This window comes from Camellia sinensis, chromosome 2 (genome assembly GCF_055761805.1).
Source record: "Camellia sinensis isolate YWXY chromosome 2, ASM5576180v1, whole genome shotgun sequence".
Taxonomy (NCBI): Eukaryota; Viridiplantae; Streptophyta; class Magnoliopsida; order Ericales; family Theaceae; genus Camellia; species Camellia sinensis.
The window spans coordinates 36,369,319-36,441,407 of record NC_138962.1 but is presented as its reverse complement, the minus strand read 5'-3'; the positions used below and the strand labels follow the sequence as shown (position 1 = coordinate 36,441,407).

The window sequence follows — 72,089 nt, the reverse complement described above, 5'->3', positions numbered from 1 at the left end:
TTACATGCACCCACTTCATGTAGTTTTTGCTTGCATCTGCATCTGATGTACATATTTGGACTGATGTATTTACTTTGAATTCTTTGTTCTCAGATGCCTCCGGTATGTGCTTAGCCGCAGGCCGGGCCACCTAGGCCTTCTCGGGAAGCTGGGCCATCTAGGCCTTTTCACGGAGCTGGGCCATCCAGGCCTTTCCGGGGAGCTGGGCCATCCAGGCCTTCTCGAGGGGAGGGGTCGTCTCGCAGACGCAGAGCACATATTGTGGAGGAGGAGCCTGATGAGGATGAGGAGGAGGAGGAGGTTGCAGACCGTCAGTCGGAGACATCTGCTGATGGAGATGACGGCTCTGGCCTTGGTTCCGGGAGTGGAGGCGAGGCTGAGGGGGATCTCGAGGATGACGGCTCCGATTCAGATGATGGCGATGGCGATGGTGGCGGAGAGTCTATTCCGTAGAAGAGGACGAAGAGGGCCTCTTATCACTGCTCTTGAGAGCACAGATGCGGCTGTTTCCTGTTTTATTTATCGTTTTGTTAGTAGTTGTAGCACATTGTACATTATCAGGCAGTTTTATTTTCTGTAAAACTTGTGCCTTAGTCTGTAAAATGTTGTAACAAGCGAGGCATGATGGGATGAAACAGCTTTTGAAAAAAGTATTGTATTTTAAACACTTAGCATCGTATCGCATCATTCTGCATCATAATGAGATTGAATGGAAATGTGTATTGTGCATTTGGCCCAGTCAGGTAGTGAACCGACGCAACAACTTAACTTTCTAAGATATAACAAAACCTTAGCAAGTTTACAACTCAATAAGCAAAACACAATAATGTTGACAACTCGATAAACAAGACTCAAACAAAAGCTTTAAACAAAGAGTAACAACTCAAAACGCGAAACACGACAGCTCGACAAACAACTCGATAAGCAAAACGACAACTCGATAATTAAAACAACAACTCGATAAACAAAACTTAACAAAACGAAGTGCACTTCAGACGATCTGGCCAACGGAACGCATCCGAAACAGAGGGAAATGGCCGCCTTTGACACATCCGTTGCATGGAAATGCTTGAAACTTTCCCTCGGAGGGTAAAACAGGGCCAAGGACACACATTGGAGCATGGCCGGCCACTTTTGGGAGCCGGCCAGCCAGGTTTATTGCAGAGAGGGGGCCACCGGCCAGTTTTGTAACAAGAAGTGGCCGGCCTGCCAGAAAAAGTGGCCGGCCGGCCACTTAACCCTGCAGCCGCCCAATTTTTGACACTTGTCCCCCTGAATAGTGTTTTTCCCTCTTTAAAAGCCTTAGCTCCGTGCTTTGATTCAATTCATCTTAGTTTTGCACAAAGATGGAGGCGTTTCTCATTGAAAATCTCACAGCTTGGGTCGCTTCTCTAGATGGCTCGAAAAAGTTGAGCTTCCGGGGTTTTGGCTTGAATGCACTATTCACGCTGAGTCGCACTCCGCTGCATCTCCCTTTTCTCCATGCCGTGGTGAGGTTTTGGAACCCGGTGACGCACGTCTTTAGCTTCGGCGGTCAAGAGGTATGTCCAACTTTTGAAGATTTTCAGGTTTTGATGGAGTCTGAATGCCATGAAGAGATCTTACCCTAGCTCCGCTTTGGCCACGCCCAGGCTTTAGGGCGGATGTGTGGACTCACCGCGCATGATGCTCGGTCTCTGATCTGTAATGGGGAACTGCACATCCTTGGTTTGATTCATCCATTTTCTGACGCCGGTGACCGCAGCAACCATTATTGGCAAGGTTTCCGGCAACACGCCCTTTGCTTGTGCTTGCTGTCTCACTTTCTGCTATCCCTGGGTTTTGGTGGATTTAGCATCCGTCTGATTGAAGTTGCCCAAGGCTTGAAGGAAGGAAAGAGCTGCATCGCCATGACCTTGGCCGAGACGCTGATGGGCTTGGATTCTGTCTATCGCCGGGAGACGACTAGATTTGCTGGGAGTCCACTGCTGCTGCAGGTAATGTTTCCCACCCAACCTTACATATGTATTTGCTCACATCACTCGGCCCTCAGGCTCGGTTTTTCTCACAAAACCCTTGTCTTACTTTTCTCTCATCGTACACCTCTCTATTCTTTATTCTCTCATTTTTCATCCCTCCCTAGGTATGGTTAATGGACAAATTGCAGGTTGTGGACTCTTGCTCAGCCTACTCAGCTCGAGGCTATTTCTTTCGACAACGCCTAGTCGATGCTCCTGACGAAAGGTGGTGGTTTGACTGGATGTGCAATTTGTCCGCAGATCGCATTGCTTGGCGTTGTCCTTGGCTCAATCTCTCGGCAATAAGCTATAGCATGTCCCGGCTGATCGAGATCCAATTGATTGGTCTAACCCACTGTGTATTCTACTTTCCGTTTCGGTTCCTGCGCTAGTTCGGTCATGATCAGATTTGCCCACCAGAGGGGATTGAGTACCCGACTGTTTTCCCGGTCCGAGGTGCACAGCTTGCCCGATATGCCACAGCATGGAGGACTAGAGAGCTCCTGGCTCCTACTCCCACTTTCAGTTGCACTTTGTCTGACGAGTGCTTGGACTGGCTTAATGAGGAGGCATAGGTTGGGCCTAGCTTGGCGTTAGAGGCTTCGACCAGCTCTGGGAGGGGGCGCAGGGATACTTGACTTGACTATGCCCCAGATTTATTGCTTTATTAGTACTTTCAAGTTTTCTTTATGAATGTAATAAAAAGCAACTTCGATTGTATGCAAGAGCAGGAGAACTCTGTTTTGAAATCAATGAAATTGAAGGTTGTGGTACTGAAAATTTTCCGCTTTGGTCCAAAAATGGTCTTGGTTGTAAAGAGATTAATTTGAACAAAGTCAACTTTTATTAAAACTTTTCAAAACCATTTTCGATATGGATCAGAACTGGACATGCCTAAGATCTGTCACTGAGATGCACAACCCCAGATCCCTGCAACTGGAAAGTTGCCCCTAGTTTGAAGAGTACCGCGGCACTACATGGCAACGGAAAGTTGCCCCTAGTCTGAATAGCGCTACACCGTCGTGGCAACGGAAAGTTGCCCCTAGTCTGAATAGCACTGCACCGGAGATCACGATAAATGCTGGTGGATAAAGATGACTGAGATGGTCAAAATGGACAAAGTTGATCGGGGAAAAGTTTATGGCTGAATTTCAAGGTGAAGTTGCCTACGTATCCCAAAGATGGGAATCAAGCCTTACGTAGTTCAGGCTTAGGTTCACTCGGGTATTTTCACTCTCCTTTTACGCTCTAACTTTTGCCAAGGTCGCCCTTTGCGGGTTTTCAACCTTGCGAGCTCAGTTTTTATATTTTCCAATTTTTTGCGCTCTAACTTTTGCCTAGGTCGCCCTTTCGGGTTTTCGGTCTAGCGAGCCTCTCAGGGGTAGTATTTCTTCAACTTGTCCATGTTGATCGGTTGGGAGAACTCTAGGCCATCTAGATCCATCAGAACCATGGCTCCACCTGACCAGATAGCTTTGATGATGTAGGGACCAGTCCAATTGGGTTTGAACTTGCCCCTTGGGTCGTGGATGGGAGCTCGGTTGTCCTTGAGCACCAAATCTCCTTCTTTTAGACTCCTGGACTTAACCTTCTTGTTGAAAGCTCGGGCAATTATGCGCTGATAGCCTTGAACATGGTACAGTGCTTTCAGCATTCTCTCGTCAAAACGCATGAGTTCCTCAAATCTGCTCTGCTGCCAATCTGCTTCGGCTATTTGACACTCAGTCAATACTCGTAATGACGGAACCTCAATCTCGATAGGTAGAACGGCCTCCATCCCATAAACCAATGAATACGGAGTCGCTCCGGTAGAAGTTCTGATTGAAGTCCTGTAGCCCCACAGAGCAAATGGCAGCTTATCTGGCCAATCCCGGTAGGTTTCCACCATCTTCTGTAGTATGTGTTTGATATTCTTGTTGGCGGCCTCGACCGCTCCGTTGGTTTGCGGCCGGTATGTAGATGACTTATGAAAAGCCACGTTGTATTTCTCCAACAAGTCAATCACTTCCTTCTTGAAGTGGGAACCATTATCTGAAACGATCTCGTTCGGGACCCCATAGCGACAAATGATGTTGTTTCTGATAAACTTTGCAACGTGTGACGCCTTCAACACCGCATACGATTGGGCCTCGACCTATTTCGTGAAATAATCTATCGCAACCAGGATGAACTCATGCCCATTCGACCCCTTTGGAGTGACAGCCCCGATCACATCGATTCCCCAAACTGAAAAAGGCCATGGCGAAGTCATGCTGTACAGCTTCGCCGGCGGGATGTTCATGCGGTTTGCATGAATCTGACACTTGTGGCATCGCCGAACAAAACTAATACAATCCTCCTCCATGGTGGACCAGTAATAACCCTGTCTGAGGATCTTCCGTGCTAGCATTACTCCGTTCATATGCGCACCGCATTCTCCTCCATGGATGGCCTCCATCAGGCGCTTCGATTCCTCGGCTTCAACACAGAGTTTGTGCATTCCCAGATGACCTCTCTTATACAGCTTACCCCCACAGATGATGAACTGAACGGCCATTCTTCTGATTGCCCTCTTATCCTTGGCATTTACCCCTGGCGGGTATGCTTCCTTTTCCAAGAAATTCCAAATGTCATAATACCAGGGGTTTTGGTCCTGAACCTCATCTATAGCAGCAATCGACTCGTAGGCTGGCGCAAATTTCTGGTCAATGACGACTGGACGCATCCGGATTCCAAACGGGATGTCTATCGGGGAAGATAGAGTTGCTAAAGAATCTGCGAACCTGTTGTTCTCTCTTGGAAGATGAGCAAAGTTTAGCTTTTCAAACCGAGGAATTAATAAGTCCAAGGTCTGGTGGTACATCATCATATTTTCTTCTTTGACTTTCCAGTCTCCGTTTGCCTGAGATACAATGAGGTTCGAATCCCCGATGACATCCAAACGTCTTGCCCCTAGTTCCAGGGCTGCTTCTAGGCCGGCTATGCACGCCTCATATTCTGCTTCGTTGTTCGAGACTTTGAACCGGAGTTTGAAGGCTAGAGGGATACGGGAATTGTCAGGTGCTATCAGCAACACTCCTATCCCATACCCGTATTGATTTGATGCTCCGTCAAAGTACATCGTCCAATGTTCGTCGTCGATGTGCAAAATGGCTTCATCTGGGAATAAGTATTCGACCGCTTCACCTCCTTCGACTGGATGATCGGCCAAGAATTCTGCCACTGCCCTTCCTTTGACTGACTTGCGCGTTACGTATTTCAGATCGAATTCGGAGAGCAACAGCAGCCAACGAGCTAGCCTACCCGTAAGTGCCGGTTTCTCGAAAGGTATTTGATGGGATCTAGTCGTGAAACCAACATTACGGAGTGAGCTAACAAGTAGTGCCGCAGCTTCCTGGTAGCCCATACCAAAGCTAAGCAAGCCTTCTCGAGCGGAGTGTAGCGGGTCTCGTAATCCAACATCTTCTTGCTCAGATAGTAGATGGCCCTCTCCACCTTATCTTTCGATTCTTGTGCGAGCATGCAGCCCATTGTAGTCTCAGTCACTGAAAGGTACAATATCAATGGTTTCTCCGGCTCTGGCGGTGACAACACGGGCGGGTTCTGCAAGTATTATTTGATCTGTTCAAAAGTAGCTTGACATCGGTCGTCCCATTGGAATTTCTTGCCTTTCTTCAGGAGACCAAAAAGTGGTTCACAAGTCAAGGTTAATTTTGAGATAAACCGTCTTATGAATTGCACTTTACCCAGAAAGCCTCGCACCTCCTTTTCAGTCCTTGGTGGTGGCATTTCTAAGATGGCCTTGATCTTTGAAGGGTCGACCTCGATGCCCCTTTGTGTAATCAGAAATCCCAGCATTTTTCCCGCTGTAACACCGAACGTGCACTTCTGAGGATTTAGCCGCAACCGGAATTCCCTGATCCTTTGAAAGAACTTTTGGAAGGCGGTGTAGTGGCCCTCTCTTTCCTTGGATTTGACAATCATGCCGTCCACATACACCTCAACCTCTTTGTGGATCATGTCGTGTAATATCGTGGTCGCGGCCCGTTGATAAGTAGCTCCAGCGTTCTTCAACCCAAACGACATTACCCTGTAGCAGTATGTTCCCCACGGGGTGGTGAATGCAGTCTTTTCTCTGTCTTCTGGTGCCATTACTATCTGATTGTACCCTGAGAAGCCATCCATGAATGAAAGTAAAGCATGCCCTGCTGTAAAATCCACTAACTCATCAATATGCGGTAAGGGAAAGTCGTCCTTCGGACTAGCTCTGTTCAAATCCCTGAAATCCACGCATACCCGGATCCTGCCATCCTTCTTCGGCACTGGAACGATGTTGGCCAACCAAGTCGGGTATTCGGATACCAGCAGGAAGCCTGCATCGATTTTCTTGGTGACCTCTTCTTTAATCTTGAGAGCCCAATCGGGGCGGATCCTTCTGAGTTTCTGCTTAACAGGTCGGGCTTCGGGGTCAAGGGGGATCTGGTGCTGTACAATCTCAGGATCGATCCCAGGCATGTCTTCGTAGGACCACGCGAAAACATCTTTGAAATCTTTTAATAAAGCGACCAAGCGCTCGTGTTCCTCCGAAGACAGCGTGGACCCGATCTGGACCAGCCGCGGGTCCTCCTCAGTACCAATGTTCACGGTAATGATTTCATCCGTTAAGGGTTTGACAAATCTCTCCTGCTCCTGCTCAATTAAACGTTGCAAAATCGGAGGAATTTCGTCCTCGTCGTTTTCATCAAAATTTTAAAAGTCTGAGTTTATGCAATAAATTAAGGGCACAGAAAAGTACTCAGAAACCACAGTCACTTGATTCTCATTAAGCTTATCCAAATCGTCCGAAATCTCGGTTACAACAGACTCAAATGAGAAAGAAAAAGACGACCTGGACATAACTGTGGCATCCGGGTTATCATCCCCAAGATTACCAGACTCAGACTCAGTCGAGCTGGAACCTGATTCCGACTCACAGGACTCGGTGGAATCAGATTCCGGCTCACTACCTGACCCGGTGTTGCTGGACAAAAATCCCTCCTCGTACTGCCAAGTGAGAGAGGGTGCGATAGATGCATCCAAGATAGTCGCTGGAAGGCCCGCAGCTGTTTCATCCTCAATCATGGAAACCGAGGAGTTATCCCCCAAGCACTTTTGGTCGATCGAAGGATCTGAAAGTAGACACGCCAGCGCTACCCCCATCTCAAGTTCAGTGCTCTCGGAATCCACTGCTTTACACTGCTCAACCTTAGCTGGTGGGTCTGTCTGCTCTTCGGCAACGTCATCCCCGGGTAGTTACAGGTCGAAGAATATTTCGAAACCAGGCGCGCGCTTCCTCTCCGCGTTCAGCCATGGTTCTGGGAAGCCGCAAAACGGAAAGTCTTCCCCCTCCCGGATGAAGCGTCCGTTTAGGGTACCCTGAATGGGCCTATGCATTAATTCGAAAGGTTTCCCAGCCTTCTTCGCTCTGGCTCTCCCGGCCATCTCTTTACCCTTCCTCACCCAGTCCTCTTTGGTGGGCAGATAACCCAATCCAAAGGTGTGAGGGTTGTGTGGCACTTCGGCCAACGCTGCGACGCCTTTCCGGCCGCTCCTTCCCAATCCCATTCCGGGGATGTGTTGTAACTTGTTCATGAGGTAGACGGATTGAGCACTGATGTACACCCCCTCATTCACAGCCATAACATTCTGTACCACTCGAGCCTCAGCCAAAGTGAAACCTGATAAGAACACATCCTCAGTGCCATGCTCGATTTCCAAGACTGGTGTGGACACTTCCGGTGGCGGATGGATTGATGAATTCCCAAAAACAATCGCTACCCCCTTCCCGTGAGGGTACTTCAACATCTGATGTAAAGTGGAAGAGACTACCTTGACCTGGTGCAACCACGGTCGCCCCAAAAGTAAGTTGAAGGTTGCGGGAACGTCCAAGACATGGAATTCAATGTTGTGTTGTCCTGGACCAACCTGAGTCTGAATTTTGACAGTCCCCATCACTTCCCTGCTAGTATTATCGTATGCTCTGATCACTTGAGTAGTCGGTACGAAGTCCGCGGGCTTCAACCCGATTCCATACGCTGTTCTAGTTGGGCAGACATTAATGGCGGACCCGGTATCAACAAGTGACCACCGGTATCCACTTTTCTCTACATTCCACGAAAATGTAGAGAGGTTTGTTGTGATTTGTGCCCTCAGGCGGTAGTTCTTTGTCTGAAAAGGTTAATGCCAGGGAACCTCCTCCCGGAAAAACCAGCCCAACCAGCTGTTCTGGCGTAGTATCTATGGAGAGTTTGGACTTGTCCATGGCAGATAAGACAGCTTGTCTATGTACTCGCGACGCCATAAGCAGTCCCCAGATGGAAATGTCTGCTTGTATTTTCTTTAGCTGTTTCAGCACAGCTTCCTCTTCGATCTGCTTCTCCTTCTGTTTCTCAGCTTCTTTATCCTTCCCGGATGCCTCGGGTTGGTCTAGGTGCGGGGGCTTGAAGTACCGCCCGCTTTTTGTCATGTGATCAACCTCATCGAGGTACCAAGTATCATCCGGTTGATTGCTTCCCCAGTCTTCGTCTGTGTGGGCAAGACATAAGTCATCGTCTTCCCACCACATTCCGCTGGCATTCAAAAGACACCCGTCTGGTTCGGGCGTGTTTGTGCCCACAACACTTTCAGCCTGCATGCCCACAGCATCCTCTGTTCTTGTGCCCGCAGCACTTCCGATCCCCTCATGGATTTTGGCTTTCCCAGTTCTCTCAGAACCCCGTTGTTCTACCTGCGTCAGTGCAGTTTGTTATTCAATTTTTCCTGCATTCACAATGCTTCCGTCCCGAGCGAAATTCTTCGTACCGGCGCTCTCCGGCAATGTAACCTGACTTCCGGCCCTTCCGGCCACAGCTGATACTCTTGCCCCTGCCGGGCCCTGTTCTGGTTGGGATTCTCCCACCACATCTGGTTGATCATCGAGCCATCCAGTGACCTCTGCCGATTCCCCGTAGTCAAACCAGTTGACTGCCACATCCCCTGATTCTTGGTCATCGAAAAACTGTAGGTTGGCAAAGTCCTCCTCCACAACTGTCAGATCATTTGCCCCTTGCTCAAATTCATCCCCCCGGATCACACATAGCTCTCCCTTCTCTGGCAATTCTATACCCAGCCCAATCTGGCCTGTTGACAAGATGTACTCACTTGGATCATAGGCTCCCCCAACAAAACTCTGTTCAATCCCAGATTTAACAATTCCATTCTCTCCTGAAGTCTGCCCTGCCCCATCTTCGATGGCCACCACCGTCGGCTCTGGTTGGGTTGTGGAGATGTCCAACATGCACAAGAAGTCAGTGCAGTCGGGGAGGAACACCTCCGGCTTAGGTAGGTGGGTAGGAGTAATATAGATGCCAGGATCGTAAGACACGACCCTAGTCTGGATAAGACTGACTCTTTTGGGAGGTGGAGTTTGGTTGTGTGTAGGGAGGGGGTTGGTTGTGACGTTGGGTTTTTCTGGTGGTAAAATCACATTTTTGTCAATGAGGTCTTGAATCTCGTGACGCAGCCTGAAACATTGGTCAGTAGCATGGCCGTGCTGCTGGTGATATGCACAGTACTTGGCTGGGTTGTGAAAGGGTGGAAGTGGATTTGGTAATGGCCTCGGCTCTAGGGGTTTTAGATGTCCCTTTCTGATCAGGACTCCCAGAGCCTTAGACAAAGGCATGTATAGTGGGGTGAAGGTTCTTTGGCCTCTGGGCTGGTATTTAGAGGTTTGAGTATTGCTTCCGGATGCACCGGAGAAGGGTGTGGCTGCCATGGGCCTTGGAAGGGGAGGGGGAATGGTGGTGACCAAGCTGACCTCCGAAGCTTTTGTGGTTGCAGCGCCACTCGGGCCTGCATTGTTGTTACGGTTGAATGTCCTCCGGGGTTGCTCCTTATCCTGGTCAATCAGACCTTGCTTCATCGCATCTTCGATTTGTACCCCATTTCGTGTAAATCTGAGAAAGTGGAAAATGGGAGTACAATCATTTTTTGCATCAACTTTAGTTGGAGATTGCGCACAATCATCCGGATTTGGTCCTTATCAGTGGGCCTCAAAGTCATCATCGACGCCTTTGCCCTCCACCGGGTTACAAAATCTGAGAAAGTTTCCTTGGGCTCCTGCCTTGTCGTTTCGAGATCACGAGTTGTAATCTCAATCTGAGTGTTGTACGAGTACTGCGCGACAAAGGCTTCAGCCATTTCATCCCAACTCCTCTTCACCTCATCTTCTAACTTTGCGTACCAGATGGCGGCTACACCCGACAGGGTTCGGCTGAACAGCGAAAGCTTTTGTGGTCGGGTTAGGCCCATTGGCCGCAGGATGTCTGAGAATAGCCGAAGATGGACCATGGGGTCCCCGGACCCGTCGAAGCGGTCAATTTGCGGCATCTTGAACCTATCGGGCAATGTCACGGCCACATCGGTATATCCGTCCTCGATATCCGGAATAGCCTTTACCCCTTGTGATTTCTTGAAGAGCTTCTCAAGCTTGCTCAGTTTCAGAGCTGTATGGTCGATTTCGAACTCGAAGGGAGAGTCCGGGTGGTTGGGTGTATGGGTCTTGGACAGTTGAGGCGGAAGCGGGGGCGGAGCTGGCCCCGTTGGAAGGTTCGTGTCCTCTTGTATGTTCTGGATATTTGGCACGGTGTTCTGGGTGTTTGGCAGAGCGTTCTGGACAGTAGGTGCCTGTTTAGGTAATGGAGCCCCTGGCGGAGGAGGAACTTGATGTGAAGCAGATGCCGCATTCTGCTGTTGCAGTCTGGTGATTAGCTCGGCTTGCTGGGCCATGATCGAGGCCTGCTACTTAGAGAACTCTGCTTGGCGGGCAGCGTCCTCCTGCATTTGTCTCATGCTCTCCTGCATTTGGCGCATTAGGGCCTCCATCCCTGATGTACTTTGCTGATCCATCTGACTAACTGGTATGTCTATTTCTATAGCAACAATCGAGACCTCAGTCCTATTGTCCTCTGATGGAGTAACCCACTGTTCTGGCAACCTCTGTGACAACGGGGGGTATAGAATAAAACACTGGCTATCCGTCAATTAGATCCTCGGATCGATTGAGTCGGCGACCTCGTGTCCAAAGTGCTTGGGAAATATCTACTGGGTTGGAAGCAATTGTGCTAGAACTGCCCTAGTAAAAAGATAAATAAAGCAATAAGGAAATAAATAAACAGATAAACGGACAGCATAACAGTCCCAAATAATACAGTCCGAATAATACAGTCCCAAATAATACAGTCCGAATATAAACAAATTCCTAATTAATTTACAAATTAACTAAGAAAAGCTATAAACTGGCATGCAAGCCAGGGACTGCCTTGACTCTTCTTCAGATGATGGATGATGCATGTCTGGGCTGCCTTGCGCGGAAATCCACTGGGATGCCCCGATTAGCCTCTGTTTTACAATTACTCTTGGAAAGCGCGCCAAGCCCCGGAAGGTTGCTAATTCTTGATTTGCTACAACAGAGAGCAGGAAAGGGGCACAGCAATGTATTTTCACAAATGTATGCATGTCTCGATCCTCGTGCCACCAATCACGCATATCGATGCATGATGGCGAGGAGTCAAATTGTGCAACTCAATATAGAATGAATGCACGTATAAACACAACAAAACCTAACTCCATCATGGATAATCTGGAGTGTCGGTGACTTGGAATTGAGACACGTTCCGTCACTCAGAGTACGAAACGTACCTCGTTTCCCGTGCTCGGGCTAACTCCTATCCCAAGCACAATGCAATATGCATGACATGCATGAATGCAACTAATATACAACCTAGCATGCACAATGCTATGAAATGGCATACACGATGCACGAGGTAACATGGCATACACGATGCGCTAACATACAATCTAGCATACACAATGCTATGAAATGAAATGGCATACACAATGCATGAATGGACTTACACTAACACAAGTGGACCTCAGCCACACTCGCATAGGAGGCCATGAGATGAAAAAGAAACAACTCGGAATGCGCGCACACATGCGCGCAAACCGAGGACCGATCCTAAGGCACAAAATGCCACTCTAACAAGACATGGCAAAGCATGGAATATGGCATACGAGCATTCAAATTTCAGAGGCAATAAGTGATGCAAAACAGCCCCGAAAGATGGCAAAATAGCACCCGATGCATGAAATGGTCCCGAAATGCAAGATTAAGCACATGAAATGACTTGTAGCTACATCAAGCATGCATTATTTGACTATGAAATGTGAAGACAGATTCGAGGCAGTCCCAAAATAAGCATGTTTACAGTTTTAAGCAAGGCTAAACAGCAAACACAAATAGGGCAACACTTGCATGCAAAAATGGCCCTAAGTGTGAGATAAAGAAGCAACTCACAGCTGCTGACCCCAAACAGATTAGGACCCTTCAACAATGTTGAAGAGGGGACCAAAATATGATATTTTACAGTACACAAAAAACCACAAAAACCAACACAGGTATGGCTAAGCTCACATGCAAGAAATGGGCCAAAAGAGGGTCAAAGAAGCAAGTGGTGGTTTCTGGCCTTAAACACAAAGGGGCCCTTCAACAATGTTGAAGAGGGGCCAAAAATAATGCACTTTACAGTTGACGGCCGGACCCAAAACAGTATACATGCAAGCCTAAAATACTACACAAAGTAAGGCCAAAAAGAGAGATATAATACAAAGTGTATAAAGGATGCCTCAAACCATGAAAGACCCTTAATAAAATATGAATATGGGGTCAAAATAAGGCTATTTGTAGTTCAAACCACAGCCCAAAAACAGAAGCATAAGAGGCTAACAAATCATGCAAAAATGGAGCCAAAATAGAGATATAATGGAAAGTGGAAGATAGAAGCCTCAAACAGAAATGAGCCCTTCAACAATGTTGAAGAAGGGATCAAAATAAGCCACTTTTTAGTTCATGATAGAGCTCAAAACAATTTATACATAGGCCAAAAATACTACACAAGACAATGGAATACAAGAGGGATAATGAAGTAAGTGCACCAAGGAGGCCTCAAACAGTGAGAGGCCCTTAATGAAACATGAAAAATGGCTCAAAATAAGCTTAACTTCAGTTAGGGTCGGAGCCCAAAACAGCAAGCAAGAATGACTTATGTATTGAACAAAATATGGACCAAAAAGGGGGAAATGGAGCTTACCCTTGAAGACTTGTCTTTGGCAGCTCTTTGGCTTGAGTTGCGGCACTCCCAGGCTCTAGAAAACAACCTCCAGCTGCTAGAATGGAGGATGGAAGGGTGGGGCTAGGTGGTGTTGTAGAGAAAGGTGTAGGACTTAAGGGTTTTGAGCTTGGGAGAGAGGGAGAAGAAGGTGTATCTATGCAAAGCTCTTAGGGTAATTTTGTTAACCCTAATGACAGAGCTGGAGCCCTTGTTATAAAGGCCAAAGGGGGGGGGGAAAGGGGGGAAAAATGGAGGGAAAACCAACCAAGTTTCCCTCCAAAAAGCAGTCCCCCCGGATACAGAATCTGGGGGGAAAACAGATGCATATCTGCACTGTAGATAATGCAAGGATTCTGGCCGGCCAGTTATCTAGGTTGCAGGTGGCCGGCCGGCCAAGGGTCAAAAGGGTCAAGTGTGATTAATGGCCGGCCACCATAAATAGAGAGCCTCTGATGTGTGCACAACACAACCCTGTGGTTAAACACTGGAAAAAGTGAACCAGGAGAGAGAACAACCCACTTTTCAAAGGGGTTCAAAAGGGTCAACAACAATTACTGGCCGGCCACCAAATATTGGTGGCCTCCCAGATGTGTACATCACAAATATGTGGTTAAAGGTTCAAGAAAATGGTCTAAGGGTGGTCAACATTGGCTCTAAAGTGAGGAAAATCGGGCGACGGAGGGCGATGAAGGGATAAAGCTGGCTGACAGAACAATTTCTGGCCTCCCACCCTCCTACGGCCTTCTTACCAATGAAACAGAGGTCCCTGCCAAAAATGAACCAAAACCAATGCAGAACGAAGGTTCGGGGGCCGAAAAACGCATTTCGAGGCCCCAAAAACCGACTGTTAGACATCGGGAGTGGTGTTCGACCACGAAGTCGGTCTCTCGGACCACAGTGTCCATCAAAAGGGAGCAAATAAGAAGTATGCCAAAAACCGGAGCAAATGGAGGTGGTTATGCTGTCCCGAACCGAGGCACAAGGCCAACGGCTCCGAAAAAATCGGAAGCCGGACTCCAAACGGGCAAAATGGCCTACGACCACGAAACGTAGCCTACGGCCACTGAGAGATGATCTACGAGACCTCTCCCTTCCTTTGCGAAGAGAAAACAGAGAAAACCGAGCCCGGTTCGCAAACCGAGGTAAGGCGTAAAAGAGTCCGAAAGTCCGAAGGCAAGGCTCGCAGCCAAGACTCTGAAACTTCTGAACAAGCACAATATGCAGTATCACCGAGCGCTCAACTGATGACGTCTGAGTCTCAAGGTTGGTCAAAAATGGGGTGTCTACACTAGAGCTCTATCATGTATGATTAAGAGCATCGGCGACCGAGAATTGAGGCACGTTTCATCACTTCAAGTATGAAATGTCCCTCATTTCTCATGTTTGGACTAACACGTATTCCAAACACAATGCAACACATAACATGGCACGCACAATGCTATGTAACATGGAGCATGCAAAATGTAATGCAACACAAGCATGAAAATATGCAATATGACTTAAGCATGCAAACATGCAATGCAACATGAATAACCTAACAAGGCTAATGGCATGCATACACAATGCAATGTAATATAAGCATACATAATGCAAAGAACATGGCATATACAATGCGATGAATCATATGGCATACTCAATGCGATGAACTACATGGCATACGCAATGCGATGTAATGTAAGCATGCAAACAACATGCAATCGAACATGCTCAATGGACTTAAACCAAGATGGACAGACCTCAGCCATGCCTAAATCAGTGACCATAAGGATGAAACTAAGGCACAAAAAGGGAAGGCAAGCATGCACAATGCAATGGCCCATCAAGTAAGCCTAAGAACACAACTCTCAAGCATGATGAAGAAGCGATAAATATGTAAGTGTGACAATACTAAAGGCTCTAGAATCAAGTGTGAAATGATGCCAAATCATTCAAACAACACAAGTAAAGCATGCAAGAGGGACTAAGGCACAAAGCCATTAAAGGGACTACACAAAGGGCATGCAATACATGGCACAAATGATTGAACCAATCATAGACAAAGCTTAATTAGGTCTAAACAAAGACCAAAACATGCTGAGGTAAAGGCTCAAAGACCTAGGCATGCAAGCATACACACTAGGCCAAAAACAAGGCAACAAATGCACAACCCTTAAAGGCACTCAAAGGATGAATGAAGTGGGAACATGGCAATGCTACATGTTCTGAATAACATATGAAATGATGTCGAATCATGTACACAACACAAATGAAGCATGCTATGGTGCTCAAAACTTGAAGCTAGCATAGGTATTTGCACTACAGCTATGCAAAACATGAAGCATATGGCAAAGACAACCTAAAATAGTCCTAGAACATGTCAAAATGATACTGAAATATGTATGGAATGAAGCCAAAGTAAGCTAGCATGAGGGGCATAAGGCAAGATGCATACGAGGCCAAAAGTAAGGATTACACTACACCTACTGAGACCAAGCATGGGATGACTCAACCAACAAAACTCAAAGTTATATCATGGCAAAATAACCCCAAATAAACACTGAAATGATAGGTCGCAGGCTTAGGCATGAAGGCATACGCAATGATTCATGTTAAGGCATAAAGGGGCAAACCCTCCAACGCATTGAAAGAGTGACAAATGCAATTGCATGAACATGAAACATGGACTGAAATCACATTACAAATGATGCCAAATCATTCAAATAGTCCAAGTAATGCATGCTAGTGGACTTGATACACAAAGCTAACAAGCTAGATTGAACCATGGCTATACAAAGCATGGCATGCATGACTAAAACAACACAAATCAGAGCTAGAGCATGCTAAAACATGGACAAAATCTTCTTAGAGTTAAGCCAAAAGCATGCTAGAATGACATGTTAAAGCATGATGCATGTTAGGCTATTGAATGAAAATGCACTACAAGTGCATGGAGCATGCAAGGGCCAACCAAACCAAACCTTAACAGAGGTATGACATGAAAAAATAACACCAAGAACATGCTGAAATGGACTCAAAACAAACTAGAATGACAAGCTGCTTCATGAAGCATACAAGACTAGTTTATGAGATTTACACTACAAGTGTATTAGGCATGCATGGAGTGACAAAACCTAGTAAAAATAGTGGTATGCCATAGCAAAATAAGCCCAAATACATTCTAAGATATGGCCAACATAAGCTTAACAAACATGCTCTCGCATGAGGCTAATGAAACAAGTATTGAAGACACAAGGAGAGGGGACCCTCTCCTTATTGGGACCTTAAAACACCACTTCCACCACTGAAATTCCTCTGAGTTTCAGTGATGAGAAGGCCAAAACAAGGTGGTCCCCAAAGCTTAAAAAAAAGGCACAAAAGCAAGGCCAAACAAGGCCTGAGAGGGGGTAGACAACCCCCAACACAAAAGTGACCTTAAACAAACATCACAAGAACTGAAAAACAGAACTTTTTGTAGTAGGAAGTTAAGCTTAAATCAGCATGCAAATAGTTCTAAAAGTTTAAGCAAGAATGAGGGTTGAAGGAGTTAAAGGCTCACCCTTGAAGACCAACTTCAAAACTGCAACTCCAGCAAGTTTTTCAAGCTCAAACCAATCCAAAAATTCTAAAACCAGCCCCTAAGCACCTCAGCAACAAAAGGATGGTGTTTGAGTGTGAGTTTGTGTTAAAGTATGATAAAATTATACTTTTAGGCACAAAAATGAAACAAAGAGAGAGATATAGAGATACAGGTGTATCTATCACTCCCTAACACCAAAAGCTGAACCTGGAGGAGGAGGGGGGAGGCTCCCTCTTATAGAGAACAAAAGCTCAAGCTTTTTGAAGAAGCTAAGGGTCCAAGGCCATCCCTCCATACACGTGTATGGAGAATGGTTCTGGTGCCTTCCAGCTATGCCAGCTGTAAAGAAAATATCTTCAGGAAGTTGGTGAAAAGCAGCCGACCACTTGAATTGGTCGGCTAGCTACTTCTACTGGTCGGCCGACTAGTGGAAGTGGTCGGCCAAGGCAAAAAGTGGTCGGCCAGGTGGGAGTGGTGGTCTGCAGCATGAGACCAAGGTGGTGGTGTGGTGGCCGACCAGAAAAGGTGGCCCAAAGACCAAGAAAACTAGTTGGCCGACCAGAAAACTGGCTGGCAGAAAGGAAAGTGGTTTACGGGGAGAGAAACTGGTCTCCCACCCTCATTCCACCTTCTAAACAAGGAAAACAAGGTTTGTACCAAAAAAAACCAAAACGGATGCAAGACGAAAGTCCGGGAGGCAAGGTGCGCAGCCGGGAGACCTGAAACTAGTCTACGAGCACCAAAAGTGGTTTACGACCACAAAAGTGGTCTCCCAGACCACAGTGTCCCTCTAGGCAGAGGCAACAAGGTGTGGTTCAAAAACCACGCCAAACGGAGGACGTTACGCGGTCCCGAGACAAGGCGCGCGGCCGAAGGCTCCAAAAATCAGAAACTAGTCTCCAAGCGCGAAAAGTGGTCTACGACCACAAAAAAGTGGTCCACAAGACCTCTCCCTCCCTCAGGCAAGGAAAATAAGGCTTGGTCCAAAAACCAAGCCGAAACACAAAGAGTTCAAAGGCCCGGAGGCAAGGCACTTAGCCGAAAACTCCGAAACCTCGAAACGAGCATAGCATGCGCAATCACCGAGCGCTCAATCGATGATGTCTGAGTCTTGAGGTTGGTCAAAAATGGGGTGTCTACAGTACTATATAGGCTCAATGAACTTGGCTCTTTGTAACTTTTCTACCTCTTCTTTAATCTTCGCCTCAAGGTCAGGGTGATACTTTTGAGCATGCTGCTTTATTAGCTTAGAGTTGGGAAACGTGTCAAGGTGGTGGGTGACAATGGATAGGTCAAGACCAGGCATTTCTTCATGTATCCAAGCAAAGACATCACTGTACCGCTTCAGTAGTGTTATCAGTTCTGCCTTAGCCGCTGGAGCCATTGTATCACTGATAAACTCGGGCTTGCTGTGCCCTGGTAAGTTGTTGAGGTTTACCTCAGCAAGTACTTCCTGCTGCGGTTTGGATCTGTCTTGTATGCACTCAGGAGTGGGCTTAGGGGTCTCTACTAACCTTTCTTGGGATTCATCATCATCACACTTGTTGGTCTCTGGGCCATCCTCCCAAGGCATGAAGTCTGGCCCCCAAGACCGTCATAGGTAGTAAACTGTCTTGCCGCCCTCGCGCACCTTAATAATCTTGCCCGGAGGACTTGTGGACTTGCTGTTCCTCTTGTGCCCACTATTTTCTAGAGCAGCATATGTATCTTGAATGTCTTCCCACTTCAACAACTTTACCCCTGTAACTTTACCAGTCCTTGGAGTTTCATCTGTTGATAGCTCAGTAAAGAAAACTGCATCAAAATAGTGTGCCTCATCTATTCCAAATGGCTTGTCAGATGCATTTATTATCACTGTTCGCTTCTCTAACTTTGCCTTTACGTATTGGTGATAACTCGATGGGATAGCCCCATATCGGTACATCCAAGCTCTTCCAAGTATCATGTGGTAATTCGTGTCCGCTTCAATCACATGGAACTTAGTTGCGGAGTGGATCTCGCCAACTGCTAAGTCCACCACAACATGGCCTTTAGTAACTTTTTTCTCACTACCAAAATCCATTACAGTGATGGGTTGGCGGATCATCCTGGACTCTGGAATACCGGCCTTCGCAAAGGTGTCGGTAGTGATGATGTTTATGGACGCTCCGCCATCAAGGAAAACACGCTTGAACTCTACATCATTGATGTAAGCTGTGATAAAAAGATGACGGTTACGAGGAAACGGGTATACTCTGTTTGCCTTTGAAAAAGTAATGGCCCCATAGTCTTCCTCGATGCGTCGAGGCACATACTCCTTAGCCTCAGCAACTTCAGGATGATGCACTTCAGAAATGTTGATGAGGGCTCTGGTTGCTTCCAACCTGGCGGCTTGGCTTAGCCCCAGCTGATCAAAGATGGTACGAAACTTGACAGAGTTTTGCAAGGCATGAGCATGAGTATCCTCTGCGAGTTTTTCCTCCGCAGGTACTGTTTCAAGGAGTTGGCCAATTGCGATTTCTTCTAACTCATCATAGTAGGACGCCATGTGCACTTGATCACGCACATGCCCAAGATAGCCAATCATATGTACATTCTTCCCCTTTGGTCCTTCCTTACATCACGGTTACCGGTGTCTTTGAACTTTAGCTCATTCGTGGCAAATTTCTTCTTGAAGATACTTTTCAAAGTCCAACAGTCCCTAGTAGGGTGTCTGGTGGCTGTGTGATAGATACAATAATTTGGGCTTTCTTTGTCCTTTTTAGTTAGTGTCACGACCCAAACCCGGCCCTATGGGTTTAGCACCGTAACCGGCCAGTAATCCGAGATTACCACAGGCCTGCAGAACAGTAGTACAGTAAAACAGAGTACAGGGCCTGGCGGAAGCCAATACAGTAAATGAATAATGTCCATTGAGCTGTGTCAGTCTGTATGCCAAAAAGATTTTTCATGCATTCATATATACAAACAGTACAGTCTATACAAAATTTACAGTCACACAGTACAGGGACCTAATCCCTTGATAACAGTACAGTAAACATTCAGTCTATACAGAACAGTAGACGGTACAGAAGGGGAAATTGTAAAACACCCCTAAGCCATAACACGATAGGCTCGGAACCTCGCAGTGAGGCACATAGGCTGGCTTGACAAAACTGGAGTCTAACCCACGCTCCTAGCTCCGATCTGGTGGTTGAGCACCTACATATATATATAAACAGTGAGCTAAAGCCCAGTGAATAACATAATGCGTAAAGGGGTTATGAATGAAATGTCCTTACAGTAATGAAAACAGTCCATTAAATCGGTATTTCAGTCAGAACAGTTATTCAATCATATGTGGTACATCCATTAGCATAGCAGTAAACAGTAGGTCTTAAAGACCGAACAGTATTGATGGCCATCAATCAGTAAACAGTAGTGGTTCCACGAGGGAACCGACAGAGATCTCTGTAACAGTAACAGTCAGTAACAGTAGTTGCTAAGGATGCCACAATACAGTTCAGAATAGAGGACATATATTAATTCAATTAACAGTAACAGTTCAGAGAGCAGTACAGTTCAATTGTTTAGAAAATAATCATTTTGAACATATCTTTACACAGTTGTTACTCACAGAGTTTGGGTTACAGTATGCTAGAGCGTGCCTCCCCAGTCGCCAACCCTACACAGTTCACAGGTTGAACACACACTAAGCTACACAGTTGGGAAAGATAACAACTTAAACCCTAATTTGCCTCGGTGTGTTCTACATCTATATCCTCAATAAGATGCCTTAAACTAGGTCTAAGAATGCCTAGAATGGGATGAGGGTGCAAAGATGTGATCAGAAAACAGTCTCGGAGTTTTCAGAAAAACAGAGTCCCGCTCGAGCGCATGTTTCCCCGCTCGAGCGGACATGCAACAAAGGTACACGCTCGAGCGTAAACTTTTCCGCTTGAGCGTACTGTAAAAGTACTGGATGGGTGAAATCTCCGCTCGACGCCCGCTCGACGCCCGCTCGACGCCCGCTCGAGCTTGAGACATGACTACGCTCGAGCGCCCAATCCTCCGCTCGAGCGGACTGTAAAACAGTGCAGAGATACTGGATGCTCGGATTCCACGCTCGAGCGGCAATTCCCTCGCTCGAGCGGAAATGCAAAATCTGGAAATTCCAGATTGCACCTCCAAGCCAAAAACTAAGTTCAAAAGCATCAAAACCGATCCTCTTGGGCCCATTTTCTGGAAAACATTTATAAACACATAGAATAACATGTTTCAAAGCTCAATTTTAAGAAATCAAAGCCCAAGGGTGTTTAATTCAAACTCAATTTAAACCAATTTCATGAACAATATGAACACGCAAACATGCATGAATTCAAATCATTTGGAAGTTCCAATCTGATGCTCTAAGGAGCCAATTGATCCAAAAACAAGTTGAAAACATGGACCATTACACAATTATGGACATGCATGCACCATTTTTCCATGAACTCAACTCCAAATTCAACCAAGAACACATGCAAGCATGAATTATGCTCTATATCAACATGTATGAACTAAAACATGACTTAGCTCTACAACTAAACATGGACCATGCAAGAATCAACTTAAAGACAAACCAAAAGGATGAAATTCATACCTAGGTTCCTTAATTACTAGTCTTGAGGTTCAATCTAGCAATCCACACTTCAATTAGCAAGCAATTCTCAAGTTGAGCTCAATTCTCTCCTATCTCCTCTCTTGGTCGGCTAGTGTAAGGAAAAAGGGCTGAGGAAATGGTTTTTGATTCAAGTGTATGAGTGTATACAAGGCTCAAAGGTGTGTGAGATAGTGGCCCACTTAGTGGCAAGTTGGTAATTACGGCAAACTTTGCAATTAACTCGTTTTAATATAATTTAATCATACCTAAACCCTTTTTCAGATAACTTTACTATAAAATCACATTAATTATGATGATCATAAAACTTTAATCAATTCCGGATTCGTCCGCGGGGGTAGAATGTGCAACACAATAGTTATACTTGGCTAATTCAGTTTCAATTCCAGTCAGTCGGTTCAGTACTTTTAATCAGTTCAATCAACAGTCATAATCAATTCAGTTTAACGGTAATCGATGGTTATCGGTAACCAATCAGTCATTAATCGGTAAACAGTATGAGGGTTGTTACAGTTAGGGGAACATCAACAGGGGCAAAGTAAGTTCACCATCGGCCACCCATTCTTTAACCAAGGCTTTGACGTTCTCAAGGCTGCAAGGATATGGATTTCTGTCCTCATAACTCTTCCTCTTCTGAGAGGATGATGCCTCCCCTTGCGAGGGCTCCCTCCTGTAGAGGTTACCGTAATAACTCTGCTACTACGAGAGTGGTGGTAACTGTCATGAGATCTATGCAAAGGACCAGTGATACTGAGGTTCCTAGCTGCCTCAATAAAGGTTGAAAAGGTAGGCAGATTATGGTTCACTAAGAAAATTTTGTAGTCGCGTATGGCACCCTCCACACATATGCTGACTAAGTGGGCCTCATCCACTGGTTCATGACGGTCAATAGCCCCATCTTGAAACCGCTTGACATAGTCCAGTATATCTTCACTTTCCTTTTGGATATCTCGCCCAAGTGTGAGGGTTGTAACTTTCTCTTGGACCTGGAAGAACCTTGTGTGAAACTTGTTTACCATCTCCTCCCAACTCTTGATCAAGTTGGGAGCCAAGTTCACATACCAGCTATAAGCCCTTTTGGTAAGCGATTTGGAGAACTCCCGAAGGCACAGAGAATGATCACTACCCTGGCCACTAAGAGTTTCAATGAATCTCACCACATGTTCTCTGGCATTGCCTTGCTTCCTATCAAACTTGATAATTTTGGGTACCGTATACCCAGTTTGGTATGGCATGACCAATATCTCTTGAGAGTATGGGGCCTTCACATCTGGGTCAGGGAGAGACGATAACTGCTTCTTGCTACGTTCTTTCTCGGGCATAGCTTGTATGTCGGCTAAGGTAACGAAGTGAGTGGGTTGGAATGGTCCAGTCTGTTCCTGGGTAGCGGAACTGGAAGCCGTACTGTTCGCCTGGGGCACCACCGGAGGCACCTGGATTAGAGCTCGATTCCCAGGGAACAGATTAGGCACTGGGCTTGGAACTGCTATAGGCGGAGGTGCTTGCACTAGAGCTGGTCTAGAAGCCATGGCCATAATCGCCTCAGTGAGAGTTTGCAAAGCTGCTAGGATCTCCCTCTGCGTATCCTGAAGTGACTGGACTGCCTCAACCAAAACACTGTGGTCATGGTCCTCAGCATGTGTTGCTCCGCCATTGCAAAGCCTTACTGCCGTGGGGGTTACTGAACCTCCTCCTCTGCCATCTTTTTCAGTGAAGTGTGTAAGCCACTGCAGGTATGGACCATCAACAAAGCAGCCTCCATAGCAGAGTCGCCATAAATGTAGGGGGGTTCGAGGTTAGGAAGATGATTAGAGAGGTAAAACTATGCTAATGGTCCAACAATGGTGGAATGACTGGAGCAGTAGCAATTGTCTGGGAAGTTGGAAAGTGAGCAGTTGGGTGAGGGTGAAGCAGGTAGCTCAAGAAGAAATGTATGGCAGTGCACAAATGGGCAGCATCTCCTCCAAATCTCCAAAATTCCTCTCGTTGGACCTAGGGAAATGGGTCCTATTTATAGGTTTTTCCTTGGTACCAAGAGGAAATCAAGTGGCCAAATAGAGAAAAGACATGTGTCCCTAAGGATCACACAGAATATTCTGCCTTAAGCCACCAAGCTAAAGGTGCCATGTGTCCCTCTGCATGTACTATGTACTATCTGTTTGCCTCGGCAACTACCTTTTTGAACCTTAGCAAGTGTAGTTACGACGAGAGTGTTTGGCACTGCAGCTCCCTCTTGAGCCTCAGCAAGTGCAGTTACGGCGAGAGTGTTTGCCGCTTCACTTGCCTTCTCTGTGAGACCCCTAACTTTAGTAAACCCTATTAGGTCCCTAAATTTTGAGTGATTATAATGAAAACCCTTACTTACCCGTTTATTCACAGAATTAAACCCTAGAACCGAAAACGCATCACAGATGAACCCTGGAAGCTTAGAAATCATTTCTAACACTCTAATATTAATTATTTAACTCTCAAATTTTAGATTAATCTCTCTAAACCTTAACTTCCGGTTTTCACAGTTTTTGTTCAATTATTCACATTTAAACTCAAAGTAAGATAATACAAATCGAATTATTTTTCCTAACACTAATTTATTACCTTTACACTTGAAATAGATATTTTAATTGAGCCCAAGCGCTCACAATTTTATTAAATCACATTTTGACCCCAAACAAGTACCATTGTATATTTATACATACACTTGTACCCTAAAACCTTTTTTTAAACATTATTTTTTACAATTTCCAACATTTGTACCCAAAAAAATAATAAAATAAGTCCCTTAAATCACCATTTATGGCCAACCATAACTTATATACATACTATGAATGTACTTTGAGACAATTTTGCATGATTTAAGGAAAATATCTTTGACTTGGTACAAACTTATATATATATGTATATATGCAACTAGGTTGGTTTGATTAGGAGGAAAACCCTAACTAGATCATGTTTAAGAACCTAATTAAGGCCTCTAATCCTTCACTATTCCATTGAATTCAAACTAAATCCGAACTATCCAATCCAATTCCAACCAATGGGCATTTATGACCTTTTGTACCAAATTCATTATAAAAACAACCCCTCCCATAGCATTTTACATGCAAGAACACACACATACACACAATGTTCAGCTGAGAGAGAAGAGAGGAAGGAGGGTGAGCTTGGTAGAAGAGAGGAGAGGAAGAAAAAGTTTGCTAGCAATTCCAACAACCCTCAAGTAAGCCACAACACAACTCTCTCTTATTTTTCCTTTCAAATACATGCTCTTAGAAGTTTAAAATGGTATTTTCAGATGTGTTTTGATGGCATTCTTGTGTTAAAAATGAAAGGATTTGAGCCTTGATTCTACCCTTTTTGTATCTCTTAATCGGTATAAGGCTACCTTTTTCCATATCAATCTCTCAAATTTCCAAAGGCACACATTCACCTCAAATTTTTGAGTTCAATACATATTATTTATCATGTTTTCATCACAAGAGAATTGGAAAATTTCCCCTAGTTGGCCTCTTTTCTCACCAACTTTCTTATTTTAAGAATTGTGCTAGAAAAATCTATTTTACAACCAACTTCCGAAACTTCTAGGAAAATGTAGAAAAATCTTATGGACCTCAATTTTTTGTAAAAATATTCCTTAAGGAGTTATATTTCAAGGAAAATTGGTTTGATTGAAAAAGAGTAAACGGCTTGTGAGAAAATTCGATTTTCGTAACGAGCGACCAATCTGGACAGCGTTGGAGTGTTTCTTAAATAACTAAAAATTTAGGAAAGTTATTCCATTTATGAAAAATGTTCTGAAAACTAGATAAAATTCCCTATGAATCATAGGAAGGCTGGGCTTGGAAAAAATTTGAAATGGGCCTTTTCATTTCAATCTTTTAGTGGTTTTGAATTTGAAAATTCTGTTTCGCCTTGGTAATATAACAGATGAGAGTTGTAGATTTTATCAAAGTAAGATCAGAGTTATTTTTGGAGATCCATGGAGAAATATCAAGATTAGAGTGTTAGCGACGAAGGAGGTTGATTTGAGGTAATTCGGGTGGTATATAATATGCTTCCTTTAAATCTCTTGCAAACAGTGTTATTTTAATCACCTTCAATTTGTACTCGTCTTGATGATTTTGATAATTTGATCAATTCTGTGGAATTATCCGTTGTTGATTCGTTTGATTACTCTAGTCATTTGATGAACTCCGTGTAGTTATCCTGTGTTGGAAATGTTGATTTGTCTAGCTAAATAACGTGGAAATGCTCCGTATATAGATCGAGTGGACTTTGCCAATATGCTCTGTACCAATAGCCCAGATAAGTGGTTGTGCTTGGGTGAGGGGGGTGAGGCCAGTCACTAGTCATGTACTAAGTAGGACCAGGTATTTGGTCCTGGATAAATTATCATATGTCGGGTTGACTTGTTTGCGCAATTTGGTAAATTGCCTGGTATCTCGAATTGAATCATTTGTGTAATTATTAGATCCCTGAGAATTTGTTCTTTATCCAAGCTTTGTTACTCCTGTCATATTGTATACTTCCCAAATTAAATTATTTTTCAGGTGTAGAGCAAATTTAGTGGTGGTTGGAGTTGAAGAATTTAAAGGATTATTGAGTTAGAGATTTTTGGACTCACCACTATATATCGTTTTTAGATATTTGTATAAGTTATATTTTGGAGACATTTGTGTAATTATTTTGGAGACAATTTTGTATTTTTGAGGTCATTAATTAGTTTTAGGTTTAAATTTGAGGTTGAGTTGATTTGTTAACGGCCCGAAAGTTGGGGCGTTACATTCTCAGCTCGAACCTCAGCAAGTGCACTTGCAGCGGTAAACCTTGCTGCTGCACTTGCCTTCTTAGTTCAATTTAGCCAATACATGCATTCTCAAGACTTCATTAGCCTACTATCAGCTATGTTCGTGTTCACCTCTGCAAAACCTTCACCCTTAGCCACCTAACCACAAACTCTCCAGCTTCCCAGGGTGAAGGCCATAACCAAGCCTGTTATCAGCCATGTTGTGCCTTAGTACGAAGCCCGAGGGGGCTTCCTTAGTCCCGCTTGTGCAACTAAGGCAGGTCCATGACCTGGGTAATGGAAAGGAAGTCCCTTACACTCAGGCTACCCAGCTCTCATCTTCGTGGGATTGCTGCAATAAACTGGTATCTTTGGACCTGCTATCGACTTCAACCAATAAGTCTTGGGGCCTATTATCAGTGCTAAGTTAATGAATTTTAGGGCCTGCTATCAGCCCTAGGCTAGTAATGCCTTGGGGCCTGCTATCAATGCCAAGCATTAGCCTCTACTTGCAGAGGGGAAGCTTCTCCCAAAGATTGCTATCACCTTGGCAGGATGTTCCTCTCGCATGTTAGTTACGGCAGGTATAGTTGTTGTGGCAGTTATTTCCCGCGGCAAGTTCAAATAGTAGAACCGACAATATTAGAGATGGCAACGCCAACAAAATACCTCCGCAACTTGGGCGTTGCAAGTACTACCTCTGCAACTTAGTTGCTTCGGTTTTCTCCTCTTCCCAGCAGCTCTAGATGGCTGCGGCACTGGCAATACTTGGAATGGCTGCGGTACCGACAATACTTGAAATGGCAGCATTGAGACAAAGTGTCTCCACAACTTGGGCATTGCAAGTGTCACCTCTGCAACTTAGTTGCGTCGGCTTTCTCTTTCCCTTAGTAACTTCAGATAACGGCAGAACCGACAATATTGTGAGTGGCGGCGCTGAGGCAAAGTGCCTCTATAACTTGACCATCGCAAGTGTTGCCTCTGCAACTTGGCCACGGCATGTGTTGCCTCTACAACTTAACTTAGGCATTTTCCTTCGTGAAGTCTGTTTGGACCCTTGGCGGGTTGGACCTGCTTCGGCCCACTTCCCTTGGGATTTAGCCCATGCTCCTTTTTCATTCCTAATCGCCTCAGAAGGGCAACCTCAGCACTTAGGCCCATACTTAATTTGAGGTTTAATTTCTGACCCTTTACATTTCTCAATTTGAGTTCCACTTGTACTACTTTGTTTTCGCTGCAAGATATTTAATGTACCTTTTTCTTGTAAAAAATGTTATGAATCCAATCTTATTAAAAGCTTGTTTGGGAAGTTAAGGTTTGGGATTTGTTGGCTAAAATAGTCACAAAAAAACAAAATATGTTTTTTATCCCAATAAGACAAAATATCACAATCAACCCATAATCATTACATTCTTTCTCTCACAAAAAGTCAAAAAATTGAAAAAAGCCAAAAAATCCTTCCCATACGAGGCTTTTTAGCCCCAGGCCAAAATAGCCAAAAAGTCAAAAAGCCAACCCACTTCCCAAGCGAACCTTAATTCATAATTTGTCTCAAATATGTTTGTGTAGTAGTGATTAAATCCATGAAGTGTGGAGACTATAAATAAAATGAATTTGAACCAGTAATCCATTTTTTTGAGTAAATTCTGAATTTATAAGTCTGGATTTATAATATTATTATTTTCTTATTAGTCAGTTGGTGATTTTATGATTTATGGGATTGAGGAGTGCTAGGAATGTGTTTCACAGAATTGGAATACATTTGAGACAATATGGTGTGACTCACATGTAAATTCCAAATCATGTGGCACTTACTTTTGTCTCACATTTGTGTTTCATTATGTGGAACACATCAATGTTCTTAAAATTATTGTATGGGATTGTCATCAACCTCATAGGAATTGCTTTGTAGGTCATTCGGCTCATTTTATAACACACTTTAAAAAAAAAAAAGGATAAATAATAATTTTAGTCCTAAAGTATGTATTTCTTTTTTGAAGTTTTAATTTTGTTATTTTAATTCTTAAAGTTGTCAATTTAAATTAAATTGGTACAATTCTAAAAAGGTGTTTAAATATTTCAATTCAATTATGGGCCTTAACGTATCAATTTTATCAATTTCATCCTTTAATATTGTAACGTTATGTTTTATTTTCTTCATCAATGTTTTAGGATTAAATTGAGAAAATAAAAATTTTAAAGACTAAAGTGAAATGAAACATGTACTTTAAAAATCATGTGTATTTTATTATCATTCCATTAATTATTTAAACGGTCAATTTAGAATTTGATTAAATTGACTCAAATTAAAAAATTTAAAGATAAAATTGACAAAATTAAAAGGATCAAAGTGATAAGAAAACGCATTTTAAGAATTATATATGTATTTTATCCAAAAATTTATTAAGACACCCGTTCGATAAATTTCTTTTCATAACGTACTATTGACAAGAATATGAAATCATCTTTCTTGTTTCACACAATCAACTATTACAGATATTTATACACTAATATAGTTACAACTGATCTAACAAACTAACTAACCAATCCAACAAACTAACTAACTATGTAACTAGAGGTGTAGTTGTAACTGTAGGTGTAGCAGTATGCTTATCAGTCCCCCTCAAGTTGATGGGGCATGGAAGCACCAATAACTTGTCTTTAAGATAGTGAAACCAAGTTGAAGAAAGGGGCTTAGTAAATATATCTGCTATTTGATCAGTTGTAGGAACATAGGAGAGGGCAATTTGTTTAGACATAACATGCTCACGAATGAAATGATAATCAATCTCTATGTGCTTGGAGCGAGAGTAAAAAACAAGATTGGAATCAAGAGCCATAGCTGAAACATCATCGCACCAAAGGACTGGAATAGCAGAGCAAGGAATAAAGAGATCTTTGAGTAATTGCTGAATCCAACACAGTTCAGCAACAGTATGAGCTAAGGATCTGTATTCTGTCTCAGTGGAGGAGCGTGAGACAGTGGCTTGCTGCTTAGCAGACCAAGAGATGATATTAGGACCAAGATAAACACAAAACCCTAAGGTAGACTTCCTATCCACACAATCCCAAGCCCAGTTGGAGTCAGAATAGGTATGGAGAACAAATTGACCTGAGCTAAACTAAAGCTCATGAGTAAGGGTGCCTTTAACATAGCGGAGAAGCCTTTTAAGGAAAGAAAAATGGCCAACTGTAGGAGCATGCATATGTTGACAAGCTTGGTTGACAGCCAAGGTAATGTCAGGCTTGGTGATGGTTAAATATTGAAGAGCACCAACTAGGCTTCTGTAGAGAGAAGGCTGAGAATAAGGGTGGTCATCTGTAGGAGAAAGAGCAGGTTTGAGAGCCATAGGAGTAGTGCATGGCTTGCAGTCGACCATGCCAGCTTTGAGCAAAAGATCAAAAGCATACTTGTCTTGAGATACAAAATAACCCTGAGAAGAAGCATGAACAGAGATACCCAAGAAATAAGAGATATCTCCTAATTCTTTCATAGAGAATGCTTGATGCATTTGATGAACAAGGTTATGAAGAACAAGAGAATCACTCCCAGTAAGCAAGATATCATCCACATAAATGAGAAGGATAATAATGGAGGTGGATGTGTTTCTGACAAATAAAAAAGAATTAGCATGACTGAGAACAAACCCTTGAGAAAGCAACAAGGAAGAAAAGGTAAAATACCAAGCTCAGGGAGTTTGTTTCAAACCATAAAGGGCTTTCTTCAATTTGCATACATGTGTAGGATAAGAAGAATCAATGAATCCTTGAGGTTGATCCATATAAACTTCTTCTTCCAAGTGCCCATGAAGGAATGCATTAGAGATGCCCAATTGTTTAAAAGGCCAGTTATTCTGAAGAACCAAACAAAGCAAAATTCGAATGGTAGGTTGTTTAGCTACTGGACTAAAGGTCTCTTGGTAATCTATACCCTTTTGTTGAAGATAACCCTTAGCCACCAACCTAGCCTTATAACGAGCAATGGAGCCATCAGAGTTCTTCTTAATACGAAAAACTCATTTGTAACCAATGAAGGATTTAGAGGAAAGTAAAACAGCTAAATCCCAAGTACCTTGTGTGTCCAGAGCCTGAAATTCTGCATTCATAGCCTGAACCCAAATGGGAGACTGTAAAGCTTGTACCGCATTCAATGGCTTTGTAAGAGACAGATCAAGAAATGGAGGTTGAGAAACAGTTTGAGAGAAGTGAGTAGCCTTAGATCGAGTAACCATAGGATGAAAATTTTGAAGGGAAGAATTAGGAATAGAAAGATGAGCTAAAAGAAAATCAATAGAAATAGATTGAATAGGTATGGAAACTGCGGGAAAATGAAGGATAGGCTCCAGACTAGAAGAGAGAGGCAGAGGAGAAGAAGCAAGAGGACCAGAAATAGGGGCAGAGGATGAAATAAGAGGCAAACAGGATCAGGAGAAATGGGCTTAGAAAAAGCAGAATCTATCCAAAAAAAAGAAGATAGATCAGATAAAGAAGAAGGTGGTGTGTTGGAAACATGAGCATAAGGGAAGCAAGACTCAATGAACAAAACATGCCTAGACAAATGAATTTTAATTGTTAATGGATCTAAGCATCTACAGCCTTTAGTAGTAGGGTGGTAACCAATGAATACACAAGGAGTGGATTGAGGTTGGAGTTTGTGAGAGACATGGGGTCGAAGCCAGGGAAAACATTGACAGCCAAACACCTTAAAGAATGAATAATCTGGCATAGTGTGAAACAAAAGCTCAAAAGGAGACTTATGACCAAGAGATAGACTAGGCAGTCTATTAATGCGAAAAACAGCAGTAGCAATAGCCTCAAACCAAAAAGAAATTGGCATAGAAGACTGTGATAACAAGGTAATAGCAATCTCAGTAATATGTTGATGTTTTCTCTCAGCTATGCCATTTTGCTCAAGAGTGTAAGGACAACTAAGTTGATGAATCACACCATTTTGAGCCAAATAACCATCCATTTGTTTATTAACAAACTCAGTACCATTATCAGTCCTTAAGATTTGAAGATGAGTAGCAAACTAATTTTCAACATAAGCTTCAAAAGAAAGAAATGTGAAGAAAACTTCACTTTTGACATGCAAAAGGTAAATCCAAGTAAATCTAGTAAAGTCATCTACAAACAAGAGATAGTACTTAAAACCAGAAGTAAAAGCATGAAAAAGGCCCCATACATCACTATGAACAAAAGAAAAAGGCCTATTTACAGTAGTAGAAGAAGCTTAAATGGTAATCTATGGATCTTAGAAACATTACAAGGAGTGCATGAAAATTCAACACTATTATTTTTGAAAGCAACAGGTAAATGTTTGACAATATACTGCATTTTCAAGGAAGAAGGATGGCTAAGTCTTTGATGCCAAGTGGACATAGAGACTTGAGAAGGAGAGTGAGCAATGCAGGCTTGAGAATGAGGAGATGAAGAAGAGTATGCAAACTGATAAAGCCCATGATGATTAGAGCCTTTATGCAAAACCTGTAACAACCCAGACCCATGATTAATGTTAAACCATGCTTAATTATGCCTAATAATTAATTAAAGTGAAATGTTGCATCATATGTTGCCTTATATGTGTTTGTTTCTATTTAACGTAGAAAAATCTGTTCATGTTTCCGTTTCAGTTGCGAATTGAAGGCCTTATCGGCATCCAATTCAAAAACTGACTTGATTTATGTGTTAATTAGAATTTTTGGAATTTTATGATAGGTTTAACTGAAATTCGATTCGGAACGATTAAATTAGAGTAACTAGTGCTCAATTAAGACTAATTGATGAATTCTTTAATCCAAGCCTAACTAAGGCACTCGTGGACTCTTATATGCATCCATACACTCTCATTTTATTCTTTTTGAGCTACAACACATGGAGAAAGAGAGAGACCAAAAGTGAGAGTGAGTTCAACAAGGGAGAATGAGTGAATTGCTAGGAATTGTTGGAAACTTGAGGATAGTTTAGAAATTTAAGCCTCTACACTTGTGAATCCAAAGTATAAGGTAAGAATTCGAGCCTTTAGTCTGGCTTTTGAGTTGGTAAGTTCATGAATGCAAGAGAATTAAATTGAAATTGAACTAGAATGAAGGAGTATAAATCATACATACATGCATGCATATTTCATGACATTTTGAAGTTGTCTTCAAAGAATTTTCTCTCATGCATGTTGTAATTCTAGCATGGTTTGAAGAATTCATACCATTTCTCACCATTGGCCCTAATTTGATCATGTTTTGGAAGCCATGAACCCAAATGAATACATGCACGTCATGTTCATATCATGTTCTCACATTTCAAGTTGAATTTTTGCACAATTGACCTACTCTCTTGATTTTGTGAAAGGATCTTTAATTCTTAATGTTTTCAAAGTCTAAACTTGTTTTCTCAAGTTTTGGGGACCAAGAGTTGTGTTTTGATGAGTTAGATTCGAGTTTTGAGCTAGGGAGTGCAATCTGAAAATTCCAAATTTTGCACTTCCGCTCGAGCGAATGAATCCAAGCTCGAGCGACCACTCTGAGTGCGTGTACTTCTGCTCGAGCGACCAAAAGTCTGCTCAAGCATGAAATGCAAACTCCCAGAAGTTCTTATGTTTTGCAATCCGCTCGAGCGACAAAAGTTGCGCTCGAGCGAGGGCATGTCTCTTACGCTCGAGCGAGCATCGAGCGGAAAAAGCAAGTAACCAGCACTTTTACAAAAGTTTACAGACTGCTCGAGCGACGGATCTTGCGCCCGAGCGACCACTCACATTTTGCATGTCCGCTCGAGTGTAAGAAGTTACGCTCAAGCGAGGACTCTGTTTTCAGCAAGTTTTGTCAAGTGTTTTTAAATGCATTTTTGCATCCTCATTTCATCCTAGGCATACCTAGGCCTAGATTAAGGCATACTAATGAGAATAAAAGTAGAGACACACCAACATAAGAAACGAACATAGTAAATGTTTCCAGGTGTGTAATTCAATATGATTTCGTTTTGTACCTGTGTAGGTCATGCGCCACAAGATATCTGAGTTGCCTACTCTATTCAGCTATTTGGAGCCACCTATTATTTGTGAGTAATAACTTTGTAAAGTTATGTTAAACTTAATTATTTTCTGATGATACGACATGATTAGTTTCTGAAATGCTATGTTTTGTGTGAATGAACGAACGTCCAAGTTTTTGAAATGTATTTGTGGCATCCTTAGCATCATATGATATGCGTCCCTTTATGGGTCATCAGAAACGTCTTTGTGCACACAAGTCATCGGAATGCCTTATAGCTGTCCATTTGTGGGTTATCAAAATGCCTTCACGGCTATCCCTCATGGGTCATCGGATTTGTTAATGCTAATGGATGTGCCACGTACTATGATGTGAAATGTATAAACTCTGAAAATGAATATGATCAGGTATATAAATTTGTTTCTGATTTGAAATCCGTATATGCGTAAAACTCTGATTTCTAACTCTATGATGGATATCATTCATTAAAATCTTTACTCTGTTATTATTCACTGGGCTCCCGCTCACTATTTATGTTATGTATGTAGGTGACCAGGCGCTTGACCAGGCTTACGATGATGCCTGAAGAGTTTTGTGTTTGTCAGCCACCCTTTGTGCCTCCCGAGGAGGTTCCAGATCATGTCAAATCCCAAGGCTATGTTTTTGAGTTTAAGACTTTGGCTCTTTTGTTTTAATTACGGGTAAATTTCTGCTTATATGTACAGTACTTGGAGTGACATATATTAACTGTATCTTTTGACGTCACACACATCTTTATTGAAGTTTAAGAATATTTGTCTCATGTATGTCTTCACAGCTCAATGGACTATGTATATTTCTATTTATTGCTTCTGCAGCCCCTAATTATATGTTTTTCTGTTAAGAGGCCTTCGGTAATCCAAGGGTTACTGGCCGGTTACGACGCTAAGCCTATAGAGGCGGGTTTGGGTCGTGACAGAACTTGGTTCGAAATTTTGTCCTGAATAACAAAAGAGTTAGCATCAAATGTAACTAAACAATTACTGTCCTTAGTAAGCTTGTGAACAGATAAAAGATTGGAAGAAATATGAGGAACATGAAGCATATCATTGAGATGAAGAGAATACTGAGGTGTAGGCAAAAGACCCTTACCAATATGATGAATAGGTAAGGTCTGACCACTACTTACTGTAACCTGATCTGTGCCTTGATAAGGCTGGTACAACTGAAGGTTGCTTAAGTCATTGGTGATATGATTTGTAGCAGCTGAATCAACATACCAAGGAGGAGTGGTAGGAATGGAAGAAGAAGTAGGTGGTGTCAGCGCAACATATGCTCGAACAGATGGAGTAGAATTAAGAGAAGAGGTTGTGTGCTGGTAAGATTGATAACTTGGATCCATTTTGTACCAATAGTCAAGGGCACTATGACCAAGAACACCATAGATCTGACAACCTGAACTAGTAGACGAGAAATTTCCAGATTTGCCTCTGTCATTACGATATGATCGACCACCACCACGATATTTACCACCTCGAGAATCGCAAAACTGATGTCAACCTCGATTGGATACAGAGTGACCTCTATGTTGAAAAAAATGTGAAGAGGAAAAACCAGACTCAGATGTCTTGGTTGCAGTTTAGGCAGCAGTTACATCAACTCCAAGAGCTTGTCTGACCTTGTTCTCCATATGTATAGCTTCGGAGCACAACAGAGCAGACAAATCTTCCATTGTAATGGCTTCAGTTCTAGCACAAATGGTAGTTTGAATGCATCATATTCCTCAGAAAGACCATTCAAAGTAAGAAGAACCAAATCTTCATCATTAATGATCAAAGATGCAAGACTTAATTGATCTAAAATATCTCTGATTTGATGAAGATATTCTTCCATTGTAAATCCTTTCTTTGTAAGACTCTAAAGTTTGTGTTTGAGTTGATGAATATGTGATCGAGAAAGAGAAGTGTATCTCTTCTCAATTGCAGTACAAACTTCAGAACAATGGTGAAGATGAAGAACGGAAGAGAATACAGAAGAAGAAAGTTTTGCAGTAATGCAACTGAGGAGATGAGCATCAATGATTTGCCATTTCTCAAATTCTAGATTTGGAATGGTTTTGCCTAATGAATCAAGAACATCTAGAGGTGGACATGGAATAGATCCAGCCACAAAGCTAAGAAAATTAGTTGCTCGCAGAACATTTTACATCTGGTTTTTCCAGATGAGAAAGTTTGTAGAATCAAGCTTTACTGTAACTAATGAACTGAAATTTGAGACTAAGAGACTAAGACTTTGTGGTAAAGGCAGTGATGAAGATGATGAAGATGAATCTGCCATTGTTTTCTTGTGTTTGCTCGTGAGAGCTTAATTGGCTCTGATACCATAACAAGAATATGAAATCATCTTTCTTATTTCACAAAATCAACTGTTACAGATATTTATGAACTAATATAGTTACAATTGATCTAACAAACTAACTATGTAACTGTAACTATGTAACTGGAGGTGTAGTTGTAACTATAGGTGTAACAGTATGCTTATCAACTATGCAAATAATAATTCAATTCTTTTGGCCAAACATGGGGAGTGTTTGGGAAGTTGGATTTGGATAAAAATAATTAGGTAGCGTTTGGTAACGTTTACGTTTTCAGTTTATATTTACAAAAATTTTATAAACTGGTTTTTGTTTATTTTTTGAAAAACATAAATAATAAACTCGTTTGGTTTGGACAAAATGTTTGAAAATTTTTGAAAACATAAACTAAAAAACATGTTTGTTAAGGCCTAATTTTTTTTTTATTTAATTTTTTTTTAATTTTTTTAATTTTTTAATTTTTTTTTTTAATTTTTTTTTGACAATAGGATCATACACATTATCCATAATAATCATATTGATACAATACCAACCATAGATAAATTTAATAACCATAATAAACCATAATGTTCATAACAACTTACAAACCATAATAATAACATCTCAATTCTTCCACAAACCATAAAAAAAACATCTTCCACAATCTATTATACGCATAAATAATATTTCAATTGTTTCCGAGAGATTCCCAAATTTGACCAGCAATTTGATTCCTTACATCAGACATGTGACGTAATTGAGGTTGACTAATGTCTAAGTCAATTGGTTGCTGAGAACTACTTCCTGCATGTGTCGAGCTGCTACTATCACCTCCACTAGGCCCATTATCTTCAACGATACGATCTGGATTGGCCCATTCAGCGAACAATGTGTCATTTTGAGAATGTGTCCTTATCCAGTTGTGTATTGTACAGCATGCAATGGGGATGTATCTCTGCGTCTTAGTTGAATACGGAGGCATGTCTCTCAAAATTGGAAAACGAGCCTTCAAGACACCGAAGCATCTCTCAATCACATTGCGCAGTGAGGAGTGTCGGTAATTGAACATTTGCTTCTTGTTTCTTGGTTGTCGACGTTGATTACGAAACTCATTTAGATGGTACCTCTCACCACGGTATGGCGATAAAAAGCCAGGCATATTTGTATAACCCGAGTCGACAACATAGTATTTATCTGTTCAACATGTATGTATCTATTATTATGGGTTGACAAAAGAATATTCATTATAAATTAACAAAATGCCATATAATACGTACCTGTTGGTGGCATTGGAAATAAATTTGTTGGATCATGTACGGTTTCAATGAACACTCTTGAATCATTTGCAGTGCCCTCCCAACCGGCCAATACATACGTAAATCGCATATCAAATGAGCAAACACACATTACATTTTGTGTTGTAACTGTATGCTTACCCCGATATGGTATTTGCTCTGATGCTGGCACCCTTGCAGATATGTGGGTACCATCAATTGCTCCAACACAATCCTATTTGACAAATGACTTTAATAATGCAGGATATTTTACTAAAATTTATATTTCAAATATTCTGTTAGTGATTACCTTAAAAAAAGGATAGAAGCGTGGATTATGTCGAATTTCTGCAGGCACCTCATCAAAATCTGGAGGCCTTATAACTTGTTTACCAAGCCTACACACTGCCTTCAAGACTCGGTTGAAGTATTTGGAGATGGTTTGGCCAGAATGTTGGAATCGCTCTTGGACAACACGATTTCGTTCATTGTGACCAATTGTTAGCAAAAATATACAAACTTGCTCTTGGACAGTCAGATAACGTGAGTGTTCCAGTTTACCATATACCTTAAGTGCCTCGCACAAATTAATAAATACATCTGGTTCCATTCTGAAATTTTCCTTGGACCTTCTTTCATGGCCATTCAATATTTCTAATACGTAGTCATGTCCTTGTAATATGGACGTTCGGCATGGTCTAGGTTGAAGGTAAGTATTACAATACTCATGTAGTGCTACACACACCAGAAATTGTATATTTTCATCGTCACTGTCTGAGTCAAAACTCAAATCAAGAGCATGCATCGGCTCCATATATATCACTGTGATATAGTGCTGACCCCTTAAAAACAAAAGTATTAGTGATAATGAAAATACATGACATAATGGTCACACAATAATTTTTTCTTTCATTGAATTTTTTTCGGTTTGGTAACCATTTTGTTTGGTCCAATTCAAATGTTGGCTCCATATATTTTAATTTCATATCACTTTAAAATAATTAAAATAACCCACATCTAGTGATGTCCAATTCAAATGTTGGCTCCAATTTATTGGTTATAAAATTGACACGTGCAGCTCACATGCCATTTTTTGTCCTCTTTTCATAACAAAGATAGAAGGCTGGGATAGAAACAAATCAGAACATCAAAGGGGTGGAATGCAGCAATTTTAGTTGAGGGGTAAAGTGACAATAAGCATAGTTAAGGGGGTTAAAGTATAATTTTTCCTAAAATAAAAGTAGACAACATAACAATAAAACTGAAACCAAGTTGCATAAATAATGACAAATAAAATGTACTGAGACATTACCAAAACAGAGATCAATAACACATCACTAACTTCTAACAGTGAGGGGGGTGGGTTCTAACAATAGTATATTCAGAAAAGAAGAAAAGCTCCTCCCTTCAATCAAAAATCAAGGGAAAAAAAAAAACAAAAGAAAATTGATTGCTCACTTTTGATGTGTGTTGTTTGAGACAATCCTGCAAACAAATTGATATTCAAACAATATAATTTAAGTCGAAGAGAGTGGACCGAAAAAAATTGAATATGGTATTCAAATGGTGACGTACTTTAAGCTTGGATAATGACAGAGAACCGATGCACCAATCGGTTCTTGGTTTATCTCTGCTTTGCTCTCATCCATTCAACAAAGTTGTCCAGAATTAAGGGCCATGCAAGTTCAGCATCATAATTACTATGGTCCGGAATTAAGGGCCATGCAAGTTCAGCATCTATATATCTTAATACATGCTTTTTTAACATATATTGAGGTTATTAAAGACTACTCATTAATCAACTATCATTAGCAAAAAAAACTTTTTATAAAAACATGTGAATGATGTTAATAATCCACATCTAGTGATGTTTCATATGACTTCAAAATTGGACTAGATGTTTCATATGACTTCAAAATAATTCATGCCAGAAACCCACATCTAGTGATGTTTCATATGACTTCAAAATTTAGTGAATAATCTAGACACATTGACAGATTTCATCGAACAGGTAATGGAAAAAACAATGTTGACAGTACAATGACATAAGAATTTTATATAGAAGAAGATCATACATACCTTGCAATGCAGTGTTGAGAATGCAGTGATACAATGTTGACAATGCTTCCTATGTAATGTTGACAATGCAGTAAAAAGAGCATACTAGTAACAAACATTATATAGGAGAAAGAGCATTCAATACTTTAACCAACCATAAACTACCATAATAAAAATAGCCTGCATACTAGTACAATATTGTAGCAATAATGGAAAGCCTGCATACTAGTACAATATTGTAGCAATAATGGAAAGCCTGCATACCATTTACTCAATTTGATATCTACTCATCTACCCATCTCTTTGCAGTACAATATTAAAAACACCAATAGAATACACCTAACTCTGTTTCCATAATAAATTATTCTGAAAAAAATAAAATAAAAACTACAATACATCAGTTATCCAACAATACAAGCTTGTTCACAGAATACACTAAGTCTGTTACAGCACAAAAGATTATCCAACAATTCAACAGTTACAGTACCAAATATAAACTTCCATAATAAGTCTGTTTCCATAATAAACTACCAAATAAATTAAACAACACAAACACATACCACACTAAATCTGCATTCTCTCAAAGATTAAGGACCCAATCCCTCATCCTACTAGCAGGCATATCAACAAATACCTCCCTCATTATGGGATCCGATGCAAGCTTGTTCACAGCTTTGGTGTAAGCAGCAGCAGGAATTTCCTCCATACCATGCAATAGTGCCATGCACTCTTTCAGTAATGAACGTGATGGAGTAGAGCCACCTTCAATTGAACCACTGTCATCGCCAACATTAGTAACTGAAGCACTTGTGAAACGCTTTTCCATTAGGTCCACCTTCCTCTTGCTATTTTCACTCATTTCTTTGAGTGCTTCAGAAATATTAGCTTGAAAAGAGCTCCTCTTCTTACTCTTTTTACCTCCCATTTTGCTCTTGCCTTTGCCCTTGCCCTTGCCCTTGCCCTTGCCTTGGCCATCTCCATTTTCATTATCACTATCAATTTGCAATGCATCTAACTCCTCATTCTTTACCTTAAATTCAGGATCAGAACTGGCACTACTTTCAGAAGGTGATTTGGTGGAAGGAAAAGCTAGTTTACCAGTTGCGGATGTGTCTCCTAAGATACGAGACAACTCATGGTAGTAAACCATCCCTTTCTTCCTAAACCTCTTTGCATGGGTATTAACCTACAAATCAATGAATTTGAAGTTAACATGAAGAATTCTCTAATTACATGTAGTAAAGAAAATGCAAAAAGTTAATTAAACCTTGTAAAGGGCTTCCCAAACGTCATCCGGTGCAGTGATAGTAAGTCGCTGGCTATCCCAACCAACACCAGTATGCTTCAGTAATGATGTAAATTTGTTGAACATAATACGCAGCTGATTGTATTTGTTCCGAAGCTGGTCTGTGTTATACTTGTATTGGGTTTTCGCGTTCATTTGATCTCTCAACCTATTCCAAGCTTGTTTCGTGAATGTTCCAGTTATTTTACTCTTCTTGGTTTTCACCTCCTCATCCATAAGGGTAACGAAAAGAGCCTCATTTGCCTGAGGCCATGGACTACTGTTTTCTCTACCAACTTCAACAACATCATCATCATCAATGGGGAGATCATAATGTATTGTTGATGCCATTACCTAAATATTTATATTTATTCATAGATAAACAAATTTCAAAAAAATATGAGTCAAATAAAATGAAGACACATTGAAGAATAAACAGCAGTTTAAACAAATTTCAAAAAAATATAAGTCAAATAAAATGAAGAGACATTGAAGAATAAATAGCAGTTTAAATATCCTTGTGGCATATGCACAAATTTCAAAAAAATATAAGTCAAATAAAATGAAGAGACACAAATAAAAACATCAAGGGGGCATGGCATATGCACATAGGATATATACAAGAGAAAACTAGAGCCTTTATCCAATTCAACCTTATATATGACGTACAAAGTCCAAAAATTGATTTAATGGATGTGTAACTGTCCTAACAATTCAAAAATATACTACAGAAGAAAAACACACAATATTTAACATGGTTTGGTAGAATTTGTTCTATAGTAATGGTATCTAGAAGATGAGAGGAACGGTACTTGAAAAACATCTAAAAACCTGAGTTGAGAAATAATCCCCGTCTTTGCTTACAGATATCCTCTTAAAGTAATCTTCACTTCCATGCTCACTTCTGGTGGTTGAGCCCAAAACAATCTGTTTTTTCTACCCATTAGTATTATTCTTGTCTGTTTGTTTCACATCTCTGCAATTGTTGATCCAACAATTTCATTAGTCCCTTTCTCTCAGTCTCAGTTAAATACGTAATTTTATATTTATATCTTGTAGAGTTCCCAAAATCCACGTCCCTGATAAGGAATAACAACTAAGTTTTTTCACTACTAGAACAGGACCAACAGGTTATAGAAATGCTTTCTTCATGGCATTCATGGCCTTTTCTGTCCTACGGGTTTTGTGTTGTAAGTGTCAGAAAATAACTTGCAAAAGTGGGATTGGTTGGTTGAATTGTCATTATTGAGTTCTGCAGTTGCCTTTTTTTTTTTATTTTGTAAATGAGAATTTATATTGAAATATGTGCATCTCTTGTTCATGCCAGGAGACTATAGCTGCACCACTTTTGGCTCTTATCAGCTGTTGACTCTTGATTTTGGCTCCCAAGTGTGTTTACTTTTAACATTCAAGGCTTATAATCTGGCCTTTTTTTCTTTCAAATTTGAATTTGAGCTTTCAGATCTGTTTTTCAACATTACCCACGCTAATCAGATTATGCATTATTGATTCTTCATTCTCGATTCTTTTTTCACCTTAATTATTTTCTTTAACAATTATTCAAAATTAATAACCAAAACAAAATTCAATATATATATATATATATATTAATAATTATTTGGCAAGATTAACATGATACAACATTGGCAGCAATGTCTAAAATTCTCTCAATTTTTGGCTAACTCACCTGGTATCTTCTCCAAAATTCAATTATCTTTGTAAATCCTCTAACGCATCTTAACACCAAGGTTGCTTTTCTTTCCAACAATAGAAATTAAGGGAAAAATATGACTCTTATTCTATGCATCGTTTTGAAAATATAGTATTATCTATCCATTCCATAGCGTATTATAAATCATCCATTCAAAAAATTTACAAAATATATAATTTTAGGGAGAAAAAAAAAGGACTGTCAAAAAATCTACCAAAATAGAAAGAGCTTTTAATGTTCAGATATCATTTGCCCCACCCACCATTCTTCCATTTTCGACCTTTCTTTCTTATTTACCGATTCCTGTATTTTCTATTTTTATTAAAAACGACAAAAACTCAAAATATATATAAATATATGTAAAGGATTAAGAATCTTCAACATAAAATAAAATCAATAAAAAAATTCACAAAAATTCAAACATGTACTTGAATTCGACAGGTGGTGTCCCTAACCAAATTTGATAAACCAATTCCAGTTTCACAAGTTTTGGATGTGTCCCAAATGGGGTTTTTAATTTTGAGAACTGTAGAAATATATTTTCAGTTCTAATGCTCAAGTCTTGACAACAATCTGATTTCATGTCTATGGCACAGGTTAATCAGGGCTCCTTCCAAGGTCCTACAGATTAGGTTTTCCCAAAGCAGAATAGATTTCTAGTTCAGAAAAAAAAAAAAAAAGATTTGTAGCACAGATCTACAACCAACAAAAAAAAAAAAAGAGATTTCTGCAGAACATATTTTTGGTTCGGGAAAAAAATTGCAGAACAAATTATAGTACAGATCTACGAAATGTAGCACAGATCTACAACCAACCATGAAAGAGAAACTGACCTGAGAGTGAGATCGATGTGGTTCGGAGATTTTGCAAAAAATCTGCAAAATAAATTTGTCGTTTCAGAAAAAAAAAAAAAAAAACCACCATGGTCTCTCAAAAATCTGAGATCATTTTGTTGCCATCGAAGCTGCCATCAAATCGATTTCATGACAGATCTATTAACCTACAAACCATAGCAAGAGAGAGAGAAGAAACATACCTAAGATCAATTTGTTGACAGATCTACAAAGATCTGCATGTTTGCAACATAATGTTTTAGAAAAGAAAACAAAAATCGAAGAGAAGAGAGGGGAGACAGAGAGAGCAGAGAGGAGAGGGGAGACAGACAAAGTCGGTGAACACAGAGAAGAGAGGGGAGACAGAGAGAGAAGAGAGAGAGAAGAGAGGGGAGAGAGACAAACCTGATCTGTGAAGTTCGTGAACATAAATGAGGTGGATGAAGATGAGATATTACCGTTGGACAAAATAAATGAATGAGGTGGAGGAAGATGATATATTTTAACGTTGGTGCTGCGGAGATTTGAGCCGAGATCAAGACGCCCACAATTAAGTTACTGTAGCTCCGCTACAGTAACTTCCGCTACAGTGCCAGTTTATTAAATTAGCCAAAACAGGTTTTTTCTGTTTTCGTTTTTTGGGTAAGATTTATAAACTGGAAGCCGAATTATAAATCAAATTTTTTACCAAACGAGTTTTTATCATAATTTTTAAAATTTTTGTAAATATAAACTGTAAACTGAAAATAAAATGGTTACCAAACATACCCTTAATAAAGATAAAATATGTTAAAATAGTTAATAAGACAAAATATTATATTTAAACTATAATCATTTTATTTTTTCTCTTACAATTATCAAATCAACTAAATAAAAAAAACCAACTACTATTTCAAACATAACTTTTTTAGCTAAGCTAAAATAATCAAAAAATTTAAATAAAAAAAAAAAAACCAACTAAAATAGTCTATTCTAAAGGGAACATTATTGCATCTAGGACGTTGACAAAAAATAGATTTCTGTGGTATTTATTCAAACTTTCCCTCCACAAATGAGAGATTCAAAAACATCCAATTTCAATACATGCATGTGAAGAATCAACCAACAACCCAAAAACAATACAACCATTCAAAAATTAAAAACTAAACAACAACTCTCACGCGGAAACTTTAGCATGTAGTGATTTTTGTTGAGATTTTTTTATGGGAGCAACCTTGAACTTACGAGTCACTGAAGAATTCACCATATTCGGGTGAGTGATAGTGACTTCATAATCTCCATGAAAAAGCCGAGTTTTAAAGTGACCGTTGGAATCTGTAGTGCCTGCAGACAATCCTGAATGGCTCCACTCCCTGATGAGCCTGTCGACGACATCTCCAGTTGGGAGATTTCTGAAATTGTTGTCTGTTAAACACATATGATAACACCCCTCTGGACTCCATGCTGCCCATACTATGATTCCATTGATACTAGGATGTGAGTAACCTTCCCTTAACACTTGATCTAAGAAGGTAGCCTGCCCACAAAAATACACATAATTAAGAATATATTTATGAACACAGAAGTCGATAATAAAATTGAATATAATTGACTCACATGGGTGTGTGTTGTGTCTGATTATGCAATTGGTTCTATTCCCAAATATTTAGCTTTTGTCTCACTTATTCGGCTATTTTGGGAAGACAAAAAAATTGGCTTTTGGCTTATTTCCAAAAAGCCAGCTAATTTATTTGAGCAAAAAATCATTTGACAAGTTAAAAACAAGTCAACTTTTGAAATTATAAAAATACCCTTTTATTTATGAAAGAGAACTAAGGTAAAATTGTAATTTCACATAATTTTATAATAGTAATATGTTCCATCTATTTCTTTGCCTACATGTGACAACATATAAAAATAATTTTAAAAAAAAACAAAAATACAGCTTTTTCCGTCTTTCCTAATGATTTTGGGCATAAACCAAAAAGTAAGGAAATAAGCCCAAAAAAACTGCTTATTTTCTTCTTTTCAAAATAATCCTTTTTTTTTTTTTCTTTCCCTGATTGGCCAATGGTCATCTTTACCTAAATCTTTCTGTTCTCTTGTCTCTGTCATTAGATTGGAAAATTATGTAGCGTTCTTTAGACAAGATGATGTCGCGTCTCAATCTTATTTCTATTTTTGTTAAAGTAGTGGGCGACCTATCACTTTTATGTTGTGTTTTGTGAGACACCATAATGTGTCACAATGTGGATAGAGTGTTTTTTGATAACTTAGGGTGTCCGGGTTAGCTTGCGCGCACCTCAACTAATCCCTGGGGGACCAATCCCACCGTCCACTTGCGGGGGCCCATTTAAAGCTAGAGCAGAGCTCTGTATAGACTGGCCCAACACAAGAATTGGCGGGGCCCCATTTAAAGCTAGAGCAGAGCTCTGTATGGACTGGTCCAACACAAGAGTTGATAACACCTAAGAGATTTTAAACCTGAGACCTAGAGAGAAGCAAACTCTTAAGTCCCAAGCCTCCACCACTAGGCCAACCCTTGGGGGTTGAGAAGATATCATTTAATGATGTATACAAATAGATAAAAAAATATATACATATTCAAGAATAGAGAATCTAGTACCCTCATAGTGAGCAATTGCTATCCCTGGCAGAACCAAATATGAACTTAAAAATCTAGAAATACATTATCTGATCGGTTTCTGTATTCTTAGAAAGCTGTAATATTAGAACAAAAACAAATACCTGATTGGGGCCTTGTATATCTACTTCAGTGAGCCAAATTGGCAACCCTGTAGAAGCAAGTTTGTCAATCGCAGCTCTCATGTAAGGAATGTTGGGAGTACTGAAATGTGACTCAAGTCCAATCGCTATTGGTCCTCGATAACCCCCTGCCCGAATCTGTAGAAACTTCTGCAAGTACCTGGCAGGCGAGGATGCCACGTCACCACCCTGTTCAATCGTATTGTAATCGTTCAAGAACAACATGGCTCCAGGGTCAAGCCGGTGAACATCGTTGAAGAAAATGGCGGAAGCGTTTGGCCCAAGCTTGCTTTCGAAGAAATGGAAATGCAAGTTTTCATTCACTACATCCCACGCTATGACCTTCCCTGATCATATCATTTTGTATAGAAATTCTTTTTAATAATTGAGATTGATAACCTTATACACTAAGACAATAAAATCATGTAGTTATAGTTATGAGATCAATCTCATTTTTTTTTAATAAATAATTAAAAAATGAACATAACATATTGGAAAAACAGAATTCATGACAAGTCTAATGGACCAAAAACTAGACCATCCAGTAGATAATCTAGTGTAAACAAAAAAAAAAGAAGATATTTTGCCTTTTTTAAACTCTATTTTCTTTTCTTTTTTCTTTCTTCACATACCTGCATATCTGGGGACAATGGAGTTCATCCTTTTGTTGACAGCAAACCAAAGATCATTAGACGAGAGTGATTTCACCCATTGCGGCTGGAACTCAGGATCGTCCCAGAAAATGTTGTGACCGCGCACACGGATGTTGTTTCTGCTAGCAAACTGGAGCATGGCATCAGGGACAGAGTAGTCCTCCCTGCCTCTATAAGGCTCGGTGCTGTACCATTTCATTGCATTCCCGAATGTGGTTACTCTGAACCTGGACATGAACCAGTTTTGGTAGCCAGTGTTGGTGAGTATGTTCTTGTTCATGGCACAACCGAATGGGAAATTGGGTCTTTGTTGCTTTATGGAGAACGTGGCGTTTGCTAGAGGATTGCCTTTGTCATCCATTGCAATAAGTTTCACTGAGCTCTTGCGATTCTGTCAAGTTTAATTGTTAATAACCCAAAATTTCAATGCAATATGCCTTATACCTAAGTTTATCTTTGTTTACCTTATCAATGCTTTGATGTTGATGAGATCTCCACTGCTTTTCGGTGAATGGTTTTAAGGAAATGCTATCTGCCCATATCTCAACCAATGTATTGTTGCTCTGCAAAGGACACTGGATAGTTAAAATCTTAAAACAAATAACTCAGAAGAACCCTGAACTTTTTATAGGTCCAATTCTGAGACCGATTTCAATGTGATTTTGATTATATATACATTATTACCTCAAAGTAGAGGTGAGAAGGGCCAGAAGCATTAACAACAAGGCCACCCTTAAGCATGGACCAACAGCCAGACTCGGCAACAACCCAACCGGCATGTTCAAAGCCTGATGGTGTTTTGAACATGGCTGCTACTTTTGCATTTCCTTGGCTTACTTGTAACCATGCTGCACCACAACACAACATAATTAGTGCTTAAAAAGGAAATTGGATATCGCTCTGCACATGTCATCCCACATGATCGTCAACAATGTCTAGGATGGACTTATAAGATGGCGTAGAACACCTAACTCTTTTATGAAGACCGACCACTGGGTTGGGTCAATCATAGACGACAAAACTTTCAGGTTGGAGCTAAGTCACCCATCTAATATGGGTTGTGCATCCATCTATATGTATTATATAAAGGACCCGTTTAGTATTATATAAAGTACCCGTTTAGTGTAGCTATTAAAATAACTTATAGATTATAATTTAATAGATTATAGATTATGACTTTAATCAGAAGTTGTTAATCTGTTTGGTGTAACTGTTGGATTATAGATTTAAGTTGCTGAGTAGTGTTTGTTAAATAAGTTGTGAAATACCTTTTTCAATTAATTTTTATTTTTTGTTTGTCTACATTTCTCATAAAAAAAATAATAATAATCTATAGTCCATTTGAGTCTTTTTCTAATTTTAAAAAAATAAAAAATAAAAAAATTTAAGAGTATAACCATAAATTAACATGTCCATAGCAGAAGCTGATAATCAGAAGCAATGGGTGAGCAGCTTCTCAGAATCAGTTTTTTTGAGTTAAAATAAGCTGTTAGAATCAGAAGTTGTTTGAAATAAGTTTAACCAAACAATCCAAAATAACTTTTTCAAAGCTAAAAGTCATAAGTTGGCTCTGAAAAGCTGAAACAAGCACCCCCAAAGAGAAGGGACTTTTTATTGAGAAGCCTTTTTAAGAGTTTCAAATTCTCATTTTAATTTTTTTTAATTTTCTTAATTTTAAGTAATTACTTTTATTTAATAATTTCACATCAGGAAAAGAAGGGAAAAAAAATGGTTTTACTCATATAAAGAGAATCTTATACTCACATCCCATTTAGTAAGGAGTTTTGTAAGAGTTTCAATATCTCATACTAATTTTCTTGATTTTCTTAATTTTAAACAATTAAGAAAATTTTCATTAGCTAACTTTTATTTGATAATCACACATCGAAAAAAGAAGAAAAAAGTGAATTGTTTAGGTTGGGATAGTTTAGGTTGGAAGCTTTTATCATAGTTTAAGTTATATAATTTAAAGGCTTTTTTAAAAGGGTTTCGAAATATGCCTCTCTAATAAGAGGGTTTCAAAATTTGGAAGTTGTCACTCATCTCCCCTAATTGGGTCCATTTTACTTGCATGATTACAATTAAATATATTTTTAAAACAACATTTTCCTCAAAATGCAATGATGCAAGTTAATTCTATGATTATGACCACATGGATGACAATGTAACAAGGCACATATCGGAGAAGAGAAGAGGTCAGTTGATTGGCTTTGATTTATTTTCAGTTTTTATTAGCAACATTCTGAACAAATTAAAGTTTGATTTACTTTGAGCAAGACTATCATTTATAATCACGTAATTTTATTATATTTAATTTTTAAAAATAAATAATATATATAATTTTATAAATAGATCACATATTTTTTTTAAAGATAAATACATTAAAATCACATGAACATGACTTTAGAATGAATTTGATTTTTTTTTTAATATGCATGTGAGTTTACAAAATGATCCAGTATGATAAATTCACCAACCTAAACCATGCCTCTCTAATTTCCCTAAGCTAACTTCTATTTACCTTTTATTTTATAATCCTACATCTGCAAAAAATAAAGAACAAAGTGAATTATTTCACTTACATAAAGTGAATCTTATACTCCTATTTATAAAAGTAAAATGAGATTTTTAGTGAGAAGCCTTATGGTTAATATCTCATACTCATTTTTTTTATTTTTTTTATTTTAAACAATTAAGAAAATCTCCATTGACTAGCTTCCATTTAACTTTTATTTTATAATCCAACATAATTTTGATCTTAAAAATAATTTTGTATGAGATTTTGAAACTCTCATAATACTTAATTTTAAAACAATTACAATCGCACATCGAGAAAAGAAAGAAAAAGTGAGTTGTTTCACTTATATAAAGTGTTACAATCCCACATCGGGAAAAGAAAGAAAAAATGAGTTGTTTCACTTATATAAAATGAATCTTATAAATAGAGTTTTAAGAGAGAAACTCCAAGCCCTCATTCTAAAATTATTAAATTTTTTTTATTTTAAACAATTAAGAAAATTTTCATTGGCTAACTTCCATTTACTTTTTATTTTACAATCTCAAATCAGAAAAAGAAAAAAAAATGTGAATTATTTCATTTACGTAAAGTGAATTTATGCTCCAATTTATATAAATTATTGAAATTTCTTAATTTTAAACAATTAAAAAAATTCCCATTGATTAACTTCCATTTAACTTTTATTTTACAATCCCACATTGGGAAAAGAAGAAAATAGTGAATTGTTTCACTTATATAAAGTGAATCTTATGCTCCCATTTATATAAACAAAAGAAGTTTTTTAATGAGAAGTTCTATAACAATACCAATTTTTTTTTTTTTTTTTGTGTGTTTAAGAATACATGTACAATACTCCTAGCATACCACTCGTACTATATGAAGGTGCTTTTGTAAACATAGTTTCAATCTGCAATCTAATGTGCATATGCATTTAACTTTTATTTTACAATCTCATATCGGGAAAAGAATTTTATGCTCTCATTTATATAAGTAAAATAAGATTTTTAGTGAAAAGCCCTATAATCAATAGCATTTTTTTTTTTTTGATTTTTTAAATTTTAAACAATTAAGAAAATCTCCATTGGTTAGCTTCCATTTAACTTTTATTGTACAATTCCAAATAAACGTTTTGATTTTAAAAATAATTTTGTATGAAATTTTGAAACTCTCATAATATTTAACTTTAAAATAATTACAATCCTACATCGAGAGAAGAAATAAAAAGTGAGTTGTTTCACTTATATAAAATGAATCTTATACTCTCATTTAATATTAAGTATTGTGTATGTTTCAGTTCAAGATGGTTTAAATTTTAAAAAAAATTTAAATATTTTAATTAATTAATTTTGTTATACATTGATTGGTTTTTTGACTTAACCGATTAGGCTGAATCATTTTCGATTTGACTGATTCACTAGTTTAACCACGAGTTTAGCCGTTTTATCAAAATATAGGGCTTAGATTTGTTTGATTTAAAATAAACAAAGATTGACTTTATTAAAACTTGAACGATTGAAATTGCTTGATTAGAAATAAATTTACCGTCCAAACAACTATTAATTTGTATTTTACAATCTCACATCAGAAAAATGAGGAAAAAAATGAGTTGTTTCACTATATAAACTTTATACTTCCATTTAATATTGTAGTATTGTGTATGCTTCAGTTCAAAACAGTTTAAATTTTAAAATTAAAATAAAATTTAAAAGTTTTAATTAATTAATTTTTGTATAAGTTGGTTGATCCTTTAACCTAACCGATAGAGTGAACCGTTTTCGATTTGACTGATTCACTGGTCTAATTTCGATTTTAGCGGTTTTATCAAAATATATTAGTTAAATTTTTTTCAATCGAAAAAAATTAAAAATTGACCTAATTAAAGATTAAACGACTAAGATTGCTTAATTCGAAATAAATATCATGCCCAAACAATTGTTAACTTTTAAACAATTAAGAAATCCACATTGACTCGCTTTCATTTAACTTTTATTTTATAATCTCATATCAAAAAAAGAAGGAAAAAAGTAAATTGTTTCGCTTACATAAAATGAATCTTATACTCCTATTTATATAAACAAAATGAAATTTTTTGTTAGAAACTTTACAATCAATATCTCATACTAATTTTTTTTTATTTTATTAATTTTAAACAATTAAGAAAAATCTGATTGGCTAGCTTCTATTTAATTTTTATTTTACATAATATAAAAAAATTTAATATAATTATCATATTTTTATTAAATAATATATTACTTGTGTGAGTAATTTTCTTACCACACTGCCCGCCTAGTAATCAGCTGGAGAACACCGGCAGAATAGATGGCTCCAGTAACCTGTAACAGAAAGAAAGGGCTCCGGCGGTGGCTCCTCCACCCGGGGGCACTCCGACGATCAAGTCAGTATATCTCTCAAAGATAATCAAGTGCTAAACTCACAAGCTTGAGTATAAAACTGCGTACCTTAGACCTATGGGGGTGCCTCTCTTTTATAGTTTAACTCAATCCAAGTCCTACTAGAAGCATGACTTCTATAGACTTCAATTTAGTGATTACTTAGGATTTCTCAAGAAATAAAGATAAACTCCCTAAGAGCTTTATCTTTATCTTGGCGAAGTCCCCTCTTTGTCCTAGGACTCTTGTCCCTTATCCACTTATCTCGGATTCCGATATCTTCGGAGACAACCTCGGCAACTCCGAGATCACCTCGGCGTAATTTCCATGACACGTGGTACCTCGGCCAAACACGTCGGCGTCGTCATGCCACGTGTTGGTACCCAAGAAATATATCTCCACAACTGCCCCCTAGGTTCTATTACCTCGGCATCCTGAGGTAATGGAACCTACATCGATATTTCTTTCTGCATAGTGGCTCAAAAACTGTTTGGCCGAAATAACTTATTTTTAAGTCGATGTGTTCTCTTCGGAGAATAAGAATTCAAATGTACTCTATCACGCGCATGAGCTGTCATGCACATCTAACCGTTCCTTTCACGTGCTTTGTCTTTATTGGCCCGTGTCTGTGACGCGCCTACAAGCTATCTTTTATTCGTCTGCGCCGTCTGACGTATCCGGTGCTCCAGGCGCAATAAATGCCCTGTTTTGTCGCCGTTTTAAGTTTTTTACAAACCTTTTCTTTCCCTTTTCTTTCCCTTTTCTTTTCTTCACTTTTTGCATTCTGATTTCTTGTTTTCTCTCTCTCTAAAAGCTCTAGCATTCTTCGAATCCGCCATTGTTCTAAGTCCCAAATTCTGTGATCATCCTTACTCTTCCATTTCCGCGAAGCTTTCGCTACTGTTACAACTGTCGTCTGGTCTCGGTGAATATTGCTTCGACTTCAGTTTATCCGGTAAGCAACTGGCCCCCTTACTCTCTTTTTCTAATTCTTGATTGTTTCTGAAGTTTCTTGCCATTACTGTTCTGTTTAAGTGTCATTCGTGAATCATTCACCTGAATGCGTCTTATTTCATGATTTTATGAACATTTGCACTGTTTCACTACTGTTCTTGACCCTTAACCCTTTGTATTCTTCGTGTTTTTGATAGCCCATCCCTGTTCTTGTCTCTAAAATTTCGCTTTTGTTCTCTGTTTTTTTTTTTACCAGATCTGTGCCCCCGATCTTCATCTTTATAATTTTAGGTTTGGGATTTGTCTGTAGAACCTTCAATCTTTAGGAAAAACTGAAACAAACTTTACCAGCCCTTTCCCAGGTTTTGAAACCGAGGTTCTAGCAACCCTTTTGAAACACCTATTTTCTGAAACACAGCTTTCTGAACTTAAGCCGACGTTATGGGTATGTGGAGACATCGAGTAAATTCCCCAACAAAACTTGAATACTTTAGGCAGGAGTTCTCCATCCCAGCCGATGTTCACCTTAGGCTTGTTGGGGATGGTGATTCCATCATGCCCACAGATCATACGATGCCCTTTCCTATTGTAGCCTTTACTGAATGTGGACTCCGGCTTCCAGTCAATCCCCTCTTTCGCGAGGTTCTCCACTTCTATAGGTTGAACCCTGTGCAACTTACCATCAACTCTTATCAAGTGATTAATGGTATCATAGCCCTGGCTAGGCAAGAGAACGTTAGGATCACCCTTGCCGATATCCAATTTTGTTATACCATGTGCCCCCTTAACCTGAAGGAAAGAGGTTATGTCTACTACCTCAAGCCGAGGTCTACCGAGTTCAAAATTGTAGCCGACCTCCCGGATTCCAACAAGGGAGCCGGGGATGACTTTGTCATTGCTTCGGGAAATTGGGAATTTGGCCCAGATGAAGATGTTCACCTCTACCCTCTTCCTCGAACAGTTAAAGAGGGCAAGGGTAAGAGCCCAGTGCCAATACTTAGTTATTCCTTTTCCAAGTCTTCAAAACTTTGTCTGTTTCTAATGACTGTTTGCTTGTCCTGCAGATCTTCATCAACCACCAAAAAACTTTCGCCAATCATTCTTCCCATGAAAAGATTTAAAGAAGCTCCTTGACCTTCCAATCCACAAGAGCAAGGCTCCCCTGCTACTAAATTTTATCCCGACATACAAATCCACACTGCCCGACGTCCCAAAAAAGAAGAAAAATAGTCTTTCTCCACCTTCTGCCACAAATCCTTCCATTGCTTCCATACCACGAGCAGACGAAGGATCCACTTCTGACCCAGTCGATCTGCCATCTTCTTTAGCCCCATACTTGATCCCAATACCAGAAAGAAAACGTCGGCGCCGTCTTATCAAAACTGCCGAAATGGGTCGCACAAAGCCAATTGCTCAAAATCTCTTAGCCGACCTTCCGACTGATGCTGATATTGTACCGACCCAACCAATGCCCCCACCGAAGCCGAAAAGAATCAAGAAGGCCCAACCTAAAGCCAAGGCTGTTGAGGCTGAAGATAGTTTGCCTATCTCAAAACTGGCTGAGAGTAAGAAGACTTCTTCTGCTCCTGCGAAAAGGTCTGCCGAGACCCAGCCCTCTAAGTCTACCCAATCAAAGAAACCGAGGTCCTCCTCTACAACAACTTCAAAATCCAAGGTGCCAAACGTCCGTTGGACGCCTGAGATTACCCTGGAGGACAAGCCGGTCATGGCTACTGACAGCGCCGACGACATTAATGTCGGCGTTGCCCTTAGTACAGCTCTTCTTCTCCCAGGTGATCTGGAAAAGAATGCTGGAATGAGTGAGTATGAAAATTATGCTTTCATGCTTCAACACTGTGTTCAAGTAAGTGTCTTCACTTGGTGACCTGTCTTTTCCTTATTTGTTTATAAAACTTCTGTAATAACTTCTTGCTTTTGTGTTCTTTCAGGCTGTTCAGCATGCCCACTCCTTCTCCATGCAATCTTTTGAGAACAGGGAGAAGTTAACTGACTTGCAGAAGGAGTATTCTGCACTCTAGAAGATCAACAAGGGTCTTCAAGCAAAAATGAAGAAATTAGAAGACCAGGCCGAGGCTGCCACTAAAGCCCAAACTTTGGCCGAAAAAAAGGCCGAGGCTGTTGAAGCTATAAAGAAAGTTGCCGAAGCGCAGAAAAATGAAGCCGAGGACAAGGCCACCCAAGCCGAGAAGGAACTTCAGGAGGCCTTGGCCACGAAAAAGGCTGAAATCAAAGAAGCTGATGAAAAGGCTTATGCGCAGGGCATGGCCGACGTCGCTGAGGAGTACAAGCTTCAAGTTAAGGAAGCATGAAACAGGGGATTTTCCCTTGGTTGGATGTCTCTGCTAAAAAGACTTGACCTCCCTGCTGACTCACCTTTCCGTAATGTCGACGCTATTCCTCTCCCATTTCCACCAAGCCAAGCCGAAGAAGAATCTGGGTCGGAGCCTGAGGATGAAGATGATCAGAATGCTGAGGCTTTGATGAAGAAACCCAAGGGTGATGCTGGGGTCAAGTCTCCTTCTCAAATTGAGCCCATCCTGGACATAACTTTGGATGAAGAGGGTGATGAGGTCGGGGAGGCGACTAGGGAAGCTGTTACACGGGTATTATCGTCTGACCTCCTATTAGCTGAAAGAAGTCTTAACAAAACGCTTACAGAGATTGATGCCGAACTGGCAGCAGAGAAGGCCGCTGAAGTAGTTCCATAGGAATTTGCCGAGGTTCAGACCCAAATTACTTCTAAAGCAGAAGAATCATAACTTCCATGTTTTTTGTACTTTTTTGTTTGTTTGGCAATATAGGTTTCTTTGTATGGCCGATGTGCCTTTTTCTGAACAATTTTTCTTATGGATGCCTCAATCTTTTAATGTCTTTTTGATTTGCTTCTGCATTTTGCTACCTTTGTGCAATCTCCTCGGGGTTACATACCTCGGGTATAATAACATCAAACTTTATTTCGGCAAGATTCAGTCCTGAAAAACTTTTGAAAAAATTCCAACAAGTGTTTAACATATACAATTCAATGTTTACTATAAGTTTCTTTTTAAGTTTCAACAAGTACGTAAACAGTAATTTCGGTTTAACCTACTTGTAAATTGCTGCAAATTTCAACAACTGTTAATATATACTGTAATGTTTTCTTCAAGTTATAACAATGATCTACTTGTAAATTGCTACGAATTTCAACAAGTGTTTAAACAATATACTAAGCTTTTACCTCAACCTGTAAATTGCTGCAAATTTCAACAGATGATCACATGTCGGCTTAACATTATCTTGTAAATTGTTATAAATTTCAACAAGTGTTAAGCATCTTCTTTGGTTGGATCATCCTATAGATTGCTATAAGTGTGCAAACTATAACCTCGTCTTTACTTCGTCTTGTAAATTGCTACAAATTTCAACAAGTGAAGAGAAACAGTAATCTCGGCATAACTTCGACTTGTAAATTACTACAAATTTCAACAAGTGAAGATAAGGAATCAGCTTGACTCCAACTTGTAAATTGCTACAAATTTCAACAAGTGAAGACAAGGAATCAGCTTAATTCCAACTTGTAAATTGCTACAAAATTCAACAAGTGAATTAAGGAATCAGCCTGACTTCAACTTGTAAATTGCTACAAATTTCAACAAGTGAAGGCAAGGAATCAGCTTGACTCCAACTTGTAAATTGCTACAAATTTCAACAAGTGAAGACAAGGAATCAGCTTGACTCCAACTTGTAAATTGCTACAAATTTCAACAAGTGAAGACAAGGAATCAGCTTAATTCCAACTTGTAAATTGCTACAAATTTCAACAAGTGAATTAAGAAATTATCTCGGCTTAACTTCGGTTAAGCATCATCTCGGTCTAATTTCAGTTTTAAACATTATCTTGGTTTAACCAACTTGTAAATTGCTACAAATTTCAACAAGTGGTAAACGCATTCTTCTTCTTTCTGCCCCCAATGTGAACCTGAGTTCTACTTGGGTTCTCATTATTCATGTCTCCAGAAAACATCAGTTTGTAATTTTTTCAGTCATATGTGTTTGAAAGAATTTTTGAAAAGACTTTATTGATGATATCGGCCAAAAAATTATATACATCTAATGATAAAAAAATTTCAAATTACAAGTATTCCAAGGTCTGGGCAATGCTTTGCCCTCATTGTCCTCAAGCCGATAAGCTCCATTGCCTAATACTAAAGTAATTCTGTAGGGTCCTTCCCAGTTTGGGCCGACAACTTTTCTCAAGACTAGGTCACCGACTTGAAAATCTCTTGGATTGACCTTTTTGTTGTAAGTTCTAGCAAGCTGCTGCTGGTATATTGCTAGCTGAATTGCAGCCTTTTCTCTTCGTTCTTCCAAGAGGTCCAGATCTTGGGCTAAGACTATGTCGTTAGTGTCATTCTCTACTCTCTAGGTTCTGATCCCTGGGATGCCGATCTCCAATGGGATGACAACTTCTGTGCCATAAGCCATGGCAAAGGGAGATTCCCCTGTTGATCTTCTCGGCGTAGTTCGATATGCCCAAAGCACGTTGGGCAACTCGTCTACCCACTTTCCTTTTGCTGCCTGCAGCCTCTTCTTTATTCCATCCAAAATTACTTTGTTGGATGCTTCTGCTTGACCATTACTTTGGGGAAAGCTTGGTGTTGAAAAGTAGTTCTTGATCTTGAATTTGGCACAAAAGTTCTTGATGAGTTTGCTGTCAAACTGTGTTCCGTTGTCGGCAACGATTGCTCTTAGAATGCCAAATCTGGTGATGATGTTTCTCCATATAAAGTTCTTGACGTCCACATCTCGGATTTTGGCAAGAGGTTCTGCCTCTATCCACTTTGTAAAGTAGTCTGTTACTACCAGCAAGTATTTTCTTTGCCCAGTTGCCTGGGGAAGTTGCCCAACCAGATCCATACCCCATTGGGCGAACGGCCAAGGGCTGGATACTGGGTTCAGGTCAGCAGCTGGCTGATGTATCAAAGGTGCAAACCTTTGGCATTGTTCACACTTCTTCACGTAGGCTTCAGCATCCTTTTGCATGTAAGGCCACCAATACCCCTGGGTAATGGCCCTGTGGGCTAATGATCTGCCCTCAGCGTGGCTTCCACAAATTCCTTCATGGATTTCATAGAGGAAATCTTCAACCTGCAAAGGGTGTACGCACCTTAAAAGGGGTCCAGTGAAGGATCTTCTGTAAAGATGTCCATCTTCTGTCAGACAGAATCTTGCAGATTTCAGTCTGATTTTGTGTGCTTCCTTACGATCTTCTGGCAATTTTCCTTCTTTCAGGAATGCGATAATTGCATCCATCCAGCTTGGCCCCATGTCCACACACATTGCTTGCTGCTTTGTGCTCTCTGCTCCTATGCTCGGGCCCGACATGTAGTTGATCATAATTGTTCTTGTTTTTCCAGTCTGAATTGAACTTGCTAGGTAAGCCAACGCGTCGGCGTGGGTGTTGTCATCTCGGCTAACTTGGAGTAGTCGGCAGTTCTGAAATAGAGTTGCTAATCTAATGACCTCTTTTGCATATGCCGACATCCTTTCGTCCCTGGCTGCGAATTCACCTGTTGACTGGTTAACAATAAGTTGTGAATCACAAAAAACTATTACCTCATCTGCTTCTGCTGCTTCTGCCAGTTTTAGCCTTGCAATTAATGCTTCGTACTCCGCTTCATTGTTTGAGGCCTTGAACCCCAAACGGATGGACTGTTCTATTATTTCTCCATCAGGAGATATCAGCAGTACCCCTGCCCCTGCTCCTTGACGGTTTGAACTTCCATCGACGAAAAGTCTGAATGAATCGCCGATGTAGATGCTGCAGGGTCTGAGTTTTTCCTTCCTTTGTTCTTTTGCCTTTGGTTGGGCTTCTCCTTGTTTGCTGGGATACTGCTCATCTCGGCTCGACGGAGCCCGATGTTCCATGGTTTCTGGGGTGAATTCTGCCACGAAGTCGGCCAAAACTTGGCCCTTTATTGCTGTTCTCGGCCTGAACTCCAGGTCATATTGGCCCAGTGCCACTACCCATCTTGCTATCCTTCCTGTTAAGTCTTCTTGTTGTAACAAGGACTTCAGTGGGTGCTCTGTTAGGACCACAATCGTGTGTGCCTGAAAATAATGGTTCAACTTCTTTGAAGCCATTACTAAGGCCAGCATTAATTTTTCTAGCAGCAGATACCTTATTTCTGCACTGGCCAAGGTTTTACTTACATAATAAATCGCTTTTTGCTCCCCTTTTTCTTCTCGGATGAGTACTGCACTTACTGTGTGTTCTGAAACTGCCAAATACAAAAACAATTCTTCCCCTGGTTCTGGATTGGAAAGAACCGGAGTTGTGGTCAAGTACTTCTTTAGGTCGGCTAGAGCGGTTTCGCATTCTTCTGTCCACAGAAAGTCTGTGGCTTTTTTCACCAAGTTGAAGAAGGGTCTGCATTTATCTGAGCTTCTGCTGATGAACCTGTTTAGGGCTGCGGCCCTTCCAGTAAGCATCTGAACCTGTTTTGCCGACGTCGAGCTCTGCAGCTCTAGGATGGCCTTGATTTGGTCTGGGCTAGCCTCTATGCCCTTTCTCGTTACCAGATATCCTAGAAACTTACCTAATCCAACTCTAAACGCGCACTTTGATGCGTTGAGTCGGAGCCGGTATGTTTTGAGTATATCAAAATTTTCTTTTAGGTCGGCAAGATGTCCCTTAGATTCTTTGGTCTTCACGACCATGTCATCGATGTAGACTTCTACCGTTTTGCCAATTAGGTGCTTGAACATTTTTGTTACTAACCTTTGGTAAGTTGCTCCTGCGTTTTTCAACCCAAAAGGCATTACCTTGTAACAGTACAAGCCTTTAGGGGTGATGAACACAGTTTTCTCCTCGTCTGGAGGGTACATGGCAATCTGGTGGTATCCCCTGTATGCATCCAAAAAACTCATCCTTTCGTGCCCTGAAGTTGCATCTACTAACTGATCAATCTTGGGCAGAGGAAAACTGTCTTTGGGGCAGGCTTTGTTGAGGCTGGTAAAGTCTACACAGACTCTCCATTTACCGTTCTTCTTTTTCACTACTACTGTGTTGGACAACCATGTCGGATAGTGAACTTCGCGGATGGCCCTGGCCTCCAAAAGTTTGTCTACTTCTTCTTCTACTGCTTCGACATGCGTCAACGTCGGTCTTCTGGCTCGTTGAATCACAGGTTTGGCCGACCTGTCGACATTCAGTCTATGGCAAGTGACCTCGGGGTCAATGCCAGGCATTTCATAAGGTGTCCAGGCGAACACTTCAATGTTGGCTCTCAAAAAATCTTCCAGTTCTTTTTCTTCTTCTTCGGCTAAACCTGAACCGAGAAGAAAGAAACGTTCTTCGTTGCCCTCCTGGACTAGGATTTTCTTTAGTGTCTCTTCACTCTTTTCGGTTGGCTCCTTGCCGACATCATCTAGGACCTCTATGTCCTCGTCTTCAATCTCTGCCTCTTTTGGCTCTCGAATGTTGCAAGTGGACTTTGTTGCTGCCATGGAGCAACTTTTTGCTTGCAGTTGATCTCCTCTGATTTCTTCAATTCCATGCTCTGTGGGGAACCGTAGTAATTGATGTAATGTTGAGGGAACTGCCCCCATTGCATGCAACCATGGTCTTCCCAAGATGATGTTATATGGTGAGGGTGTGTCAATTACCATAAATTTTGTTTTGATCTTCTTAGTACCGGCTTGTACTTCCACGCTTGCTGCGCCCAGTGGCCATGTCGGCGTTCCATTGAAGCCGACCATAGGGTTGTTGGATTCTTCCAGGTCGTCAGGATGAAGGCCTAGCTCCTTATAACATCTGATATACATTATGTCACAAGAGCTGCCTTGATCTATTAGGATACGTTTTACTTGGCATTCCCCAACCTGGAGGGATACTACCAAGGCATCATTATGCGGATGCTGGACCATCTCTAGGTCGGCTTCAGTGAAGGTTATCATTGGTCCTTGGCTTTCTTCAGGCCGAGGTCTTTTTTCCCCGATTTGGTAGACATGCTGTAAATGCCTTACCCTCTGGGTTTCTCCTCTGACTTCGTTCTCGTTGACCCTTGAGTGGATCACATTAACCACCCTTGGTCCTCCTGCCTGTGGTTGCTGTGCTGGAGGTGGTGGAGCTGCTGGTGCTTGAGGCAATCTTGCCTGTTCTTCTCTGGTCCTGGCCTCATCAACAAGGTCCCTCAGATGGCCTTGCCTTACCAAGTCTTCTAAGTGTGCTTTTAGGGCTCTGCAACCCTGGGTTGGGTGCCCTTCTTCATTGTGGTAAGCACAACGCCTACCGATGTTTCTTCCCATAAATTCCCCTGGTGCTCTTGCTGGAGGTCTGAAATAGGGTTGGTTTCGTATTTGATCCAGGACTTTATGGATGGGGATTCGGAACATCGTTGTCACTGCCTGTTTGCCCTTCAATTCCGTTTCTTGTTTGGGTGGTCCGTTATTACCTCGGCTTCGCTTCGGCGAGCCGTTTGCTTTCTCCTGCTTTATCTCTTTGTTTCCCGATGTGTCTTCCTCGACTCTGGCATATTTCTCAATTCTTGCCATGAGCTCTTCCATGCTTTTTGGCAGTGTTTTTGCCAAAGACTTCCGTAGCGGGCAGTCATCTTTCAGGCCGTTCTTGAAAGATACGACCGCCACTTCTTGGTTGCATTCGGGTATTCGATTGAACACCTCGTAGTATCTCTTCGCGTAGGCCCTAAGGCCTTCTTCCTTGGTGATTCTTAAAGCCATCAGGGCGTTGACCCTTAAAGGCTGTAGTTTGTTCGTCACAAACCTGGCTACAAACATCTCGGTCAGGCCTTCCCATGTCTTTACGCTTCCCTTTGGCAGCTTATGGAACCAATCGGATGCAATTTCCCCAAAGGATGATGGAAATACTTTGCAGAGCAATGGCTCGTTCCCACTGTATAATGCCATTGAATTCAGGTATAGTCCAACATAAAAGTTGGGGTCTGACTTACCATCATAAATTTGGAACCTCGGCATGCTGAATCTTTTTGGTGCTTCAAATTTATCCAGTTCCACCGAGAATGGCGTTCTCGGCTTAACTTTAGAAGTCACCTCGGTTTCAACATTCTGCTGCCTCCTTTTGAAGTAGTCCCTCAAGTCTTCTTTACTTCTACCTGGAGCTCAGCTATCTTTGGACTTCAATCTTTTCGGCACACTACTTTCGGCCTCGTAGTGGGCCCGTTTCGATCTTTCTCCATGGGTTGTGTCAAAGCAGAGCGCTTGCCCTGGAACATGCCGATGTTCTTTGGGCCCTGGATCCTTCATGCGATGTGCCCTTCGGGACTCTTCTTGCCTTGGTTCCTCTCGTCCGACTTCCCTGGAACGTCGGTGAGAGTGGCTTGTACTCCTGGTGTGCTGAGGGGCTTCGGGGATTGCTTTTCTTCCTCCCTTCTGGGTATTAATTGCTGGCATCGGTGTATCTTGCAGCGGGTACGGGGGCTGCATAACATTGTTTTGCATCATGAAGTTGACCACTGACTGTAGGTCTGCCAACTTGTTCGCCAAGTCTTTTACTTCCTCATCCATTCGTAAGCACCTATCCCTCCAAACCTGATGGTCATCTTCGTTGTAGTACTTGCTTTGGTTTGTCCTTTTTGTAGCGTCGCCCTCCTGGCCGACGTCTTTTTCTTCGTGGCCCTGATCATGACTCTCTGTACTGTGGTTGTCTCCTTCAACGTCAAGGTCGATTGGTCTACCACTCCCAGCAGGAGTTTCGCCCCCAATGTTTTCCCCTTGTCCGTCACTGGCCATCTATTCTTCTAAGATTCCCACAGACGGCGCCAAATTGTGTGAGTAATTTTCTTACCACACTGCCCGCCTAGTAATCAGCTGGAGAACACCGGCAGAATAGATGGCTTCAGTAACCTGTAACAGAAAGAAAGGGCTCCGGCGATGGCTCCTCCACCCGGGGGCACTCCGACGATCAAGTCAGTATATCTCTCAAAGATAATCAAGTGCTAAACTCACAAGCTTGAGTATAAAACTACGTACCTTAGACCCATGGGGGTACCTCTCTTTTATAGTTTAACTCAATCCAAGTCCTACTAGAAGCATGACTTCTATAGACTTCAATTTAGTGATTACTTAGGATTTCTCAAGAGATAAAGATAAACTCCCTAAGAGCTTTATCCTTATCTTGGCGAAGTCCCCTCTTTGTCCTAGGACTCTTGTCATTTATCCGCTTATCTCGGATTCCGATATCTTCGGAGACAACCTCGGCAACTCCGAGATCACCTCGGCGTAATTTCCATGACACGTGGTACCTCAGCCAAACACGTCGGCGTCGTCATGCCACGTGTTGGTACCCAAGAAATATATCTCCACATTACTTTATTCCGTGCATAACACGGGTGATATGCTAGTTTAATATGATATCAAAGTCAAGATCGTGGCATCTCACACATGAAAGGGACAAATTGGCTTTTGGGTTAGTATGGACTCAAAAGACAAACCGTAAAATTGTACATTAACAATGCTGATAAATTTACCAAGAACACTTTAATTAATTACCAGAAAAGGTGTAGAACATTCCCTTCTCCAATTGAAACTTCTGTGAAAAACTGTCATGCGATTCGTGTCTGTGTCTCGCGACAACGAATGTGTTGCCTGCTTTCAATGCTCTGTGCTCTATTTTTGCATCTCCAAACACTGTCCAGCCCTTCAATCCATCATCTAACTCTGGGTTCACAACAATTCCTCCACTGTACTGAGGTTTGTGTGGATTTTCCAAACACTGAAAAAAAAAAAAAAAAAAAAAAAAAAATCACATTATAGAAAATCAATTTTTAATGAGATAAAATTAAAACTGTCTGTACAGATTGTATGTGCAATATTGGAAATTTTTTAAAGAGAAAAAGAATGAAAGCTTACTTCCAGAGTGGCACTGTAATCGTAGGGTAATGCATCAACTACTAACCCTGGAAAACAAATATATAAGTTGTTAATTACCTGGATTGTTTTGAGAAGTAGATTAAAAGTCAATTTTTTTTGCCTTTTTAAACTTTTTTTGAAAAAATATACAAAAAAATGAAGAGATAATGTGATAAAAAAAAAGTGCCAAAAACTGACTTTTAACCCACATGCCTAATTCGGAGAGAGAAATTGAATCATGTTTGCAATGTTGGGAGAATTATATGATCAATTTCACATAGTATTTTGAGACTAAATAATAATTTTGGATTAAGTACACTTTTCACCACTGTAGTTTGATTCAAATTTTATTTTAATTTTTATAATTTCAATTTGAATAATTTGGTACCTACACTTTAAGTCTAGTTTCAAATTTAGCTATTCAATTTATTTATTTTTTGTTAGTTTTGTTATTGTGTACACTTTAAAAAATTGACAAGTACTCCAAAATTATCTCCAATTTAAACATAAGATAGATAGAAGGACCAAGAAAATATTATAGGTCATAAATTTTTTACCAAACAAATGACCAAAGGTCTCATATAGGTGTGGGGTCTACAAAATTGCGGGCCCCACATCCATGTGAGACATTTTGTCATTTATTTGGTAGAAAATTTGATATTCCTAACATTACTCAGAAGGACCAACTTGAAACCTTAGAAAATTGACAAGTGTCTCAAAATTATTAATTTAATCTTCAATTTAAAAAGAATGACAAAATTGAAACTAAACTTAAAGTGTAGAGAACACTTTATTTAAATTAAAATTTTAGGAGTAAAGTGAAATTTGATCAAACTAGAGAGATAAAAGTTAATCCAATAATTTTTTTTGTAGGAGGGTTTTTGGGACTTTCAACATGGGAATTTAGTTTTACTTCCATACATAAAATTAGTAATACTAGAGTTAGTTGAATGTACACAAAATTAAATTATAAAAAAATATTTCCAATATTCACATTATTTATGTGATTATGTATTTATTTTTTCTCGAGATTTCGAAATACAATATTTGACAATCTTATTAAAATGGAAAGACAACTCATAAGATTTAAGTTCAATAATTTCCTCTCTTATTGAATAAACATTTCTAAAAACTAACTTCAATTTTTTTGTTTATTATCTTTAGAAAATTAAAGGTTTCTCCTTCAATACACATACATTGAATAATTTAGGTATGCTAACAATCTTACTAAAAATGCAAGAGGCTAAATATGATTGGTTGTCAAAAAAACAATGTTATTTAACCACCAATGATATTTGGACATGTGTATTTTTAGTAAGATTGTTTGTAAGAATGTAAATAGATGTAGCTTTGCTTTAAATTTTCTCAATACTTTTTTTCACGTATTTCATTTTACTTTTTTTACACATAGAATGAAAATAATTGAGAAAGAAAAAGGAAAATTTACCCATAAGTCCTAATTTCTGAAAAGTTGAACCATTTAGTCCTAAAAGTTTTCTTATGCTCCATTTAGTCCCATTTGTACATCAATCTAATGTTCGAAACATTAATCTGATGTTCGAAATCTAATGTTTGAAACATTAATCTGATGTTTGAAACATTGTAATGGGACCTTTCAGTCTATAAAAAAACTTTTAGGACTAAACAGTGTATAAGTTATTAATTTGAAATTTATTGGTGCATCCCCCAAAGAAAAATTAAAAGATAACATGTATAGAAAAAAAACCTGAAAGAAGAGGAGAAAATAACAACAGAAGAAGAATGGTATTCTCTTCTATCTTCATTGTTTTGGTTCAATACTGATTCACACCCTGAAATCCATTTAGAATCAATGTATCACAAAAACAAATTATTGAGAAATTTAATTTTTACTGTCTCACATTTTGACGATAATCTAATAGAAGGTTGCATTCACAACCTTTGTAATGCTATGAATTTAAATATATATACATATATGTAAACGTTAAAAGTTATTGAATTATATCTCGAGATTCTTCCACTACAAGAAATCATATATTTATTGATTATGAGTGTTTTGGAAGATGATAAAAAAAAAAAAAATTGATGACTGGGGATCATTAATTAGTCATGACTGTTTAAACCAAAAGAAAATTAGTGAGTAATAATATAAAAAAATAATTTCTACAAAATTTCCTACAACAAAAGATTCACTTTTCTAACTTATATCATTCTAATTTTTTGGGGGGTATAAAAATTAAATTTATAAATTATATTTAAAATTGAAGTGTACTTGAAGCTCAAAGTAAAAATTTAAAAATAAAATGAAAATTTAAACACTGTATGGATGAGCATAGTTATTATAGCCCTTAGATCACCAGGCAAAACTAATTTTGATCAGTCTAAAAATAAAAAACAAAAAACAAAACTAATACTACATATTAATAACACCTAAATAAATAAATAGAAGAAAAAAAAACATGCAAAGATGATGTTTGACACCCTCAGAAATTTCGTCTCACTCCATAGATGTGTATACATATATATTTAGAGAGAGAAAGAGAAACAATATACTTTTTTGTGAATGGGAGCTACAACAATGGATTTGCTTGAACCAAACTACAATACACGTCAATATATACATATAAATCTATAAGGCAACATGTTTTGCTTTTTACATTAATAAAGTTTTTTGCTGTTCAAAAAAAAAATCTATAAGGCAACAAACTCTTCTTTATAACAATTGATTATACAATTATGAATTTCTAAATATATATTAGTTCTGCAAAAATGTTAAGGATCTCAAATAAATTATCAAATATTTTACTAAATATTTATATGGGTATGGGACCCACACCACATACAATTCATATATATATGAATATTTTGTAATTTATTTGATCCTTTGCATTGCTGTTAATTCTGTGATGTATACCCTTGTGTAATCTATGTATTTTTGGAGAATAATGTTGGAAAAAATGATTTTTGGGGACTTTAATTTAATATTAAAGTGTGGTGACTTTAATTAAAGATTAAAGTGGGTCCCAACCATCTATTGTGTTGGGTCCAAGTGGGTCTAGATACTTTGCATTGAGATCTTTACACCACAGATAGAATGGCCAAAAACCATTGAGATTTGAATGAGAAATTACCTCATGAAGTTAGCTTCATGGAAAAAGGTAATGAAGCTTGTAACTCCTGCATTAATGGGGTTTGTAGCTCCTGCATTAATGGGGCTTGTAACTCCCGCCTTTATTGCAGAGGTTAATGGTGCATTATGAATAGCCATAAAGGCTGGAGGCTCTTCCTCTCTCCCCTATACATGTATAAATTGAGACCCTCCTGTTAAGTCTCAAACACAGAAATTTTTACTTCCATTTCACAAGTCAGTTTGCCTGAAAGTTCCTACAGTGAGAGAGTGCTGCCACTGTTTTGTTCGCTAAGCTAGACAGAGAGTGCTTCTGCCGTAGCTGGTTTTGACCGCCGTATCCTGGGAGACAGACGCCGGAATTCCTCAAGCACTCGACCAGTGAGGCGACGAAATCTGTTTTAAGGAAACTGCTTCCGTGCAGGTTTCGGTTTCGTCTCTTTACCCTTTTATTGTTTTGTGTATTTCTGTTGAAATTTAGTTGTAATTATTAGCATGTGTTCTTAGTATATATATAATTTGATTTTTTCATAAATCTATTTATTTAATTTCAAAATTTGAACAACAAGCTTAAAACAGATTTTTCATATATGTTTTTCCTATGAAATTGATCGAATAGATTTATATATAGACATTTGTATAATGTTACTAGGAACTGTTGCGGAATTGCTCCCTATTTCAATGATTGTAAATTATGCAATGTGATTCTCTAATTGTTTAGTTTAATTAGAATGCTCTATCATAATTTGTATACTTAATTGTATTACTCTGATCTTATTTTATGAGTATGGTTCATCATTCCCCTTCTATGATTTGCATGAATTTTAAGGTTATAAAATATAATTTATTGATGTTGCAATTTTGACATGCTAATTCTATTCTATTCTAGGTTTTAATTTGTTACATGCTTATTATTTTCTAGACTAGATTACATGATTTAATCTTTAGAATTTTTGCATGTTAATGGTTGAATGGTTATATACTTGAAGTGCTTGGTTATTAGTTTATTACATATAAACAATTCAAATTATTTACATAAACCGCATGCTACTTATTTGGTTTCATCCTATTTGTCTAATGTTGCATATGTATATTTTGATTTTGCATGCTTCTAGCTTTACTATCTAATTTGCATGTGAAATTGCTTCTACTTTTCTAGAGTTATACACATAAGTTATTTCCATGAATAGTGTGTGATTTAATTGGATGAATTAAAGTTTGAATTAAGGCTTAGTTTGGGGTACACTAAATAATACAAAAAGTCAAAAAGTCACTATCCTATTTAAGTCACATCATCTTATTTAAATCACATCACCTCTCTAACACATCACATCAAACCTAACCCAAACCCAACCCATATAAGCCAATAAGTCAAAAAAGTGCACTTTTTTAGAACATCCCAAACCAACCCTAAATGTAGTTCTTTGGAGTTATAAAATTTGTGTAACTGGCCTATATTTATTTACATGATTATTGTGAATTAAATTCTTATATCATTTATGGTAATTAATTTTTTAATTTAATGTAGAAGTTATAAGGTTTTGTAACTTGTATAGTATCTTAATTCCTTAGTTATTTTGCTATTCTATGATTTGCTAGAAGGTTAAATAATATTTGATTGTATGTACAATTGCTTTATATTATGTTGTCGTTTTTTACTAACTCTCTTTGTAGGCATACCTAAGCGAAGAAAGGAATTGTATGGACTACTTATAATCCTCAATTGGATTGGTTATTTTTCTTTATGTTTGAAGAAATTTTTTACTTGAGATTTAGTTGGTTTGTTTACCAATTTGTAGTAGCAAGTTTTATTTGCTTATTAGACGCATTTTATATGCATGTATTTGGTTGTAGCAATTTTAAATTGTTTGCAAGTTTAAATTGCTTGTAAGTTTGGATTTTGGTTTGGTTTTCTGGAATAGAAACCAAAGTGTTTAGCCTTGGCTAAAAAGGAGGTTTTATTTCTTCGAAATGGCAACTATCACTGATGCTACTGCTACTGCTAATGGTGGTGGGGATCTGAACCCCGGGACAACTGGGTTGCCAACCCCTACTGGTGTGACCTTTGTGGTCAACCACGGCGTTACTCCGGCTGTTCCGGGAGGACCGCTCAGTCATCATGAGCGCCCAGAGAAATTTGCTAGGGTGAACTTCAAGAGATGGCAGCAAAAGATTCTGTTCTACTTGACCACGCTAAACCTTACAAAGGTTCTGAGCGAGGATCCTCCGGCCGTGGCAGAGAATAAGCCTGATAGGCAGAAAGTCATGGCGCTTGACACATGAAAGCAGACAGACTATCTTTGCCGGAACTATGTGTTCAACAGCTTGGCAGACTCACTCTACAGTGTGTTTTGTTCCAAGAGCTCAGCAAAAGAGTTATGGAAAGGCGTTAAGCCTTCGTATAAATTCTTATGAATGTGGAGGTGTCTTGCAAAAGTGGCAATTCCTACACCCAAACGGGTTAGGATAGGCCCGAAATCCGTGGATTGTATATTCATTGGTTATGTACATAATAGTAGTGCATATCAATTTCTTATACATAAGTCTGAAATTCCAGACATACACAGGAATACCATTATGGAGTCAAGGAATGCATGTTTCTTTGAAGACATTTTCCCTTGCTGAACCCATGAAAGGGTTCCAAGGTCTTTGGAGAAATTTGATGAGCTTGCTAGTGAGGATGATCATATTGATGATTCAGGTGATGATCAAATTGAGGTTTTAGATGAGCCCAGAAGGAGTAAAAGGGCTAGGATATCCAAATCTTTTGGTCCAGACTTCTTAACTTATATGGTTGAGAACGAACCTCAAACTTTCCACGAAGCTGTGATTTCTCCTGAGAGTCCATTATGGAAAGAAGCGATCAAAAGTGAGATTGACTCCATCTTACAGAACCACACCTGGGAGTTGGTAGATTTACCTCCAAGTTGTAAGCCTTTAGGCTGCAAATGGATTTTTAAAAGAAAGATGAAGGCCGATGGGTCTATTGACAAGTATAAGGCGAGGCTCGTTATCAAAGGATACAGGCAACGAGAAGGCCTGGATTACTTTGATACGTACTCACCTGTTACTAGGATAACATCCATTCGGATGGTGATTGCGATTGCTGCTTTGCGCAATCTAGAAATTCACCAGATGGATGTAAAGACAGCTTTCTTAAATGGAGATTTGAATGAAGAAATCTACATGGAGCAACCTGAAGGATTTTCAGCTCCAGGGCAAAGCAGGAAAGTTTGTAAACTTGTCAAATCTTTGTATGGTTTGAAGCAAGCGCCTAAACAATGGCATGAGAAGTTTGACAACGCAATGTTGTCAAATGAGTTTAGAATCAACGAATGTGACAAGTGTGTTTATGTCAAAGACACTGACAGAGGTTATGTCATTTTGTGTCTATATGTTGATGATATGCTTATTATAGGTAGTAACGATGAAATGATCAAAACTACCAAGAAGTTGTCAAACTCTAAGTTTGACATGAAGGATATGGGCATTGCAGATGTTATTCTGGGAATTAAGATTACCAGAATCTCTGACGGAATTGTACTATCTCAGTCTCATTATGTTGATAAGATACTTGAGAAGTTTAGTGGATCAGATACGAGTGTGTCATCGACACCTGTAGACTTAAGTCTACATTTTACCAAGAATAATAATGAAAGTGTCTCACAGTTAGAATATTCTCGGGTAATTGGAAGTTTAATGTATCTGATGAGTTGTACTAGGCCGGATATAGCTTACTCGGTTAGCAGGCTTAGTAGATACACAAGTAATCCCGATGCTTCTCATTGGAAGGGTATTGTGCGCGTGTTAAGGTATTTACGCTACACTCGGGATTATGGGCTGCATTATACTCGATATCCAGCGGTGCTTGAAAGCTATAGTGACGCAAATTGGATATCAGCTATAAAGGACTCAAAGTCCACTAGTGGATATGTGTTCACTTTTGGTGGAGCAGCGGTGTCTTGGAAATCTTCCAAACAAACGTATATATCTAGATCAACGATGGAATCAGAGTTTATTGCTTTGGATAAAGCAATGGAAGAAGCTGAATGGCTTTGCCATTTCCTTGAAGATATTCCAAGTTGGTCCAAACCTGTGCCTGCTATTTGTATTCATTGTGATAGTCAATCTGCAATTGGTAGGGCACAGAGTAATATGTATAATGGAAAGTCTAGACATATCCGTTATAGACATAATTCCATACAACAACTACTCTCGAATGAAGTTGTCTCTATAGACTATGTAAAGTCTAAGGACAACATTGCGGATTCGCTAACCAAAGGGTTAAATCGAGTGTTAGTCGAAACGTCGTCAAAAGGAATGGGGTTGAAGCCTTTGGAAGTTACCGGAATGGAAACCCAACCTAGTTGACTAGAGATCCCAAGATCTAGGTTCAATGGGACAACCTAATTGCGTGTAACGGTGGTATGTCACTGAGGAGGTTAAACCTCCAGCCATTCCTTCTATCAGTGATACCTGCAAGTGTAGAGGTTAAGCTGAGCTTTTAATGACTCTAGTGTGTTAAGCTATTGAGCTGAGTATAGCAGGATACTCAAGTAGAGTCACCTATGTGAGTGTGAAGTGGGGCCGCTTCTAGAAGAATTAGGCAGGCCAAGATTCTTTGAAACCACTCGTTGAACCAGGCTAGTGTCCAGGGCCACACAGGGCACACCAGTGAGAACATAATGGTGGTAAGAGTAATTCCCGTGTGAGATCTATTGTCTCAGTTTACATAAACGGCAGAGCAGTTCAAGATGTCATATTCACTGATCAGCCAGTAAACTCGATAGGTTTTCACTGGAAGAGGTTCAAAGCCAAAAGCTACTTTCTCTGATGTCGGGGTTAGTCCGTTGTACTTTCTCTCAGAGTCTTTATTGTTGAATGGTGTTCGTTTGTTGAGTCATTCAGTCAATTTTTATTCATGTGGGCGATTGTTGGAAAAAATGATTTTTGGGGACTTTAATTTAATATTAAAGTGTGGTGACTTTAATTAAAGATTAAAGTGGGTCCCAACCATCTATTGTATTGGGTCCAAGTGGGTCTAGATACTTTGCATTAAGATCTTACCCCACAAATAGAATGGCCAAAAACCATTGAGATTTGAATGAGAAATTACCTCATGAAGTTAGCTTCATGGAAAAAAGGTAATGAAGTTTGTAACTCCTGCATTAATGGGGTTTGTAACTCCTGCATTAATGGGGTTTGTAACTCCCGCCTTTATTGCAGAGGTTAATGGTGCATTATGAACAGCCATAAAGGCTGGAGGCTCTTCCTCTCTCCCCTATACATGCATAAATTGAGACCCTCCTGTCAAGTCTCAAACACAGAAATTTTTACTTCCATTTCACAAGTCAGTTTGCCTAAAAGTTCCTACAGTGAGAGAGTGCTGCTACTGTTTTGTTCGCTAAGCTAGACAGAGAGTGCTTCTGCCGTAGCTGGTTTTGACCGTCGTATCCTGGGAGACAAACACCGGAATTCCTCAAGCACTCGACCAGTGAGGCGGCGAAATCTGTTTTAAGGAAACTGCTTTCGTGCAGGCTTCGGTTTCGTCTCTTTACCATTTTATTGTTTTGTGTATTTCTGTTGAAATTTAGTTGTAATTATTAGCATGTGTTCTTAGTATATATATAATTTGATTTCTTCATAAATCTATTTATTTAATTTCAAAATTTGAACAACAAATAATTATTGGGTAAAGCACATATAAATTTTATGAATTGTTTGGTCCTTCTTTTATTTTCTATGGACCCAAAGACTTCATTTTAGTATAAATTCCATAAATGGTCAAGTATAAACACGTGTGTTATGTGTTGAGAGACAAATATGGGTGTTCTCATAATATTGAAATTACTAAACATAACACTTAAAAAAAATAAGTGTACTTTTCTAAACGTAACACTCTAATATAACACTAAAAAAATGTAACACTGTAACGTAACACACTAAAAAACTCTTCAGTATACTTTTCTCAAATATAATAACGTAATATTCTAAAAAAACTCCTTAGTGTATTTTTTTCGAACGTAACACATTAATTTAACACACTAAAAAATTCCTTAGTATACTTTTAACACTCCAATGTAACATCTAAAAAACTCGTAAGTGTACTTTTTCTAAATGTAACATACTAAAAAACTCCTTAATATACGTTTCTCAAACGTAACAACATAACATTCTACAAAAACTCTTTAGTATATTTTTTCTAAATGTTTATAACACAAAAACTTTCGAATAT

The 72,089-nt window shown here is 39.7% G+C and overlaps 2 protein-coding genes and 1 long non-coding RNA gene across 6 annotated transcripts; all 3 read right to left on the bottom strand.

Moving 5' to 3' along the window:
• Window positions 1–37,967: 37,967 nt before the first annotated feature.
• On the bottom strand, window positions 37,968–38,424 carry LOC114318159 (uncharacterized). The gene is made up of 2 exons (XR_003648946.2): window positions 38,287–38,424; window positions 37,968–38,196 (listed from the first exon to the last, which is right to left on the bottom strand). It is a non-coding gene; the product is annotated as an uncharacterized LOC114318159 (long non-coding RNA).
• A 535-nt stretch (window positions 38,425–38,959) lies between these two features.
• LOC145819968 (uncharacterized) lies at window positions 38,960–43,077 on the bottom strand. 4 transcript variants are annotated; one of them, XM_082914091.1, is made up of 6 exons: window positions 43,004–43,077; window positions 42,802–42,834; window positions 42,599–42,640; window positions 40,886–41,030; window positions 40,037–40,408; window positions 38,961–39,955 (listed from the first exon to the last, which is right to left on the bottom strand). In XM_082914091.1, the coding sequence occupies exons 5-6, from the start codon at window positions 40,403–40,405 to the stop codon at window positions 39,350–39,352; spliced, it is 975 nt and encodes a 324-aa protein (XP_082770217.1). In that variant the 5' UTR covers window positions 40,406–40,408; window positions 40,886–41,030; window positions 42,599–42,640; window positions 42,802–42,834; window positions 43,004–43,077; the 3' UTR covers window positions 38,961–39,349. The 4 variants fall into 4 exon arrangements, with proteins under 4 accessions (XP_082770219.1, XP_082770220.1, XP_082770217.1 ...); XM_082914093.1 differs by lacking the exon at window positions 40,886–41,030 and having other exon boundaries at window positions 38,960–39,955; XM_082914092.1 differs by lacking the exon at window positions 43,004–43,077 and having other exon boundaries at window positions 42,802–42,903.
• Window positions 43,078–43,399: 322 nt separating this feature from the next.
• Window positions 43,400–47,016, bottom strand: LOC114322709 (endo-1,4-beta-xylanase 5). Its single transcript, XM_028270081.2, has 5 exons — window positions 46,681–47,016; window positions 46,461–46,559; window positions 45,976–46,387; window positions 45,326–45,690; window positions 43,400–44,114 (listed from the first exon to the last, which is right to left on the bottom strand). Exons 1-5 carry the CDS (start codon window positions 46,861–46,863, stop codon window positions 43,755–43,757), a joined length of 1,419 nt encoding a protein of 472 aa, XP_028125882.2. The 5' UTR covers window positions 46,864–47,016; the 3' UTR covers window positions 43,400–43,754.
• Between the last annotated feature and the right edge of the window lie 25,073 nt (window positions 47,017–72,089).

Coding starts and splice junctions, on each gene's coding strand:
- LOC114322709 (XM_028270081.2), bottom strand. CDS start 46,863: ATGTTGTGTTGTGGTGCAGCATGGTTACAAGTAAGCCAAGGAAATGCA. Junction 46,388..46,460: donor AACATCAAAGCATTGATAAG/GTAAACAAAGAT, acceptor TAAACTTGACAG/AATCGCAAGAGCTCAGTGAA. Junction 45,691..45,975: donor CATTGTCCCCAGATATGCAG/GTATGTGAAGAA, acceptor TGATATGATCAG/GGAAGGTCATAGCGTGGGAT.
- LOC145819968 (XM_082914093.1), bottom strand. CDS start 40,405: ATGGCATCAACAATACATTATGATCTCCCCATTGATGATGATGATGTT. Junction 39,956..40,036: donor TTTGGGAAGCCCTTTACAAG/GTTTAATTAACT, acceptor ATTGATTTGTAG/GTTAATACCCATGCAAAGAG.